At 39.3% G+C, this 72,089-nt stretch overlaps 2 protein-coding genes across 2 annotated transcripts; one reads left to right on the top strand and one right to left on the bottom strand.

The window, feature by feature from the left end:
- Nucleotides 1-45,588: 45,588 nt before the first annotated feature.
- FAM181B (family with sequence similarity 181 member B) lies at nt 45,589-47,149 on the bottom strand. The gene has a single exon (XM_049780053.1). The coding sequence runs from the start codon at nt 47,037-47,039 to the stop codon at nt 45,780-45,782; it is 1,260 nt and encodes a 419-aa protein (XP_049636010.1). The 5' UTR covers nt 47,040-47,149; the 3' UTR covers nt 45,589-45,779.
- A 17,367-nt stretch (nt 47,150-64,516) lies between these two features.
- Nucleotides 64,517-66,554, top strand: LOC126017986 (heat shock cognate 71 kDa protein-like). Its single transcript, XM_049780072.1, is given in 5 exon segments — nt 64,517-64,949; nt 64,952-65,007; nt 65,067-65,611; nt 65,613-66,404; nt 66,406-66,554. Coding segments are annotated over 5 exon segments (1,881 nt in total). The 5' UTR covers nt 64,517-64,588; the 3' UTR covers nt 66,533-66,554.
- Nucleotides 66,555-72,089: the final 5,535 nt, after the last annotated feature.

The following is a 72,089-nucleotide window of genomic DNA, read 5'->3' as shown; positions in this document are numbered from 1 at the left end:
CTCGTTGTCAGGATATCATGTTAGAGCTGGGCCTTGTTGTTGGTCTCATCGTATTAAGGCCTTCCCGGATGGAGTTTGTTTCCTGGAGTTGTTGTGAAGAGCTGTGCCGTTTCTATGTCGGGGATCAAGGGTTCAAGGCTGGATGAATGGTATCTAATCACCTGAGGTCTAATTTGATTCCACATGACATATTTTCAAGGCAGGAGATATCCCTATATTTTAAACAACTATGAGTTCCTATCTCTAGTAGATAAGAGCTCTTTTTTTTTTATATGTAATATTTCCCCTTTACTTAGTGTGCCTTTGCAGAGGGAAGTGGTGTTACATTATAATGTCTGTGTATTCGTGGGTGGACTGATGGGGTAACAGACACAGGTCACGTATCAAAAAAACGAAGAGAGAAAAAAGAAAAAAAAAGAAAAAAAGAAAAAAGGGGGGGGAATTAAAAATGTATGTGCTCACAAATATATATATATAGGATGAACATTCAAAAAAGATAAATAAATTAATTTAAAAAAAAGAAATAAAGTGAGTTAGCAAAATTTTTAAGGGGCCAAAGTGGTGCAAAAGATTACCTTACATTTGGGGAAGGGCAGGTTAAGAGGTGGTGTATTACAGGTCTTATGCCTATGTTGGAAGTACAGTTTTCCCCATTGTCTTTTGAGTTTTTCTTGTGGTGTGTGGGTTCCCAGGCATCTTCCTAACCCACCCCCTGCCCTTCTTCAGATTGGTAAAAAATTTGTGGCAGGGAGGTCTTGGAAGAGTTCTTGCATTGGGGAAACTTTTGGATCTAGGCCCGGTTTCAAGGAGTAGTCCGCGTTAGGGGGAGATGGCAGGGAGGGCCTCGCAGTGTGAGTCCACAGGGGGGTTGGCTGTCTTTTCTTTCAGGAGACGAGGTGTGGGTTTATCTGGGTGTCCTCTCGCCTGGGAGCTGGGTACTGGTTCGTTGGGTAGGGGGTCGATCTTGATGCCTAATAGAATAAGGACTGGGGGTGAAGAGTTTTAATATGGTGGGAGATCTGGATGGGATTGAGGGGTGAAGGGATAGTTGGATTTCCGGAGGGGGGAAAGGGGAAGGTATATGGGAAGGGTTTGAAGGGAGAGAAAAGAGAAAATAACTTCGAGAGAAAAGGGGGAGAGAAAGGGAAAAAAGTAATGCGCAGAATAGAAAAAAAAAAGTAGTGAGAAGAGAGGAGAAAATGGCAAGGGAATGCTGGTTTGATTGAATGTGTTCGAAGAATAGAGCTTGTTGTTTAAGTCTGTACGTCTCAGGTACTGTTTCAGTGGTCTGACTGGTCTCGTGCTTCAATTCCTAAATGAAGGTATTACCTAGAGATAAAGTGTATGTTAAAGAGTTTTCTTGTGGCCATCTCGTAGTGCAAGCAAGGTATGGTATCCCGTGTGGTATCACGAGTTGCCACCTTAGTTTGTTCGCCCTTTGTATCCAAGGGCACCTGTGGACAGAAAAGCTGAGAGGTTATTTAAAGTATAGTAAGATAAAGGCATTAAAAGGTAATGTTATGGTATGTTGCCATTGCAGTCCGTGATTTCCCTTGGTGTTCTATACTTGTGTTCCTGTATGCGTACTCTAAGGGGTTATTGTGGACCTTTGTTGTAGAAGTCTGATTACATACCTGTTCTCTCTATGCTGCCGTTTCTGTTGTTGCTGTTTTCTTTGTGGTATAATGTGTAGTCAAGAGTTTGCTTTGTTCCTTTTTCATGTATTTTGGACACTGTTCCCATATCTATGTTGACTATTACGGTGTTCGGAGTTTCTACCCTGTTGAACCCTGTTATTTGATTGTTAGGTATTAGTTGTGTATAAAATATGTGTTCTAGGTTTTTCAGAATAGTGCTACCATTCTGTGTTTATCTTTTGTCTTCTGACTTACTTCGTTTAACATAACATGATCTAGGTCCATCCACGTTGCTGCAAAGTCTGTGATTGTATCATTTCTGACTGCCATGTAATATTCCATTGTGTATATGTACCACATCTTAATGATCCATTCATCTGTTGTTGGACATCGAGGTTGGTTCCAAGATTTGGCTATTATACTGAGTGCTGCAATAAATAGTGGGGTGCATACATATTTTGGAATGAATGTCCTTCCATCTTGGGGGTATATGCCTAGAAGAGCAATTGCTGGGTCAAATGGCAGCTCAATTCTGAGTTCTTTGAGCACTCTCCAGACTGTTCTCCATAGATGTTGGACTAGGGGGCATTCCCACCAGCAGTGGATGAGAGTTCCTTTCATACCGCATCCTCGCCAACAAAGGTTGTTTCCATTATTTTTGATGTGAGCCAACCTCACTGGTGTAAGGTGGTATCTCATTGTTGTCTTGATTTGGATCTCCCTGATGATGAGTGAAGGTGAGCATGTTTTCATGTGTTTGTTGGCCATCCTTCTGTCTTCCTCAGAGAAGTGTCTATTCATTTCATCTCCCCATTTTTTTATGGCTTTATTTGGCTTTGAGGGGCTCAGCTTTCTGAGTGCTTTGTATGTTCTAGATATCAGCCCTTTATCTGATATGTCAAGTGAAAAGATTTTTTCCCATTCTGTTAGCTGTCTTCTTGCATTAAGTAGGGTTTCTTTTGCCATGCAGAAGCTTTTTAGTTTAATATAGTCCCAGTTGTTTATATTTGATGCTAACGTTCTTGCCATTGGTGCTCCGTTCTCAAAGACCTTTTTGATATATAGGTCTTCGAGTGTTCTGCCTATTTTATTCTCGATAAACTTTATAGATTCAGGTCTGATTTCAAGGTCTTTGATCCATTTTGAGTTTACTTTTGTATAAGGAGTGAGATATGGGTCAATTTTCACTTTCGTACATGTGGTTTTCCAGTTGTACCAACACCATTTGTTGAATAGGCTTTCTTTGTACCATTTCAGGTTCTTGCCTCTTTTATCAAATATTAGTTGGCTGTATATCTGGGGGTGTATGTCTGGGAATTCTGTTCTGATCCACTGGTCTGAGGTCCTGTCTCTGTTCCAGTACCATGCTGTTTTAATTACTATGGCTTTATAGTATAGTTTCACGTTAGGTAAGGAGATGCCTCCCAGCTTCTTGTTTTTCAGTATGTGTTTGGCTATCCTGGGTCTTTTGTGGTTCCAGATGAATTTTGTGATTGATTGTTCTATTTCTTTAAAGAATTGTGTCTGGATTTGGATAGGGATTGCATTAAATCTATATAGAAGTTTGGGTAAGATAGTCATTTTGACTATGTTAATTCTACCTATCCATGAGGCTGGGATGTTCTTCCATTTCTTTAGATCGTCGTCAATTTCTTTCTGAAGAGTTTTGAAGTTTCCCTGGTATAGGTCTTTCACTTCTCTTGTAAGGTTGATTCCTAGATACTTGATATTTTTTGATACTATCTTAAATGGGATTGTATTTTTAATCTCTCTCTCCTCAACTTCATTGTTTGTATATAGAAACGCTACTGTCTTTTGTGTATTGACTTTGTATCCAGCCACTTTGCTGTATTGGTTGATTGTTTCTAGGAGTTTTACTGTAGACTCTTTAGGGTTTTTGATGTATATCATCATATCATCAGCAAATAAAGCTAGCTTGTGTTCATCTTTCCCTACTTGAATTCCTTTGATTCCCTTCTCTTGTCGGATTGCTATTGCTAGGACTTCTAAGGTTATATTGAATAAGAGTGGAGAGAGTGGACAGCCTTGCCTAGTTCCTGACCTTAGTGGGAATGCTTCTAGTTTCTCACCATTAAGTATAATGTTGGCTGTAGGCTTTTCATAAATAGCCGTAACAATCTTGAGGAAGGTTCCTTCTAACCCTATTTTGCTGAGTGTCTTTAACATGAAAGGATGTTGGATTTTGTCAAACGCCTTCTCGGCATCGATTGATATGATCATGTGGTTTTTGTCTTTCATGTTGTTGATGTGATGTATCATGTTGATTGATTTGCGTATGTTGAACCAACCTTGCATTCCTGGTATGAATCCCACTTGGTCGTGATGTATGATCTTTTTGATGAAGTGTTGGATTCGGTTTGCTAAGATTTTGTTGAGTATCTTTGCATCTATGTTCATTAGTGAGATTGGTCTGTAGTTTTCTTTTTTGGTGGTGTCTTTGCCTTCTTTGGGAATGAGTGTGATATTAGCCTCATAAAAGGAGTTGGGGAGGATTCCTGTTTTTTCTATGGTTTGGAAAAGCCTATGGAGCAGTGGTAATAGGTCTTCTTGAAATGCTTGATAGAATTCACCTGTAAATCCATCTGGGCCTGGGCTTTTGTTCTTAGGGAGTTTTTTAATTACCTCTTCAATTTCCTCTGAAGTGATTGGTCTGTTTAGACTTTCTAGATCTTCCTTGTACAGTCTTGGAAGAGGGTGCTTGTCCAAGAATCTGTCGATTTCTACTGGGTTCTCTAGCCTAGTTGAGTATAGTTGTTCATAATATGATCTCATGATATGTTGTATTTCTTGGGGTTCTGTTGTAATCTCTCCCCTTTCATTTGTGATCCTATTGATTTGGGTGTTTTCCCTCTTTTTTTTTGGTGAGTCTTGCCAATGGTTTGTCTATCTTGTTTATTTTTTCGAAAAACCAACTCCTGGTCTCATTGATTTTTTGTATTGTTTTCTTAGTTTCGATGTTGTTTATTTCTGCTCTGGTTTTTATTATTTCTTGCTTTCTGGTTGTGGTTGGATTTCTCTGTTGCTGTTGTTCCAATTCTTTGAGGTGATCTTTTAAACTGTTGGTTTTGTTGTTTTCCTGTTTCTTGACATATGCCTGTATTGCTATGAGTTTCCCTCTAATTACTGCTTTTGCTGTGTCCCATAAATTTTGACATGTTGTCTCTTCATTGTCATTTGTCTCAAGGAATCTTTTTATTTCTTTTTTGAGTTGTTCTTTGATCCAGCTGTTGTTAAGCAGCATGTTGTTTAGTCTCCAGGTATTAGTTTTCCTCCATTGCTTCTTCTTGACATCAATTTTAAGCTCTGTTGCATAGTGATCTGAAATGGTACTTCTAATTATCCTTACCTTTGTGGTCTTACATAGGTTGGCTTTATATCCTAAGACATGGTCTATTCTGGAGAAGGTTCCATGTGGGTTTGAGAAGAATGTGTATTCTGCTTTCTGGGGATGAAGGGCTCTATATAAGTCTATTAGCCCTAAATCTTCTAATTTTTTATTTAGAGCTCTTATTTCTTTGCTATTTTTCTGTTTGGAGGATATGTCCAGTGGTGATAGTGGAGTATTGAGGTCCCCTACTATTATCACAATTCCCTTCATGTGTTTCTCCAGGTTTACCAGTAGTTGCCTCACATATTTTGGTGACTCTACATTAGGTGCATAGATATTGACCAGGGTTAGTGTTTCTTGATCTAATGTTCCCCTGATCAGTAAGTAGTGACCCTCTTTGTCTCTGATCACTTTCTTGAGGTTGAATACAATTTGGTCTGATATAAGAATGGCTGTCCCTGCTCTTTTTTGTTTTCCATTGGCCTGAATAATTACTTTCCATCCTTTTATTCTAAGCCTGTGCTTATCCTGTAACTGTAGGTGTGTTTCTTGCAGACAGCAGAAGTCCGGTTTATTTTTCCTAACCCAGTTCTCTACTATGTGTCTTTTAATTGGAGAGTTTAGTCCGTTGACATTAAGGGAAATTATTGATAGAGAGGACTGTTGTGCAGTTGTATTGTGTGGAGTGGTTGTTGTTACAATCGGGGGTTTGGATTGTGTAATTCGTCTCTGAGTAAGTCGCTTAGGGTCGGTTTAGTTTGCACAAATAGTTCAAGTTTGTTCATGTTTGAGAATGATTTTAGTCTGCCTTCCCATATGAATGATAGTTTTGCTGGGTATTGGACCCTGGGTTGGAAATTTCTTTCATTCAGTCATTTAAATATGTCATTCCACTGTCTTCTTGCTTGAATTATTTCAAATGGGAGATCTGGTTTGATTCTTATGTCCTTTCCTTTGTACTTGAGGTTTTTTTTCTCCCTTATTGCTTTCAGGAGTTCCTCTTTCTCTTTGTTTTTTGCCATTTGGATTATTATGTGTCTTGGTGTGGGTTTATTAGGGTCTATTTTATTAGGGACTCTCTTGACTTCTTGGATTTGTCCTGAATTGTCTTTCCAGAGGGTGGGAAAGTTCTCTGTTATTATCTCCCTGACTACCTGTTCTTCCCCCTTCCCTATTTCCTCCCCTTCTGGTATACCCACAACCCTTAGATTGTTTCTTTTGTCCTTGTTCATTAGATATTGGATTTTTCCTTCCAGTGCTTTGCCTTTTATTTCTTTGTTGGTTTCTTGATCATTTTTTGATTGCAGTTTTCCTTCGAGTTCTTCGATGTGCTTCTCCAACTCTGTGTTTCTGCTCATAAGGCTTGTTACCTTATCTTTTAATTCCTTCACTTCTTTTTGTATGGAATCTCTCATGTTCTTTGACATTTCTTCTTTAATTTGGCTGATTCGTTCGTCCAGGGATTTCTTATACTCGGTTGCTAGGGTTTCTTTCAATTCTTTTATTAATTCTTGCATTTCCTTCCTCATGACAGCTTTTAGGTCTTCTTCCCGTGGATCTGTGCATTTTGGTGGACTTGGAAATTTGATAGAGTTTGTCATGGAGTCTCCAGTTATTAGAGATCTTTTTGCTTTACGCATTGTTCTTTGTATTTAATGGTGTATTTTGGAGTGCTGTGGCTTCTAATTTTGGCCTGCTTTGGTCCCCTTCCTGACGGTGTTTCTAGAGGGGCCTGTTGGGTGAGTTTGTTGAGCCTAGCCCTTTCTCCTCCCCTTTGCTACCTAGCGTTCAGCCTTCCTGCTGTGGGTCTTTTCCCTTATCTGCTCCTTATTTCTGTCAGCGGTGCAGTTCCACTCCTGGCCACAATGGTTACTGGCGCTGTTGAGCCTAGCTCTCAGTCCCCCCTCCTTTCTCTGGGAGTCAATGGAGCTCCGCCCCCTCCACGCCTCCCTTGAAGGGTTCCCTCAGTCCGACCCTTCAGGCTCTGTCCTCACCCTTGGGGAGTCCCTGGTCCACTCCAGGGTCCAGGGGGGTGGACTGCTCTAGTTCACCTGTGAGTCCAGATGGCTGGCCCTATCTCTCCCGTCTGTTCGGGTCGCTCAACTTGCCTTTCTAGTCACCCACCTGGGGGAAGGGAGTCACTCAACCCTCTCCGGCTGGCACGCAGGGGTCCCTGGGGGGAGGGTCCGTCCCAAATGCCGCGCGCAAAGAGACAGAAATTCCCTCACTCACTCCTCCAGCCGGCCCGCTAAAGGGTCCGACCCAAACACCGGCGCAAAGAGACAGAAATTCCCTCACTCACTCCTCCAGCCGGCACGCCAGGGTCCCTGGGGAAAGGGTCCGACCCAGACACCGGCGCAAAGAGACAGAAATTCCCTCACTCACTCCTCCAGCCAGCCCGCCGGGGTCCCTGGGGAAAGGGTCCGACCCAGACACCGGCGCAAAGAGACAGAAATTCCCTCACTCACTCCTCCAGCCGGCCCGCCAAAGGGTCCGACCCAAACACCGGCGCAAAGAGACAGAAATTCCCTCACTCACTCCTCCAACCGGCCCGTCGGGGTCCCTGGGGAAAGGGTCCGACCCAGACACCGGCGCAAAGAGACAGAAATTCCCTCACTCACTCCTTCAGCCGGCCTGCCGGGGTCCCTGGGGAAAGGGTCCGACCCAGACACCGGCGCAAAGAGACAGAAATTCCCTCACTCACTCCTCCAGCCGGCCCGCCAAAGGGTCCGACCCAAACACCGGCGCAAAGAGACAGAAATTCCCTCACTCACTCCTCCAGCCGGCCCGCCGGGGTCTCTGGGGAAAGGGTCCGACCCAGACACCGGCGCAAAGAGAGAGAAATTCCCTCACTCACTCCTCCAGCCGGCCCGCCGGGGTCCCTGGGGAAAGGGTCCAACCCAAACACCAGCGCAAAGAGAGCCAGGTGCACATTTTTATTTTTCAGATACGTCCTTGAAGATTGCTTCAAGATGAGAGCTGTTGACAATGCTTTCACTGAAAAAGAAGAAAATTTAGATATGGCAGAATTCTCCTCATGATTGGTAGGAATTGCCTTGCTGAAATAAACAAATGAACATAGACAGTCATTGTAAGCATTGTTTGCAAGAGAAAAAAACTGGAAATAGACCAAAAGCCCATAAATATGAAACTTGTTAAATAAAGTATAGTATATCTATATCATACAGTATCATGCAGTGTTAAAAGCGATGAGGCAGATTTATGATTACTATTGTGGAAAGATGTGCAGGATTCTTTAGTGGGGGGAAAAAACATACTGCAAAGCATTTAAAGTGTCCTCCTTTGTCATTTTTAAGAGGTTCTCAATAAAAATATCAAACCCTCCATGCCAGGCATGCTGAGTGCCCTACATATATTGACTAATTTAATTTTCACAACACTGTGGGAAAAGCATCCATTTTACTAACTGGAAAACTTCAGTATAAAAAAGTAGTATACTTAAGCTCATAAGCTAGCAAGGAGTCAACATTAAAGCCAGATATAATTAGCACTTTTTTTTTTCAGAATAAGTGTGTATATTTAGAAAGATATCTGTATAAATATAAAACTAGTTACTTTAAGAATCAGGATTATAAAACATAAATAGACCAAGAATAGACTACATGATTTCTAGACTATATGACTTTTTATTATTTCTATTCATACATATATATGCCTTGTCAATACATACATGTTTGTTTAGAATAAATAAATAAATATTATTAAGTTAAAGCTATCAGTCCACCTTAAACCAAATATTATTTATATTTTTAGTATTAATTTGGTAAAATCCTACCAACTTTTTTGTTTGTTTGTTTGTTGTTTTTGAGTCACACCCTGCAGCACTCAGGGATTACTCCTGGCTTTGTGCTCAGAAATTGCCCCTGGCAAGCATGGGGGATCATATCGGATGCCAGGATTCGAAATACCATACATCTTGGATCTGCTGCATGCAAGGCAAATGCCCTACTCTGTGCTCTCTCTCTGGCCCCAAAATCCTACCAACTTTTTATTCATTCATCAATGACATTTTATCTTCCCTTGGCACCAGGCCTGATCTCTGAATGAACTATCATGCTTGAAATTATAATTCAAGACTATTATCTAGGTTTTCCCAATCTTAAATCCTTGGCACTTTGTACTTAAACTTTATACTTTGACTATACTAAACCATTACACTTCCCATGCTCACAAATGTAGTTTCTCTTCTGTAGCCTCTTTCTCAGTCACCCAGTCTTAACTAACTCATCTTTTTTGGTTTTGTTTTGTGTTGTGTTGTTTTAGGGCCACACCCGGTGATGCTCAGGGGTTACTCCTGGCTATGCGCTCAGATATCGCTCCTAGCTTGGGGAACCATATGCGAAGCCAGGGGATTGAACCGAGGTCCATCATGGTTCAGCCTCGCTCAAGGCAAACGCCCTACCTCTGCGATACTGCTCCAGCCCCTGTCTCACCTTTTAGTGATTCACTTCAAAGAGCACTAAGTCACAAAAATCTCGCAAATTTTTCACCAATGTTCTTTTCCTATCAAATGAACTAGATATCTCTCCTTCTACTCTCACAAATTGCATGTATTTTAATTTCCAGAATTTCACTCCTTGATTAAGTACATGATAAGGGCACCTGTGTCCTGTGAGGTTCTATTTTTATCTCACTTCCCAATTGTAAGAAATATTCCACCCATCCAAAACTGCATAGAATCAAAACTCAAAGATCAGCTAAAGTGAGACTAATTTAAAGGCTTTTGATTACTGTATTTCAAGATTGATGGCTGGCAAAAAAAAGAACCACCCCAGCACAGAGAAACAGGAAACAGGGAATTTTATCCCTAATGCAAAACCTCATCCTTTTCCATTATTAGAGATTCTTAAGCTCTTGTTCTAGTCTGAGCTACTCCTAGTTACAAATGTAGCTTCCAAGTGTAATTTTTTTGTTTTTGTTTTTGGGCCACACCCAGCGGTGCTCAGGGGTTACTCCTGGCTATCTGCTCAGAAATAGCTCCTGGCAGGCACGGGGGGACCATATGGGACACCGGGATTCGAACCAACCACCTTTGGTCCTGAATCGGCTGCTTGCAAGGCAAACACCGCTGTGCTATCTCTCTGGGCCCAAATTTTTTTTTTTTTTTTTTGGTTTTTGGGCCACACCCGGTAACGCTCAGAGATTACTCCTGGCTATGTGCTCAGAAGTTGCTCCTGGCTTGGGGGACCATATGGGACACTGGGGGATCGAACCGCGGTCCGTCCAAGGCTAGCGCAGGCAAGGCAGGCACCTTACCTTTAGCGCCACCGCCCAACCCCCCAAGTGTAATTTTAAGCTATATTTCATCAGGCTTCAAGGCCAAATACTGAATTTTTTACTGAAACAGATGTTATCCAATCTTTAACAATAATCTTTAACTGCAGAATTTTCACATCAGCACCTGATGTTTAGTTTCTAAATAAGTATCAACTTCCCTGAGGATGATTCACTCTTACATAGTCAAATAGCATAGAATTTAGCATCATGTAGACATTAGACTATTTGTAATTTGTTTTTCATTAAAATTCATGATAATACAATAGTTGGGTCCTTGCCTTGCATGCATCCAACCCAGATTTGATCACCAGAATTCCATATGGTCCTCTGAACCCTATTGAGAATGATTCCTGTGCACAGTTAGGAGCAAAAGCTGAGAACAGCTTGGTGTAACCCCCAAATCAAAAAAATAAATAAATAAAATTTATATCTATCCCTATCCTTTACCAACCAGGCATGTATTTTTCTTAACTTTATTTGTTGATTGATTCATTGATTGATTGATTGGTTTCTGGGCCACACCCAGCGGAGCTCAGGGGTCACTCCTGGCTCTGCACTCAGAAATCGCCCCTGGCAGGCTGAAGGATCATATGGGATGCCAGGAATCCAACCTAGTCCCATCCAAATTGGCTGCATGCAAGGCAAATTCCCTACCGCTGTGCTATCTCTCCAGCCCTGCATTTATATATTTTTTTAATATTAGAAACACAGTTTGAAATTTACTTGTAATTAGTATTTGCAAATAATTTTCTTCTTTCCTTCCTTCCATCCTTCCTTTCTTCTTTCCCTGAGTTCTAGATTCTGAGTTAATCACTAAAGTGAGAAGAAAAGAATACTATCTTTCTCCACTAAAATTTTCATAGAAACCTTTGACATGACATCTCCATAAAATATAAACATTGTGGTTAGAACACTCCTAAATTGGGCAAAGGCAGTAAGGAAGCTGTAAAAAAGCTGTAACTAAGCTTAAACTAGAGCACTTAGTTCTCCATTCCAGAAGTCACTGTAGCACAGGAGCTGATTCTATGCTTCTGGAGCCACATGTCTGTGTCTGTGCCTATGCTTTATTCCTTTGTAGTTTTGTGAGGTTAAGCAAATGACTTTTCCACTCTGTGACCAAAGATAGTCTCTTGAAACTATAATTATAATCCCTGTTTTATAGAGCTTCTGTGAGGTCTCAAGAGCTAATATGTAGAAAGCTTTAAGATAAATGCCCTGTATTTACCATAGCCAGAATCTAGAAACAACCTAAATGCCTGAGAACATATTAATAAATAAATAATAGTATATCTATAGAGTAGAAACTACACAGCTCTTAGGGAAAATAAAGTGTTCTTATACATGAAGTATTATGCTTAATGAAATGAGTCAGAGGGAGAAAAATAGACATAGAATGATCAAAATCATTCTACATAAAAATATAATATGGTAATAAAACCCATAAACAATAGACATGAGGGACAGGAAGACTGGTCAATAGTAGGAACTTTGTCAAAAAGATGGGGGAGAAAGCAGTTAAGGCAAAGAAAGGACCACTATAACAATGATATATGGAAACTATCACTCTGGACAAAAATTGGGTACTGAAAGGAGATAAAGTGATATGTATGTTAGCCTTTCAGTAACAATATTGCAAAGTACATGACTTTAAAAAAAAGGAAAGAGAGAAAGAGGTATGTTTGTCATTGACAGAGACAGGGAGGGAGGGAGAGAGAGAGAGAGAAGGAAGGAAGTTTCTAAGTCTTTTCCTAATTGCCGATATGCACAAATGCAAGCAGACAACATACACATATAACCTTTCACTTAATTCTTTTAAGTGGTTTATTGGGGGAGGGGGCTTTGAAACAGCATCTTTGCTACTTTTCCTTACGTTTTTTTATTTATAAAGAGATTAGGAAGAGCCTGCTTTTCTCTTTCAAGAATTCCTTAGGGCATTGAAATGTTTCAGAACTAACATTGCAGCACCACCTTGTGTTCACAGCCATTTTGTCACCTAGTTATACCATATAGACAGGGTGAAAGTGATACACACACACACACACACACACACACACACACACACACACACAGAGTCACATGCATCAGCCCCTTTACAGTACTCTTATATAGTGGGTACAATGTACTCTGCTTACAGGCTCCTTGAATAAAAGTCTTGCCATCCTGCTGCATGGATCCCACAGCTAGAGAATGTCTTCAGCTTCCAGTTCCAGGAATGGTTCCTGCAGAGAGCCAGCTTATCTAAGGTAAATTCTCCCCCGTGAGTGGCCCAGGTGTAAAGGCCTGGTGACCTTGACCCAACTGTAGGTAACTGTAAAAGGTCATTCTCACTTCAGAGCAGAGAAGCTGACACTGTCATTATCTCCATTATCACTAACTCTTTTGCTGATTCTTCAGCTAGTCCCTCTTCAGAAGGTGTTGACACACAGAACACACCTAATAGCCCTAAACACTTAATGCTATCAGAGTCTACCTGTGTCACAATGCCACCCAGATAGCATCTATTCAACAAGCAATTGCTGAGCCTTGAGATAACAAGGAAATTAATTATATTGATTAATTCTTTATTTCTGTGCTCTAAAAGCTCAACTAGTATTAGTAGTGCTCTTACTTCTGCACTCTAGAGTATAGATCGGGTCATACTAAAGATTCAGCAGGCGAAACAGTTTTTGTTAACTCAACCCTCTTTGAGGTTCTAGAGTAGCTCAAAGAAACAGAGCATTAGTGTCAACTAACTTCTTAGTTTATTTGTGGCATGAGGTCAACCTCATGGAGGTAAAAGCAATGTACATTCCCCATACGGTTTCAGAAAGTACATTCTGAAGATGCTTTTTAAGCTAAAGAAAAAACAAAGGCCTTTCCCCAGAGGATATTCCCTGGATCCTTCCTGTCTTTATCTCCCTTCCATAATCACAGCCACTGAGGGCAATTTTGAGGAGATAACTGCCACCAGAGTCCTCACCACTGATTTGTAAGTATGAGTTCTTCACATTGTGCATCACATATTTCACTGTCAGGGAACCAGAGCTTCCTCATTCATGGTTGACTTCATCAACACCTATAAATCTCCTATCTCCTGCAGAAAGAGAAAGGCAGTAGTTATAAGAATATAATTCTGAATGGCGAACAGAATTCAAAACTACGAAAGCTAAACTTTTCTCTTGAGTGAACACCTACTTTCTGTGTCTCCAGCACACACATATCTTCATATCTGGAATACATCAGATTCTTCTCTGAGAAATAATCTCACTGAATCGACAACCACCAAGCCAACACTGGAGGTTAATGTTATTATATTATATATTATTATATTTATATATGATTTTATATATTATATTACATATGATTATATATACTCAATTTAATTATATATACTCAATTTAATTTACTCCATCAAAACTGCCATTTGTCATTTTGTTCCTGACTGAACAAAAGTAGTATGGCTTGGCCAACCTTTGAGAATTCACCCTAATAAGAAACAGATATGTAGAGGCTAGAAAGATGGTACAGTGGATACACTTGCCTCTCATGCATCCAACCTAGTCATCCAACCCCACATGACTGCCCAAGTCTACTAAGAGTCATCCCTGGACAGAGAGCCAGGGATTGGCCCCTCTCCCAAAAAATGATTAAAAACTCACTAAGTGAATTCATGAGGGTGGCTTTATTACTGTCCCAATAAGTCAACAGCCTCTCTAAAGTTCCTCTTGTATGTAACAAGAGATATAATATAATATCAAAGGAAGATCAGGGAGGTGCCCTCTGCTGTGCTTAGGTTTCTTACCTAGTTGATTAGCTGCTTAGTTAGTATCATTTATTTTCGTTTTACAGATGACTATGTAAAGGTTCAAAAAATACAAACAGATGATTAGACAATAAATGGGGAGGTAAAATTTTTTAATTTTTGCCCTATAGGTATATGCATGGCAATAAAATTAGAAAGAATATTAAGAAAGAAAAAATATAAGCTAATACTTTATTTGTCTTGAGGTTTTTGTGCTTTTTATTGTTGTTCTTTGGGGGTCATATATTCAGGAGTTAATCCTGGTTCTTTGCTCAGGTATCTCTCTTAGCAGGATTCAGGGGACCATATGGGGTACTAATGACAGAACCCTGGTCAGCACCATGCAAGACAAGCACCTAATTCACTGTACCATTTCTCCAGCCCCTCAGTTAATATTTTATATTTATATTACTCTTCCTTTAAAGACAATATTGGATGATCACATGAAGAAATTGGTTCTGTGGATGTGGCCTCTGCAATGCTCCAAAGGATGAATTGCAGAGGATAGAAGTGATATAATTCAAGTACTGTTTCTTTGGCCTATCACTGTTTTTATTTTTATTAATTTTAGCTACTGTAATTTACAATATAATTAATGCTAGAATTTTATGTATACATTGTTCCAACACCACACCCTCCACAGGCTCTTTCTCCCCTTTCCTCTGTCATTATCTCAGTGCCCCCAATTCCTTTCACCACCACCCCTGTCCCCACCATGGTAAGCTCAGTCCTATAGACCAGTTTCCAGATTGTGTTATCTTTGGGCAACTTTTTTTTCCATTACTTTTTATATTCCACACATGAGAGAGAGTATTATGTATATCTCTCTTTTCTTTTGATTTATTTCAATCAGTTGTACTTACTTTAATTACCTCTAGTTTTACTCATATAGTGCCAAATTGCAGATTTCATATTTTTCATATCTGAGTAGCATTCCACTGTATATATGTATTATCAGTTTTTTATCCAGTCATCTGTTCTTAGATACTTGGGTTGTTTCCAGATTTGAGCTTGCTTTGAATAGTGCTACAATGATCATATGAGTGTAAATGTCTTTTCTGAATAGACTTTTTGGTTCTTCCTGGTAGAGACCAAGAAGTGGAATTTCTGGGTCATATAGAAGTTCAATGCTTATTTTTGAAGTATCCATATTGTATTCCAAAAGTTGAACCAATCAACATTCCCACCAGTTTCTGATGAAGGTTTCACTGTGTTTTGTTTTACTGTTTCAGTGTTGAAATATGAAGATTATGGACTGAAGATTCAAAAATCATGACAAAAAATTGCCTAAAACAATTACCCAGCATTGTGAATTTACCCCCCCAAACTCACACTGTTGCTGAGTCCATATGTGTTGGAGGATTACTGAATCACTAGGTCGTCAAGTTAATATTCATGTAAATTACCATTTTAATAAAGTATTAATTACCAATCGTACTACAAAGAAGCATATATATGTGTGCATATTTAAACTCTACAAGAGCCACAATAAAACATGAATTTTGTAACTGACATTATTTAGAACAGCCACTTTAGGGCTATAATAAAAAGTAAATTCATTTTCATGAAACTTTATGAAAATGTATATATTTTTCACAAAATATCCACAGAGAATGCACCCCTTTACTGCTTCCACACACAAATAATTTTAGCACCCCACCTTGACATACCACTGTCTTTAGCTGCTGCTTTTCTTACTTGCTTTGTGCTGCAATTTGTGCCATACACATGAAATGCTTCAGATCACTTAATCCTCACAACAATCTGCTAAATGAATTCATATAAACAGGATATGGTGAAGACCACGATAAGCCTTCAAGAAATTTTAGTTCTTCTCTCTTTGATCCCACTTAATCACTCAAAACCAAGTAACAAGGTGGCTAAGTAATTTCCCCAGTGTGATCGATCGAGCAAGGAACAGAGCCAGAATTTTAATATAAATCTACCTAACTTCAGATATGAGTTCTGTCTAAAGGCCATTGGGATAATCCCTTGCAAGCTAGATCTCCTGTGAAAGAAAACAAAACTTCATACCTTGAAATATCTCAATAGATTGCCTTTTCCTGCAGTGAATGCTCCCTTACACCAGTCGGACATATTATCTGATATTCAGTCATTCATCTCTGTTCTTGGTTTTAAGTACTATTCAAAGCATTTACTAGAGTTTGAAGTTAAATATTTCTGTGATCACTTGATAACTGTGTGCTTCAAGGTAGCTGGCAGTTGTGAGAGGATAGGCAGAGCTACACTTGCTTTGCTCTCAGTATCCCCAATAACTATCTTGAGTCATAGAACATAATAGGCAGATTCATGTATATTACATGGCTAACGTGTGGTTGCAACAATTTTTTCAGGTATACTTTTGTATTAAATTAAGTCTTCAGGGGCCAAAGAGATAGCATGGAGGTAGGGCATTGGCCTTTCACGCAAAAGGACGGTGGTTCGAATCCTGGCATCCCACATGGTCCTCTGAGCCTGCCAGGAGCGATTTCTGAGCACAGAACCAGGAGTAACCCCTGAGCACTGCTGGGTGTGACCCAAAAGCAAAAAAACAAGCAAACAAACAAAAAACTATTAAAATGAAGTCTTTATATTAGAATCCATGAAGTAGACACGTGCCTATTTTTCTTAATAATTTCTATTGAATCATTGTGCAATATACAGTTATAACATTGTTCATGATAGTTTCAATCATACAATGTTCCAACATACATCCCTCACCAGTGCACATTTCCCACCACCAATGTCCCCAGTTTTCCTCTGACCCTTCTCCCTGTCCTTCCCTCCCCTATTCCATCTGCCTCTATGACATGACAGATATTCTCTCTCTCTCCCTCCTAATTTTAAATTAAAACAAAAACAATGAAAACTAGCAGAAGAAGTGGTACAGTGGGTAAATTTGCTTTGCACATGGCTGACCCAAATTTAATCCCTGGCACTACAATATGGTCCCCTGAACACCACCAGGAATGATCCTTGAGCACAGAGCCAGGAGTAAACCCTCAATACTACTGGGTTTTTTTTAAATATGCCCTTTAATGAACCTCTGAAGAAATAAAATTCTGTATGTTGAATTATTATGCATATGGGTATTTATGCTACTAGAACTAAATCTACATATTCACTTTAAAAAATGACTGTAATACAAAACAAATTGAAATTTGTTTGACAAATTTGACAGAGATACAGTTTGTGTACTTAAAAATGATATATATGGATGGCCATTCAAGGGAACCTGGTGCTCCCGGAACAGGCCACAGTGAGTGCAGGAGGTCGCTGATTAGGGCGGGTGGAAAGCAAGCCATTCAAGGGAACCTTAAGCTCTGGCCAGAGTAGGTGCAGGAGGGGTGGAAAGTGGCCATTCTAGGGAACCTTGAGCTCCCAGAGCAGGCCAGAGTGAGTGCAGGAGGTCGCAGACTAGGGCGGGTGGAAAGTGGCCATTCTAGGGAACCTTGAGCTCCCGGAACAGACCAGAGTGGGTACAGGAGGTCGCCAACTAGGGCGGGTGGAAAGCGGCAGTTCTAGGGAACCTTGAGCTCCTGGAACAGGCCAGAGTGGGTGCAGGAGATCCCCGACTAGGGCTGGTGGAAAGCGGCCATTCAAGGAAACAGGGACAGGCCAGAGAGTGAACCTGCACTGTCTGGCTTGAAGGAAGTGGTGATTGGTCAGACTGGACTGAGGACGAGGGAAGGTCCAAAACTCAGTGATATCACCCAACATACTCACGTAGAGCCATATCCTGAGAAGAGACCCAGCCCCCACACCACAGGTGACAAAAGCAGGCTGAAACCTGAAGTCACTGCACTCCAAGCCAAGCCAATAAATGCAAAGAAGTATGGGTAAACCAAGGAAAACATTAACAACAGGGGAGATGGAGAGAAATCAGAATAGGTTCCCAAGTCCACAAAAACGCGCAGACCCAAGAGAGGAAGACATAAAAGCAGCCATGAGAATAGAATTCCAAGCCATGCTAGAAGAAATGAAAGACACACTGGCCAGAGATTACAATAAATCAATAGATGAATAAATGAACCAATTTAAACAAGAACTACAAAATATGAAAGACTCCATACAAACAGAATTAAAAGAAATTCGTAAAACCATAGAAAGCCAGAAGAGCAGAATTGCACAGCTTGAGAATCACATAGAACAACTCAAAGATAAACTGCAATCAAAAGACAACAAAGAAGCCAACAAAGAAATAGAAGGAAAAGCACCGGAAGTAAAAGTCCAGTATTTAATGAACAAAGACAAAAGAAACAATGTAACAATTGTAGGTATACCAGAAGGGTAGGAAACAGGGAAAGGAAGAACAATTAGTCAGGGAGAGAAAAGCAGAAAATTTTCCCACCCTTTGGAAAGACACATCTGGGCAAATCCAGGAGGTTAAAAGAGTCCCCAACAAAATAAACCCTAACAAACCAATTCCAAGACACATAGTAATTCAAATGGTAAGAAACAAAGAGAAAGGTGACCTACTTAAAGCAATAAGGGAGAAAAAAACCCTCACATACAAAGGAAGGAACATTAGAATCAAACCAGATCTCCCATATGAAATACTTCAAGCAAGAAGACAGTGGAATGACATATTTAAGCAACTGAATGAAAGAAATTTTTAACCTAGAGTCCACTATCCACCAAAACTCTCATTCATATGGGAGGGAAGACTAAAATTATTCTCAAACAAAAATGAACTTGCACTATTTGCGCAAACAAAACCAACCCTAAATGACCTACTAAGAGATGAATGATACAATCCAAACCCCAGATTGTAACAATCACCCTAAACAACTGCACAATAGCCCTCTCTGTCAATAATCCCATTAAATGTTAATGGACTAAACTCTCCCATTAAAAGACACATAATAGAGAACATAAACCAGATTTTTGCTGCCTGCATGAAACACCTACAAGTACAAGATAGGCACAGGCTTATAATGAAAGGATGAAAATCAATTATTCAGTCCAATGGAAATTTAAAAAAAAGCAGGAACACCCATTCTTATATCAGACCAAATTGCACTCAACCTCAAAAAAGTGATCAGAGACAAAGAGGGTCACTACTTACTGATCAGGGGAACACTAGACCAAGAAGTGCTAACACTGGTTAACATCTATGCACCTAATGCAGAGCCAGCAAAATATGTATGGCAACTGCTTGCAAAACTGAAGAAACACAAGAAGGGAAATGTGATAGTAGTGGGAGACCTTAATACTCCACTATCACCACTGGACAGATCCACCAGACAGAAAACTAACAAAGAAATAAGAGCCCTAAATGAAAAATTAGAAGAACTAGGGCTCATAGACTTATATAGGGCCTCCACTCCCAGAAAGCAAAATACACATTCTTCTCAAGTCCACATGGATCCTTCTCCAGAATAGACCATGCCTTAGGATACAAATCTAACCTGCATAAAATCGAAAAGGTAAGGATCATTAGAAGCACCCTCAGATCACTATGCAATAGAAGTCAAAATTGACTGTAAAAAGAAACAATGGAGAAAATCCAACACCTAGAGATTAAACAACATGCTGCTCAAAAACAGCTGGATCAAAGAGATACTCAAGGAAGAAATAAAAAGATTCCTTGAGACAAATGACAATGAAAAAACAACTTGTCAAAACTTGTGGGACACAGCAAAAACAGTAATCAGGGGGAAACTCATAGCAATACAATCCTATGTCAGGAAAGAGGAAAACGACAAAATTATCAGCTTAAAGGACTATCTTAAGGAGCTGGAACAACAGCAACTAAGAAACCCAAACACAACCAGAAGACACGAAATAATAAAAACCAGAGCAGAAATAAACAACATAGAAACTAAGAAAACAATACAGAAAATCAATGAGACCAGGAGTTGGTTTTTTAAAAGAATAAACAAGATAGGGCCCTGAGAGATAGCACAGCAGCGTTTGCCTTGCAAGCAGCCGATCTAGGACCAAAGGTGATTGGTTCGAATTCTGGTGGCCCATATGGTCCCCCCGTGCCTGCCAGGAGCTATTTCTGAGCAGACAGCCAGGAGTAACCCCTGAGCAATGCCGGGTGTGCCCCCCCCCAAAAAAAAAAAGAATAAACAAGATAGACAAACCACTGGCAAGACTCGCCAAAAAAAAAAAGAAGAAAAACACCCAAATAAGCAGGATCACAAATGAAAGGGGAGAGATTACAACAGAACCCCAAGAAATCCAACACATCATGAAGACATATTATGAACAACTATACTCAGTTAGGCTAGAGAACCCAGAAGAAAGTGATAGATTCTTGGAAAAATACCAGCTTCCAAGACTAGAAAGGAGGGTTTAGGAAGCCTAAATAGGCCAATCATGTCGGAGGAAATTGAAACAGTAATTAAGAAACTCCCCAAGAACAAAAGTCCAGGCCCAGATGGTTTTACAGGTGAATTCTATCAAACATTTCAAGAAGAATTACTTCCACTGATCCACAGGCTCTTCCAAACCATTGAAAAAACAGGAATCCTCCTCAATTTCTTTTATGAGGCCAATATCACTCTGATTCCCAAGGAGGGCAAAGATACCACCAAGAAAATAAACTACAGACCAATCTCACTAATGAACATAGATGCAAAAATACTCAACAAAATCTTAGCAAACTGAATCCAGCACTACATCAAAAAGATTATACACCATGACCAAGTGGGTTTCATCCCAGGGATGAAAGGCTGGTTCAACATACACAAATCAAGCAACATCATACACCACATCAATAATAAAAAAGACAAAAACCACATGCTCATATCAATCCATGCAGAGAAGGCATTTGACAAAAGTCAACACCTATTCATGTTGAAAACACTAAGCAAAATAGGTCTGGAAGGAACCTTTCTCAAGATAGTTACAACTATCTATGAAAAGCCCACAGTTAAGATTATCCTTAATGGTGAAAAACTGAAAGCATTCCCACTAAGGTCAGGAACTAGGCAAGGATGTCCACTCTCTCCACTCTTATTCAACATAGTCTTAGAAGTCCTAGCAATAGCAATCAGACAAGAGAAGGGAATCAATGGAATTCAAATAGAGAAAGAGGGATTAAAACTATCTCTTTTTGCAGTAGACATGATGATATACATGAAAAACCCTAAAGAGTCCACAGTAAAACTCCTAGAAACAATAAACCAATACAGCAAAGTGGCTGGTTACAAAGTCAATTCTCAAAAGACAGTAGCATTTCTCTATACAAATAGCAAAGTAGAAGAGAGAGAGAGAGATTAAGAATACAACTCCATTTAAAATAGTATCAAAAAACATCAAGTACCTAGGAATCAACCTTACCAGGAAAGTGAAGGACTTATACCTGGCAAACTTCAAAACACTTTAGAAAGAAATTGAAGAGGATATTGGGAAATGGAAGAACATCCCATGCCCATGGGTAGGTAGAATCAACATAGTCAAAATGACCATCCTACCAAACTCCTATATAGATTTAACACAATCCTCATCCAAATTCAGACATCATTCTTTAAAGACTTAGAACGATCAAGCATAAAATTTATCTGGAACCACAAAAGACCCAGGATAGCCAAACACATACTAAAAAACAGGAAGCTGGGTGGCATCTCCTTATCTAACCTGAAGCTATACTATAAAGCCATAGTGATCAAAACAGCATGATACTGGTACAAAGACAGAGCCTCAGACCAGTGGATTAGAACAGAATTTCCAGACATAACACCCAGATATACAGTCAACTGATATTTGACAAAAGAGCCAAATGAGACAAATGGGACAAAGAAAGTCTTTTCAACAAATGGTGTTGGTACAACTGGAAAACCACATGCAAGAAATTTAAAATTGACCCATACCTCACTCCTTATACAAAAATCAACTCAAAATGAATCAAAAACCTCAAAATTAGACCCAAATCTATAAAGTTTATAGAGAAGAAAATAGGTAGAACACTCGAAGACCTACATATCAAAAAGGTCTTCGAGGATGGAGCACCAATGGCAAGAACTTTAGCATCAAAGATAAACAAATGGGACTACATCAAACTAAAAAGCTTCTGCATGGCAAAAGAAACCCTACTTCACACAAGAAAACAGTTAACCGATTGGAAAAAATCTCTTCACCCATCATATCAGATAAAGGGCTGATATCCAGAATATACAAAACACTCAGAAAGCTGAGCCCCCCAAAACCAAATAAAGCCATAAAAAAATGGGGAGATGAAATGAATAGACACTTCTCTGAGGAAGACCAAAAGATGGCCAACAAACACATGAAAACATGCTCACCTTCACTCATCATTAGGGAAATCCAAATAAAGACAACAATGAGGTACCACCTGACACCAGTGAGGATGGCTCACATCAAAAATAATAGGAACAATCTATGTTGGCGGGTATGTGGCATGAAAGGCACTCTCATCCACTGCTGGTGGGAATGCCCCCTAGTCCAACACCTATGGAGAACAGTATGGAGAGTGCTCAAAGAACTCAGAATTGAGCTGCCATTTGACCCAGCAATTGCTCTCCTAGGTATCTACCCTCAAGTTGGAAGGATATTCATTCCAAAGTATATGTGCACCCCACTATTTATCACAGCACTCAGTATAATAGCCAAGTCTTGGAACCAGCCTTGATGTCTAACAACAGATGAATGGATCATTAAGATGTGGTATCTATACACAATGGATTACTACGTGGCAGTCAGAAATGATACAATCACAGACTTTGCAGCAATGTCGATGGACCTAGAACATATTATGTTAAATGAAGTAAGCCAGAAGATGAAAGATAAACACAGAATGATAGCACTATTCTGAAGCACCTAGATTCTAGGTCCTAGAACATACACCTTATATACAACTAATACTCAACAATCAAATAATAGGGTTTAACAGGGTAGAAACTCCAAACACTGTAACAGTCAATATATACCGGAGAGTAGTGCCCAAAACACATAAAAGAGGAACAACACAACTCTTGACTACACACTATACCACAAAAAAAAAACCAGCAACAGCAGAAACAGCAGCATAGAAAGACCAAGTAAGTAATCAGCCTTCTACTACAAAGGCCCATGATAAGCCTTTAGGGATCTTATACAGGATTACAGGTAAAGGATACCATGGGAAACCACTGACTCCAAGCATGCCATAAAAATATGTTTTAATGCCTTAATCTTTCTATACTTAAAATAACCTCTCAGCTTTTCTGTCTACAGGCGTTCTTGGATACAAAGGGTATACAAACTAAGATTGCATCTCGGGGCTCAATCACACGAGATACAATACCCAGCTTGCACTACGAGAATGTCCCGATAAAACTCTTTAACATTCCCTTTATCCCTAGGTAATACCTTCATTTAGGACTTGAAGCACGTGACCACCCAAACCACCGAAGCAGAAACTGTGACCTATAGACTTATACTACAGGCCCTACTCATCGAACACACTCAAACAAACTAGCATTCCCTTTTCTCTTTTCTCTACTCTTCTCACTACTGTATTTTTTTCTTTTTCTTTTTTCTTTTTTTTTCTTTTTCTCTCCTTTTCTTTTTAATTTATTTTCTCTTTTCTTTCCTGCCCCTTCCATATACTATCCTCTTTTGCCCCTTTGAAAATTCGACTATCCCTTCACCCCGCAATCCCATCCAGATTCCCCGCATTAAAACTTTTCACCCTCAATTCCTATTCCATTAGGCATTAAGAATGACCTCCTACCCCAGCGAACCAGTACCCAGCACCCAAGCAAAGGAACAACCAGTCAAACCCACATCTTGCCCCCTACAAGAAAAGGCAACCAACTCCCCTGCTGATTCATGCTGCGTGGTCCTCCTTATCAACCCTTCCTAACGTGGACTGTTACTTGAAACCAGACTTAGCTCTACAAGTATCCCCCAATGCATGAACTCTTCCGAAGTCCTCCCTGCCATAAATCTTTTGCCAATCTCAAGAAGGTCAGGTTGGGAGATGAAAAGGCTCCCGGGAACCCACACACCCCAAGAAAATCTCAAAAAACAATGGGGAAACCTATACTACCATCATAAGTATAAGACCTGTATTACACTACCTCTTTACCTGCTTTTCCCCAAATGCAAGATACTTTCTTGCATCACCTTGTTTCTTTAATTTTTTACTTCATTTCTTAAAAATATTTTTCTTGTCATATATATACATGAGCACATATTTTTTATTTCTATTTTTATCTTTTTTGGGTGTAAGACATGTTTTTGTTTTCTTCTCTCTCCACCCTCAAATGCACTGGCAATATAATGTAGCACCATTTCTCCCTGCAAAGGCACACTAAAAAAAAGGGGGGGGGGGAAATCTTACGTATAAAAACGAGCTCTTATTTATTAGGGATAAAAACTCATACTTGTTTACAATATAGGGGTACCTCCCACCTTGAAAATATGTCATGTGGACCCAACTTAGACCCCAGGTGATTAGACACCAACCGTCCAGCCTTGAACCCTGGACCACAGACATAGAAATGACACACTTCTTCACAACAGCCACAGAAAACAAATCCCAACCGGGACATCCTTAATAGTGCTTGGATACCAACAAGTGCCAGACCTAATATGATAACCTGACAATGAGAAAAATGGGAACAACTTGACCTAAGAGCAAGTTATCCTACCTCACCAGCTAATGATAAGATAAAATCAGAAGACTTGTCACCGTTTGGTCTGTCCAAATGCCAAGATCGCGATTTACAGATGACTGGCTGACAGAACCATGGCCAGACTGTATGTATCGTGGGACCAATAAAAAAAACCCTAGTCTAGGGTGTGAGCTACGACCTGCATAACAACTATGATCCCTAGTTCCAGAGGTCTGTCTGAGACTATTGCAAAGGAAGGGGAAATCTGGAAACATAATGGAAGACACTATCCCAGACCCCTTCCTAGGATCAGCGCAAAGACCAGGATCGCCAACCACAGAAGACGAATTAAAATGACACTGAGGGAACAGAACTTCTAGACCCACAAAGAAAGACATAATTATAAGTTCAACTCCTTGACTCGTGCAGATACCGAGACCTCTAGATACAGAGGTCTGATGTTCACCCAGGATGGAGCCTAAGTCTTCCATACACCACAAAAGCACCAAGGGGAGAGTAAATGAACCTGAAAGGAGTCTATAGTTAATCCCATGACAATATACTTCAAGGGTGGAGAAACCCTGTATCTCTTAGGCAAAGGAAATTCCTTTTTGAATGACCCAATATTTACTGTGTATCTGCAGGAGGGAAAAAAAGGCACAAATCAATTTTTATTATTATTTACTTATCTATATTTTGTTGATTTCATTGCTGTGATTTGGCTATTGAAGTGGATGTCTCCATTTATATTTATTTATTTATTTATTTATTTTCTTCTTTTCTTTTCTTATGTGCTCTGCCACAGTTTTTTTTATCTCAATACCATGGCTTTTATATGGTGCTTACCCTTTTGTTTTGTTTTTCTTTGTTTTTTGTTTGTTTGTTTGTTTTTTGGAATGCTCACTGGATATTTTATTTGACAGTTCTTTATGTACTGTTGTGGTGTTTCACCTTCTTTTTCCCCTTCGTCTCTCAAACCAAGGATGAAAGCCTCTATAAGGACTCCACCCATTTCTGGAGTACCTGATTCTTTTTATTTTTTATTAATTTTTATTTTTAATTATGACAACAAATATGCAAAGAAAGAGGACAAGGTAAAGTTACAGTGGAAGGACAATCACCCATAAACAGAATTCTCAGTGGTCCTAGTGCTGATATCTTTTTCAGCCAAAGAACATTAAGAAAAATAAACAGAACCTATGTACAATTGCTTTGTCCCTCAAGTCCCCAGATTGTAATGTTTCTTTACAGCACACAAAGCAATCTAAAAGACATAACACTTATGTAACTCCTTAAACATTGAAGGCAAAGTACTTTTTTACATTTCAATGCACATGCATATTAGTTTAAGTTAACCTCAAAAGTTTAAGTGGTTTGCTTCTCTTAAGAATTAGAGTCAGAGGAGCACAGCAAAAACGGTGTTAGAGTGGCAATTATTGTTTGCAAAGGCCCACCAAAATATGAGGGACATGGAATGAAAAAGCTTTGGCTAAAATACAAGGGGACCCTATCCCTGAAATTTTCTGGCATAAGACCAACTCTAGGCTCCAGGCAAACTAGTTTGTCCAATTCAGGTCATTGTCTGTAATGCCAATACACTTTTCTTTTTTACACAGTCTCTGTTGTTGGTATCATGTTTCTGTGTTAAAGATCCTGGAATCTGCATATCCTATATTGCATTCAGGATGGTGCAGAGTGTCCTCTCGTTTCACCTCACAATTAAAGGGCAATGCAGAGAACCTTGTCCTGTAAGCAGGTTGTTGTTCTTGTCAAGTCTTCTTAGTGTTAAGGAAAGTCTCTTTTGAGAAGGTCCATGTCAGAGTCGCGGTAGTGTCTTCCTGGTAGAGGATTGCTTTCAGGTGTTGTTATAAAAAACCTTGGATGTTTTGTAGATACCTTCCCTGGTTCAGGGGTAAATGGAGGATGCCATTCTTCTGAGGCCTGTGCCAGGTCATTATATCAATGTTCAGAGTGTAAGGCCCCATTGCACTAAGAGATTTGTGTGTTCCGATCTCTAATAGGTAAGAACTTACTTGTATGTATAGTATTTTCCCATTTTAATGTGCCTATGCAAACAAGGAACAATGCCACATGGCGTTATCGGCGCATATGGGGGCCATACGAACAAGTTCACCAATCACCATGACATGGTTCAATTATAAGCATTAAACTGAGGGACTCTTCCACCAAAGTTCCTTATTGAACAGCTCACAAAGAGAACAAGATAAACAGTGGATAGAATTGTCACGGTAAAAGAATATTTAAAAAGTTATCCTCCAAATCTAGAAAATTCCATTTTTTCCTAAAACTGTCGAGATAAGAATATTTATGGGTGTTGTTAAAAAGTATATATGGAAAATGAATAATAGTAAGAAGAGAAATCCTGAATAAGGTCCAGCCTTTGTAGTTTGTGGATGCATTGGGAGGAATTTCTCTCCCTCCCCACCCACCAGAGCCCGATTAACCAGGCGTGGCCCTGAAGACCCACCTGGCGTGGGGGGGGATCTCAGTCCCCTGGACTAAGTGGTCAGCCCAGGGAGCCTATGGCTAGCTGTCCTGCCCACAGTCCCCAACATACCAGCTGAAGAGAACCAGAAGAACTGGCATGTGGAGTCTTCCGGGTGCAGCCCTGCCTCTGTAGTTTGCACTGGATATTTTATTTGACAGTTCTTTATGTACTGTTGTGGTGTTTCACCTTCTTTTTTCCCTTCGTCTCTCAAACCAAGAATGAAAGCCTCTAAAAGGACTCCACCCATTTCTGAAGTATCTGATTCTTTTTTTCTTTTTTTTCTCCAGGTTATTACTTTTCTCTTCTTCAAACAAAGCCACATAACTGGAATTATCTAGTCCCGCCTCACAATTGGGGGGAATAAGGGAGGTACCAAGACCAAATAGGTGTAAGACCACTAAGTAGTAAGCTAGGCACAGAGGGGACCACTTATTCTAGCAGCCCCAGGGGTAAGGGAAGAAGATATGGGAAGAAGGACCGGAACGGAGGTGGAGGGAGGACAATTCAGTGATGGGAATTCCCCTGATTTTATGTTAATATGTACCTAAAATATTATTGTCAATGATATATAAGCCACTATGATTAAAATAAAAATGATATTAAAAAATAATAAAAAATTTTAAAAAAGAAAAAAATGACATATATGAAAAATTATTATATCCTGCTCATCTATGGTAGATAGAGAAACAAAACAAGAAAATAGACAATACCATGTAGTAACAAACCCTTGGTCTTATATTACCAAGCAGTGGATGGATGGGATTGGAGGAGAATAAAGATCATTAGATAAGGTGGTTTAAGAACAGTAATAGAGGGTGTTGGACACTTTTACTGACACACAAAAACTTTTAATTTTTTTGTTTGTTTTCTGGGTCACATCCAGTGTTGCTCAGTGCTTACACTTGGATCTGCACTCAAAAATTACCTTTGGTGTTACTCAGGGGACCATATGGGATGCCAGAGATCAAACCCAAGTCTACTTCATGCAAGGGAAATGCCCTACCCACTGTACTATTATTCTCTCCCGCAAATTAAAAAACTTGTTGTAGGGGAGATATTTTAAGTAAAATTATTCTTTTCTACATAGTGACAACTGACACTAATTTTTCAACTTAGAGAGATGGGGAAGAGCCAAGAATTACTTCTAGCAGTTTTCTAAGTACTGTATGAGAAGCTGGAAATGGAACCCAGATTGGCCATATTTAATGCAAGCACTCTACCTGGAATACATTTGCTCCAGTCTCCAGCCCCTAGTTTATCAAATTTTATTGTCATAAAAACATACTTGATATTTTAGCTCCTTTCCACAATTAAAGAGAGTCAGCTCAAAAAAGTGAAGGAAAAAATATGCCAACACAAAGCTACGGACCAATGGAAAAAGGATGCAAAATAAGAGACAATGCATGGTCTTCACAAATTATCATTTTATTCTTGTAACAAATCAAAAATAACTAAATGTTATCTAGCACATAAAACGTTCTAAGAAGATGACTTGGGTGAATAAATCAAATAACAGGGATGGTTTGTGATATCTTTTTGCTATCATACTCGGGAGCAAATTAACCTTTTCAAAATTGACCCAAAGTAGTGGCACTTAAAACATTAAAAACAAATATTAGTGAGTTCATCAAGCTACCTTCTGAATAAATAATTAATATTCTTGACTTCAGCATATATTTTCCCACTTCTCCAGGTATACAAGTTATTGATATGACTGAGGCTTTTCACCAACTGTCTAGGTCAGAAGTAACTGCCAACACCAGGGGTTACAGCTTTGAACAGAAAGAGAATGCCCTGCTATCAACAGTTGGCTTGGGCCTTTTCAGATAGAAAACTCCAATTAAGAGAACTAATTAGGCATCAGTTAGATCCCAATGGGATTAATTAAAAGAAAACCTTGTAAAATATTTTATCCCAGAATATATGTTTGGATAATCCAGAGGAGTAATTTAATTAGAATGTTAAGTGTCAATTGAAGTAGATTCCAGCAAAGAATTGTTTTCTCAAAACAAAACAAAAAGTAAAACTCACCCCTACTAGAGCCGTCTGGCAGATGAAAGGAAAATGAAGAAGAGAGGAAACTAGACCAGGAAAGTGGACACTGATGAATAATTGTATGCCTTAAACATTGTATACCTTAAACTCTATCAATATTAATTTGCAATTTTGTAGTTACTAATTATTTTTGGAGGGTTTTTTTTTGGGGGGGTGTCACACCTGGCAACGCGCAGGAGTTACTCCTGGCTCTACGCTCAGAAACTGTTCCTGGCAGGCTCAGGGGACCATAGGGGATGCTGGGATTAGAACCACTGTCCTTCTGCATGTAAGGCAGAAGGTAGGTAGGTAGGCAGAAGGTAGGTAGCAACACAAAGCTAACTACATGGAGATCACTGACCTGAGGCAAAAAATGGCAATTTGTCTTCTTTTTCCCTTTTGCTCTTTTTTTTTTTTTTTTTTTTTTTTGCCTCAAGCTGGGAGGGTACATGACCTCCAGCAGTCCTCAGGGGTTACTCCAGGCTTTATATTCAGGAATTACTACTGGCTATCAGAGAACCATATGGGGTACTGGGAATCAAATGTGGATAAGCTGCATTCATTCAACCTCAGTTGTACCCTTTTTAAGGGTCAGATGGCTACAGTGGTTCACTTCTTAAATATTTTAGATCTAAATGTATGAGTAATCTTCATAGAGTCCTGCAATAACTAATCCACATCAATATTACAAATCTCAGTTTCTCTTCCTGATGTTTCCAAATATAAAGTTCTGGGGGGAAATGAACTCCCTAACAAAAATGCCTACCAATTTAAGAGGTCCTTGTGACCACTTCCACAGTTAAAAGCTGTATTACGTAGGTAATATTAATGCCAAAAGCATTTCAATTTACTTGAAAGTGCTTCAGGTTCTTTGCATGAGTCCCACATTCCACCAATCCTCAAACTCTACTTCTGAATGAATTTGGGATCAAAGTATAAATACCACTCTTTAAAGCTATCATTTGCATATGCAGAAATTCAACTCCAGCAAAATTACTGCAGTGTCCTAAGAACCCCCAGGCTGTCTTATCTAAACTAAGGAGCAAAGTCTGAAAACTACTTTATTGGAGTCACAGCCTATCTCCCATCTGTCTACCAAGTTCTTTTCTACTTTCCAAGAAACTCAACCCACAAACAGTGGTAACTGAATGAAACAAAATGAAATAACAGATGCTGCACTTTACTCCAACTTCCTCTTCCCAATCTATTGTCCTAACCTTTATATTACACTAAGCTGACTAGCCTGACTCGTTTAACCCTCAAGTTATGGTCTTTTCTAGGGGGATTTTACACTCAGCAGTGTTCAGGGAATCAGTTCTATCTGTGTGATCAGGGATCACTCTGGAAGTTCTCAGGGAATCATATGCAGTACCAATGATTAAGCCCTGGATTACCTACCATATGGTAGGTAGCCAAGGAACTTACCCACTACTATTTCCCTGGCTTCAAGGTAGGTTTTTTTGTTTTGTTTTTTGTTTGTTTGTTTGTTCATTGGTTTGATTTAGGTTTTTTTTTAAGCCACATCTGCCATTGCTCAGGGGTTACTCCTGGCTCTGTATTCAGGAATTACTGCTAGCAGTGCGAGGGTGTGGAAGGTGGTGGAGAGGTTGCCAAATGGGATGCTAAAGAACAAATCCAGGTCAGCCACATGCAGTCCAAGTGCCCTACCCACTGGAGTATCACTCTGGCTCAAGGTAAGGCTTTTTTAAAGAAAAATTCTGAGATCTCCAAGAAAACACAGTACTGTTGATCCAGGACCTCAGGAGGTATGAGTTCTCAGACTACTTCAAGTTGGTGTTTCTTGAATATTCAATCATACAACAAGCTATCTGCCTTCACACCATTTATCAGAATCATGTCATATATTTTTGTATAACCCATTAAAAAATGTGACCCCAGTAGATTGTAAGCCCAAAAGTAGAAGTGGCTATGCATATTTTACCTGGCATTCCATTCCCAGTGTTCAGCATGGAACCAGTAACAGAAAAGGTAGGGAGTTAGCATAACTAAAGTAAAAACACTCAAATGCTTGCCTCTCTCTCCTCTTACCTAAAATCTGACTGCCTATACCTTATAAAACTAGAATAGTAGGTTAGTCATTATTACAGTGAGATTGGTAATTTCCTTCTGTCTAAAAATTGAGCTAAGACTTAAATCAGAGGGGCCGGAGAGATAGCATGGAGGTAAAGTGTTTGCCTTTCATGCAGGAGGTCATCGGTTCGAATCCCGGCGTCCCATATGGTCCCCCGTGCCTGCCAGGAGCAATTTCTGAGCCTGGAGCCAGGAATAACCCCTGAGCACTGCCTGGTGTGACCCAAAAACCAAAAAAAAAAAAAAAAAAAAAAGACTTAAATCAGAAAGCATTATAGCTATGTCCAAGCAAGAACCTCTAAATGAGATTTTATAATAATTTAATTCTCACAAAACTCTAAGGGTAAATATTATTATATTTTATATTGTATAGAATTCCAAACAAAAAGTTTATGTAATTCGCTTAAATGGGGTCAGATACAGATTCTGCATAGTTTTTTATGTAAAAGGCCTTCTCTGGAATAGGTGCACTAAGTACCTGGCCCAGCTGCTTTTGGGAAATATTGGTGAAACCAGATTTCAGAAAATTTTACCAGCTTCTGGTACAAAGATCTGATTTCTAGGAACTACTTCTTGCTCCTCCACCTCTCCAAGTGAAATTAGTCTCCCCGATGACAACAATGGGGCCAGCCTAGTTGAAACCAGAGGCAAGTAAGTTTCCCTTCATTCAGGTTAGGTCTTTGCATCATCCATAACAACCTCCACCATTATACCAATGGATCCAGCTCCATGTCTCCTGAAGCAAAACCCACAAAATAGCCCTACTCATCACATTTCACTCTGCTTAAAGTTATACTTATTGTCACTAGGCGAAGACAGAAAAGAAATGGAAAAAAGCAACTCTCAGTCTAATCACTCCTAGATATCTAGGAGGGCTAATTAAAAAATTTGCACTTAGCCCAGTGAGAACATGGAAAAATCAATAAGGAAGACAGGTAGAAGCTCACCAAATTCAATGATAAAAAGCAATAACATGGAAGGTTCAACTCTAGTCACCTTTGTAAATCACCATAAAATGACTTTAGAGATACAAAAATGATCTTTATTTCAAAGAACTGATGGCTCAGGTAACCATAAAAGTACAAGTATAAGAGCCAAAAATGAGAAAACCACAATTATAATTGACACTACAGATACTCCTCACTTAAGCGAGGACCTATCTGTTTAGTGACCGCTCGCACTTACGACCATCTCATGGACGATACTTGCTAAAGTGCTTAATTTAGAAGTTGAGGTGGAAGATATTGAGGAATAAGTGCAATACAGGGAGGTAGAGCTAACTACTGAAGATTTAATAGAGTTGGAAGCACAGCAGCACCTGGCGAAGGAAGAAGAAAATGAAAACATGGAAGAAGTACCAAAGAAGCCTACTCTGAAGGGATTAGCTGGTGTGTTCTCAAAAGTGAATGCAGCTATGTTGGAACTAGAGAGTATAGATCTGAATGTTGAACGATTCACAAAGGTAGAAAGACAAATAAGTAAAGTTTTACAGTGCTATTATGAAATATATGAAGAAAAAAAGAAAATGACAAAGCAGACCACTCTAAGTGGATACTTTTGGAAAGTTACACCAAGCACTACCAATGCTTCCATTTCTACTCCATTGTGTCCCCTACCTAGGCCTTCAGCAGTTCCTGATAATAGCTCTGCTGATGACACAGATGAAGATTTTGAAGGATTCTTGACTAAAATCATAGCCTAAATTTATTTTTGTGTTTATTATAAATATCCTTTTTCCATCTTGTACACTCTACAGTAAAGTACTGTGGGTTTTGGTGCTTTAATGTACCTACTTTACTAACTTTATGTTCTGTAATACATTGTAGTACTGTGTGTAAATTATACAACCTATGAAAATTAAAACAAGTGGAAGTTTTCAGTTTGATCTTTCTCATGATTTTACTTATTATTTACTGTATTGTCAACTACTATGCATATACTGTACTACTGTATACAGTACATGCAGTTCCTCACTTAATGACCAATTTGCTTAACAACCAAACAACCAAGTCATAGAAATGGAACTTGGTCGTTAAGCGAGGAATATCTGTAATGAAGAGAATAGTAGGTGATATAAAAACATGTTGGTGATATAAAAAAGACCACAATAAAAAATCTGAGCCACAGAATAACTGCAGCTGGGGAATGATCGAAGAGCACCAAGATGAGATGGAGAACCTGTAGAAAACCACATAATATGGAGACAAAAGTTAGAATAAAAAAATGAACATTACTACTGAGAACCATGGGATAAGTTCAAGAGAAACAATGTAAGAATCATTGGAGTCCCTGATGAATAGGAGGAGAATTTGATAAAGAACTAAAGTTGAGGAATACAGGCAGCCTGATCCAAGTTGCCCAAAGAATCCCATCAAAAATAGACTCAAATAAAGACATTCCAAGACACATTGTTCTCAAAATGACTCAAGAAAGACAAAGTCATAATATTGAAATTGAGAAAATCAAAAAATAAACTTATATAAAAGGGAAAGCCCAAAAGATTCATAGCAGATATATCAAATGAAATTCTCCAAGCCAAAAGAAGAATGAAGGGATATAGTACAAAAACTCAATAAAATAAATATCTCACCAAGAATAAACTTAAATATTATTAAAATCTAAAAGAACAATACAGAACTTTGGAAATGGCAATATCTCAGAAAATTCTTAGTCTTGAAATAAATTTTACAAAAATCATTTAAAAAAGCATTTGTTTCTTTAAAAATAATTTATGGGTGTCTGGAGCAATGGCACAAGTGGTAGGGCATTTGCCTTGCACTTGCTAACCTAGGACCAACTATGGTTTGATCCTCCAGCGTCCCATATGGTCCCCAAGCCAGGAGGGATTTCTGAGTGCATAGACAGAAGTAACCCCTGAATGTCAATGGATGTGGCCCAAAAGGAAAAAAAATTATGGACTGGAATATACAATACCATTAATCATATGTTTATGTGGATATCATGCTCACATTTTCTCTACCAGTATACCAAGGACCCTTCCCAACCAATGTAAGTTTAGTTCAAAGACAAAAAAACTAAATCAAGTCTAATGATTTTGACACTATTTTCTTTCCTGACTATGCTTTTACTTAATTTTTTAATTAAATAAACATGAGACACAGAGTTAAAAAGTTGTTGATAGTTGAATTTTGATCATGCAATGTGTCAACACCAATCCCTTCACCAAGGTTCATTTTTTGCCACCAATTTCTCCAGTGTTACAGTTTTTTACCCTATTCAAGATAATTCTTCTTGGCTTGTGCTTGGCACTCATGGACTAGAAGTAGCTCTGGATTGGTCCCCTAACCCTAACTATTCTCTGCCCATGGGGGTGATCCTTTTCTTTCCTATAAAGACCTCGAGTCAGAGAAACTACTGGCCATTTTATTTCCACAGCTAGTCTGCCTACCTGCTGGTATCTTTGCTGGCTGGTAGATAGCTTATGGTAGAACTTTTCCTGAACCTGTTCTATCTCTACAACTTTGTGTAGATTATTTGCTGTGTCGACATTGCTCCCTGAACTGCATTTCCCCAATCCCCCCCAGGATGAAAGTATGAAACTTCCACTCCAACTATCCTCCCAATCCTTCCCCAAGCCCAAGCCCTATGTTTATTTTTTATCTCATATTTGGAATAGATCTTTTTTTTCTTTCATTGTGGAGGTGATAATACCTATAGATACAGGTTTATAGTGCTTATCTCCTAGAATTTGGCAAAATTGTAGATCAATAATAAGTTTATAAAGTAGAACTTTTTTTTTCTTTTTTTGGTTTTTGGGTCACACCTGGCAGCACTCAGGGGTTACTTCTGGCTCTACGCTCAGAAATTGCTCCTGGCAGGCTCGGGAGACCATATGAGATGCCGGGATTCAAACCACTGTCCTTTTGCATTCAAGGCAAACACCCTACCTCTATGTTATTTCTCCTGTCACAAAGTAGAACTTTTTCCAAAAACTGTATCCTTTTTAGTGGGTATATGAATTTATATAATTAATATGAATAATTCAAAGTTAATGCATTTTAAGTTTTACATAAAACTGATCAATCATACAAATGTAAAATTTAGTAAGAGTAAATCGAGTTAAGAAAATATAAGAGGAGAACATGAATAGGCTTATAGAAGTACGAAAGTGTGAGGGCCAGAGCAATAGCATAGTGATAGGATGTTTTCCTTGCACGTGGCTGCCCAGGATGGACCTGGGTTCGATCCTCAGCATACCATATGGTCCCCAGAGCCAGGAGCAATTTCTGAATGTATAGCCAGGAGTAACCCCTGAGCATCACTGGGTGTGGCCCAAAATCCCCCCCCCAAAAAAAGAAGCACAAAAGTATATTTCATTCTAAAAAGGAGAATGCTGATTTGCTTTTATGTTAGAAAATATTGTAGATACTGTTTTAATAAGTAAATGATTTTAATAAAAATCTCTATGGATGTAAAAATACCTAATATATATAAATGTAAAACAGTCAATATAAATAAAATTTTAATTTGCTATTGCAAATGTAAACAATCCCTTACCAGGACAGAAGTAAACTTTTTTAACTTAGAGGGAAAATTGGGGCCGGAGAGGTGGCACTAGATGTAAGGTGTCTGCGCTAGCGTAGGACGACTATGGTCAATCCCCCAGCATCCCATATAATCCCCCCAAGCCAGGAGCGATTTCTTTTTTTTTAATATAATATTTATTTTAATCATAGTGGCTTACATATCATTGACGATAATATTTTAGGTACATATTAACATAAAAACAGGGGAGTTCCCATTACTGAATTGTCCTCCCTCCACCTTCGTTCTGTCCTACCTCCCATATCCTCCTCTGTCACCCCCCCAGGGCTGCTAGTATAAGTGGTCCCCCTCTGTGCCTAGCTTACTACTTAGAGGTCCTACACCTGTTTGGTCTTGGTATCTCCCTTATTTCCCGCTCTAATTTGGAGGCGGGACTAGTTAGTTCAAGTTATGTGGTTTTGTTTGAAGAAGAGAAAGGTACTAAACTGAGGGGAAAAAATTAAATATGCCAAAAATGGGCCGAAAATGGGTGGAGTCCTTCTGGAGGCCTTCATCCTAGGTTTGAGAAATGAAGGGGAAAAGGAAGGTGAAACACCACACAGTACAAAAATAAGTGTCAAGTAAAATATCCAGTGAGCACTCCAACAATAAAGATAAGCACCACATAAAAGCCATGGTCTTGAGATAAAAAAAACATGGCAGAGCACATAAAGGAATAAAAGAAAAGAAGAATAAATAAATAAATAAATATAAATGGATACAACAACTTCAATAACCACAAACAAAACAAAAAAATTGACAAAAACTATATAAATAACTAAAAAAATTGTTTTGTGCTTTTTTGCCTCTTTTTTTTTCTTTTTTCTTCCCTCCTGCAAGGGCACAGTAAATATTGGGGTCATTCGAAAAGGAATTCCCTCGGCCTAAGAGATACAGGGTTTCTCCACCCTTGAAGTATATTGTCATGGGATTAACTATAGACTGCCAGGAGCGATTTCTGAGCACATAGCCAGGAGTAACCCTTGAGTGTCAAACAGGTGTGGCCCAAAAACCAAAAAAACAAAACAAAACAAAAAACTTAGAAGGCAACCATGATGAATATCATATTAAATGTGAAATACTAAGACATGTATCTGGCCTCTAAATAAGAGGTCTCAAACTCAATTTACCTAGGGACCGCAGGAGGCAAAATTGAGGTGAGGCAGGGCCGCATAAGGGATTTCGCTTATCGAATATTCGCAATAAAAAATAGCATGAGTAAGAAAAAAATCGCTAAAAATTGCATTAAACATTTTCATACCCCGAACGGAATTGCTCGGGGTATACGAATGTTTAATGAGATTTTTTTCTTACTAATGCGATTTTTATTGCAATTATTTGGTAAGCGAATAATAGTGAATACTGCAATATTTGAAGGCCGGCCTCGGGCCACAAAATGTTGTACGGAGGGCCGCAAATGGCCCGCAGGCCGCGAGTTTGAGATCCCTGCTTTAATACTTCTTGCAAGACTAGTTTCAAAGCTATGAATTCTATGATAAACTGTTGCCTATCCCTTAAACTCTTTATGGTTCCTTCAAATATAAATGTTAATTTAGTGGTATAAAATATTCTTGGTTATATTGAGCTGGAGCAATAGAACAATTGGTAGGGCATTTTCCTTGCATGCAGCAGACCCAGGTTTGATTCCTAGCATCCCATGTGGTTCCCAGAGCCTGCCAGGAGTGATTTCTGAGTGAAGAGCCAGGAGTAACCCCTGAGTGCCACCAGGTATGGCAAAAACAAAACAAAACAAAACATTCTTGGTCATGTGTTTATTTTATTGAATCTCTGTATTATATCTCTCCACTCTCTACTGGGTCTAGACACTCATTTGATAGACCCCTTCCAGAACTCTCTGAGAACTTAAGCTATGAATTGTTCTGATCCTTCTCCATCTTCTCCCAGTGGAAGGAAGTATAACTGTGAACAGTATGAGTTTTGAGAAAGAGCATTCCCATGGTCCTGTATGCTGTCACCTGGTCAGTCATATATGCAGCCATATATTTCAAAACATGTGAAGCTGGGATCATTGAAATAGTGTAAATCAAGTGTGGAGTCTGGACATTCATCTGACCTGGGAAATTGTGACCACCAAGACATTCATACCCATACACGTATGCATGCACTTAAACACAAACATAAAATTAAGCACACATACACACACATACCTCAGAAAGGGCTTGTTAAGTCAAAAGTCCTAAAGACAAACCTTCATGAGAAATTTCTCATGACTGACATGATTAGCCACAACAAGAAGGCACACTTTTCATAGTTAAGATAACATTGACTGCTATTATAAGCAATAGCAAAGAATAATAATGACTCAAACATAAGAGAGGTGTATTTTCTGTTATTGTGAAGTTCAGACATGGTTACCTTTATTAACTTGATTGCTGGATGACCTAGAGTGCCATATTCCTTCCATCTCATACCTACACCTTCCGTAATGAATTTCAAGACTGTCGTGTGTACCTGCACCAAACTACAATCATAGAAAAGAGTATACCGGTTCAAGAAGTTTTATATGCCAGATTTTATGCAAGAAGTTTTATGTGCCAGATCTATGGGTTAAATGGATAGATCCACTTATTTCTGTCACCCAGAACACTTGGACATGAACACATCCAACGTCAAGCTGATTTATAAGTAGAAAAGATAGATTTTACATCAGTCTCCATTGTGTATGTTTACAAGGTAATCACAGATTGAAGAGCAAAAAAAAAAAAAAACACATTGTTTCCCATTTAATCTAAGTCAGGTGTCCCCAAATTACAGCCCAAAGGCCACATGTGACTTGCCAAGGACATTTATCCAGCCCACAGGGGTTTTTGCTGCTGCTGCCTATCCTGCTTAGAGTCCAATCCTGACAACCAGTGCACATGTCTGGGATGTGCACTGCACTCTTCGACTCCCTTCCTTCTCTCTGTCTCTCGACTTCTCCTCTCAGTCTCAGGCAGGAGTCCTCAAACTATGGCCCACCAAAAGCAGGCCCATAGTTTCCATTGAAATACTGGTAAATATGTTGGTTTAACTTGACTTGTTCTTCATTTTACATATTGTGTTTGTTCCCGTTTTGTTTTTTACTTCAAAATAAGATATTTGACGTGTGCATAGGAATTTGTTCATAGTTTTTTTTAACTATAGTCTAGCCCTCCAACGTCTGAGCATCAGTGAAATGCCCCTTGTTTCAAACATTTGAAGATCATTGATTTAATTAAATGAGAATGGTATTAAGCTGTAGAGATAGTGCATGTACCTACATCCACCGCTAGATGGCTCCTATGCCTCTAGAGTCGGCATACTTGGCTTAGAGGTGTTTTTCAGTGAAGCAAGATAAAAGGATTTTCTGGTCATCTGAGCAGGAAGACCAATAATGGGCCTATTCTTTCTGGCTTCACTCAAAGAACAGGCCTGGGCCTGCCTCCACCTCGGGAAGATTAGCAACTAAGAGAAAGAAGTCAGCGCTATTGAGCAGAGCCTGGGGAAGTCCACCACAGGCAGATGTTTAGATCTCGGGCCTGGCTGGAGCCTCAGCAAAGTTCAGTGTTCAATGGGGCACTGCCTCACACCAGCTCTGTTTCATCATCTGTGAAATGGAGATTATAATGTGATTGTGGCTGAATGCAGCTTTCCTGCCTTTTCTAGGATATTCAAAAACACTCTCTGCCTTTGCTCTCATGACAACCTAGTGAGGTAGGCACTAGGCATTGTTGGTCTTTTTTGAAGGACTAAATCAAAATAAAACTTTCCAAGGCAAACTACAGACAGATGAGTTACTTATGCTTCTTTACAGTTTTGGAATGCTTTGCTATCTACAAAATGACACTTTGCCCTGCTCCTCCTCCCTATTCCCCTACAAAGAACACAGATAGGTAATGTTGTCACCCTTTCAGTTCATAGCAAAAAACTTTCTAGGTAGATTTTAGTATGCCTATATTGACAGGAATATGACTGTAATTCATAGTTCTAGAGCCCTTCTTTCAAATAAATTTTCTAGCATCAACTGTAAATACCTTTATTGGTTAAATTGGGGTTGATTTTCTCCCCATTAATGCCACATAAACTATAAATATTTTCATTCTTTTAGGATAGTTTTTATTTACCTTTTTCCTCTCTCTTCAAACATGATATTATAACTTTGGCCAGTATCTTATATTGCAAACCTAAGTACCTTAAAAGAAAAAGGGAAAAGTGGCATCCATAAAGACAGACCAGGGACTGGAAGGGAAACTAAAAACATTGGTGAAGGGAAGGTGACACTGGTGAAGAAACAATTTAAGAGACCAAGGAACTAAGTCAGACTTGAAATGAATAATTTCATTATATTATTCACACATCATTTTATTATTCATAATCCAGGTGTTAGAAATAAGATACAGACTATTATTTACAAGTCATCTATGGATATGGCCCTTTGATAGAATTTTTATATAACCAAAGGCCAAGAATAGAAATTAATTGTATTCCCAGATGAGAAAATCAGCACTTTAAAAGGCTCAATAACTATCAGTGCCATAGCTGGTAAAAGAGCAGAAGCAGAATGCAAAGCCATTCAGCTAGGGTTTCTGACCAATGCAATATAACATTCATCATCCCAGGTCTGCAGAACTGCTGCAGCTATAAAGAATTACCAATCTTCCCCCTGTTTTCCAACGTGCTCTCTGGTGCTGCTGGCTGAATGGTTTGCTGGTCAGAGAAAGGCTCATCTTTGAAATCCTGCCTTGCTTCCTGTTTCCTCACGCCTTTGTGTGGACAAGAATGGCTTTTCCTACAATGATCTGGCAGCAAACCATGCATGACCTGAGCCTGTGCCAAGGTGATTCAGATTCTGGCCAAGTTCTGGGCTACTGTTCAAATGCATCTAGAGTTTCTCTGGGCCACTGGGATCCCCTGCCATGCATTGAAATCCTTTTGTTATGGACAGAATTGATTGAGAGATTGGATTTTGAGCAACGCTGCCTGCCCAAGACTGAAGTACAGAACTCCCTGACAGACATAAAGCTGACCACCCACCCACCCACTGTTGGCCCTTATAGAAGGAGGCTCCTTCTCATCAGTAGTGGACCAGACAAGCAGGAACACTGGAGAGACACATGCTTCTGCCCCAGTGCAGCAGCAGAGGCTGCAAATCCTTTGTGAGAGATTTGCTTTGTCTTCAAGGGCAAAGGCTCACTCTGCCATTGCTCCTTTAGGAACCAGCTCATGTGAAGGGACCAGTTAGTCACGGATTCCAAGTCATTGTGGGGAGGTGGGGCGTTTTCAGTGCCAGAGTGTCCAGTGACCTTTTAAATGCTGAGATTAAAATCCTGGCCCTTCTAAAGCTTTCCTCACTGGATGCAGAAATGGGAGGAGGCTGGAGGTTCTAGCTCTATGCTGATGATTCTTTGTGCAATAATGGTCTTACCATTTCATTGCATTTTCGATTTTAGAGGCTTCAGTTTACAGGTAGAGGTGCTCAGGGGCTACTCCTTGCTTTGTGCCCTCAGCAGTGTTAAGTGAGCTGACCACTGAGTGCCAAGAATCACGACCAGAACTCCTATATGCAAAACATTCGTTCAGCCTGCTGAGCTGTATCTCTGGCACAACAGTTGCAATGTTAAAAGATCCCTTAGGAGCCAGAATGATAGTGCAGCCAATAGGACACTTGCTTTATGTGCCTCCAACCCAGGTTCAATTCAGTATCTTATATGGTTCCCTGAGCCTATTACAAGTGATCTCTGAAAACAGAGCCAATTGTCAGTCCTGAGAATTGCTGAGTGTGGTGTAGCCACCCAAAAAGGGGGAAAGGGGCTTTCATAGATGTCCATGTGTCTGTCAATGTAGCCACATGTGATATCATTATTACCATTTGACAGAAGAGAAAATTGGGAGTCTAATAATCTGTTGAGAACACACAGCAATAAGCAAGCCACATGAAATAATATTCAACTCTCTTTGACTACAAGTGCTCCAGGAACTCCCTTCAATATCTAGACCAGGGGTCTCAAACTCAATTTACCTGGGGGCCGCAGAAGGCAAAGTCGGGTGATCCTTGAGTGCAAAGTCAGTAGTAAGCCTTGAACATTGGGGGGGGGGGGGTGACCCAAACAACTAAAACAAAACAAAACAAAACAAAAAGATTCCTCTAGAGTAAGGCCACAAATGTTTTACGGAGGGCTGCAAATGGCCCATAGGCCATGAGTTTGAGACCACTGATCTAGACAGTCTAATTCACAGGAACCAAATAACAGCAGTGCCTACTCAGAGAATAGAATTTCTTTTCTATTCACAAAAGTTGCCAGCTATACTGGAACCAGTGTAGGAAGAGAAATGAAGGTTAAGGCTAAAATTAAAGGGCAACATTGTCACTTCAGCTGGAGATACAGCTGACATAGGGTTCAAGAGACAATATGGGATGTGAGGGATAGAACCTAAGTCAGCCACATGCAAGGCAAGTGCCCTATCTTCTGTACTGTCTTTCCTATCTCGTGATCTCTTTTTATAAGGGTACTACCCCACTCATAAAGACTCAGTTCTCATGAACTGAAAAGATGGTACAATAGTAAAAGCACTTACCTTGTACGCAACTGACCCAGGTTTAATCCCTGATTTCCACCAGGAGTGATCCTTGAGCATAGAGCCAGGAGTAATCCCTGAGCATAGCCAGGTGTAGTCCTAACCCCTTCTCCCTCAAAGTAATTGAATAAGCAAAATTTAATTTAAAAAAAAAAACTGTACTCTCATGTCCAAATTGCCTCCCAAACCACTGCTCTAAATACCACATTGGAAAGTAAGACTTCAAGATGTGTATTTGAAAGATATTTCAATACTAATAATATTTGTTTATAGCATCTATAGTTCAAGGAAAGACTTGAAATAGAAAATTCAAGTAGATCCTAAAGTTAGAGAAAAGGAAACTTCAATGGTTCTGGGATCACAAATGCCCTGGTAATCTTGGGATCTTGTTTCAAGAAAGAGCATTTTCCCTGGTGCTCATGGAACCTGAGCTGTACCAATAAACGTGATCTTCTGAGTATGACCAGTTTCCAGTCATGACTCCTAGTGCCACACTACTACCACACTTTCATAAAAATTTAAATAAGAAAACATCACCTTCTTTGGGTATAGTTTAGTAGCACTAAAATAAGCATGGATTGGATTTTAATTTCTATTTTTGACTGAGCAAGATCTATGAAATATGGGTTGTACAAATCTGTGACTCTGAGTTGCATGATAAGCAATGACAGGAACAGATATATCAGGTCCAAGTTCCAGACTAACTTGAATAGAAAGCCATACTGGATCCTCTTCCTAAATATGTCTTTCAGACAATATAACCTCCCAGGATAGGAATCCCCAGGATTTTGGTTTAATGAAATCAGAAATACAGATCTGGTTGATACACACATAATTCCTACCTTATACAGTGTAAGCTCCCTGCCCACTATGTTATTGCTCTTACCCTAACTCCATATCTTTTTTGATGAGCACATAAACAGAATCCACATTGACTTCTCATAAAGATCATCTCACTCAGATGTGATTGTTATCCATTTCTGCCAGTAAAACAATTGTCTAAGTAAATGATTGGTCTGAGGCAAACGAGTTAGCTTAGGTGTGTGAACCTAAATGAAAATCCTTCCTTCTTAGACTTCTATCCACAAGTAACAATGAAGACAAAAAAAAAATTTCCAAGCATAGGCCTTTATAAGAAATTAGATAAGGTCACTTATGTAAACATGCCAGGTACCCCACAGATGCTGCTATGTGTCCTAGAAAATAGTTTTCACTTAATAGCAAATTTAATTTTTATTGTCAGATTTCCAAAGTGAAGAGATCATTCTTTTAATATAGGGTAGCCCCACAGCATAGACTTATTACTCCACCAATATTTATAGTAGTGAGGATAAAGGACTCCTACTGATCAGACAACTAGGAGTTTTTGGGAAACAGAACAAAGCCTCATCAGAGAAGGTCAGAAAGGTCTTGGTGTTAGGCCCCTTGGAGATCCACATCTTGCATTTATTTTTTGCTTTCAGCTAATTATCTAGTCTGTCTGAGACTCATTAGATTAAAAAAGCACTCATCTCCCAAGAGTTTAAAGACTCAGTAAGTGGGTTTTGAGCTTAGCTCTGGCCAACAGAAACTTATGCAGCTTGGTGGTATCCAAACTGTTGAAAAAGTCACAAGAAAAATGCCAGAAGAAAGATACCTTGCTTTATTAGAGAAGGTAAGGGAGAGGGAAATTAAGAAACAGACACTGACATGACACAATAGCCTTAGTAATAGTCACAGGGTTATTAATGTTTTCCTACTGTGCAATTCTATTCTGGATTGTGCTCACAATAAAGTAGTTTAGATAAATTAAATGATTGTTGAATAATATTCTGGTAACATAAGGTAATCCATCACTTTTCACCACTTTGAAAGAAATTCAATAGACAACAAGTTTCTGTAGCTGCAAAAGTTCTTTTCATTGTTAAGGAGACTTATTGCTCTATTTCCTGTGGTGTTTGCTTAAAAAAGGCTTTATTGAAAAGGGGATTCAATGATAGTGCTTAATGTTGTCTGCTAGGGCTGACTCCTCACCTCCCACCCCACCCCACCCCCAATTCCTTTCTGAAAATAACCGCACTTTTGATTCGTACATTAACAGAAATTTTAAAATCTTTTGCATAGACACTGGGGCTTGGATTTTCTCACATAGAAATAGTTTTATTATATTTTGTCTGTTTGGATCTCTGTAACATAAACAGAAAGTAATGCGTCTTACTTTCAGCAGCCTGACTTTGTGGTCATTCCCCCCAAGTTTTCAGTCCGCAGAAAAGAAAGCCCCTTTCTTGAGTCATTACTCCCCACCAGCCTGTCCTTCTATGTCCTTCAACTCTGCTGAGAATGTCATCCAGGTGCCCTTTCCCTCACATTCAAGACTGTGTAATGCATTTCTTTGACTTTTCTCCAAATCTATCAGTTCAAGTCAAACTTCTTGCTACCGGGCCCATTTAGTTTCTATTTTTTAATCAGAACTGCCTTTCATAACAGATGCTTGTGATAACTTGACTCATTATTCCCTTCCCTGGGGAGAGTGTGGTTGGTGTGGATCCCACATGTAGAAACCACTTCTAAATGCATATAAACTGTGACACATAGACACATATAAACTGTGTCTGCAGAGGTAATCAAGCATCGAAGTGACTTCCAAGGTTCTTTAGAGATTTCTCTAAATCTCTGAGCTACCTAGCAAGTCATGCTCACTGTGCAGGCGAGAAGTGGAGATTCACCACTTCCAGGACAGTAGGTCTCAGTTTGACAAATTAAAGCTACCTGCATTTGACTTGCAACAAAAACTGAAAGGGGAAACTAGAGGTGAGAGAAAAAGATGAAAAGTGGCATTGAAAAAAGGATAGAGAGGAGAAGGAGCAGAAAGGGATTAAAAAGAGGATAGATTTTACTCAAACACGGGGTCCGCAGTGGGCCAACTCACAGGTCGGGACAGTTAACAACCCCAAAAAAGGCAAAAGGCCACATGAAATATCGGTCCCCTAAGGAAGAAAAGGACCCAATAACATGTCTCAGTACCGTTCTTTTCAGTATAGACTTTAATTCATAACGCACTGGGATGATGGAGGTGGGAAGAAAGAGTCCAGGTCACCGTTTGCAAGGACAAGGACACGAAATACACTGACCTTATGCAGAAAAGAGACACAGCATGGGGATGGGGGTGTCACACAACCCCGGACCGTCCTGCCATCCCCACCCTCGTTCCCTGAACCCCACCTAGGTTTCTTGCCAAGTCCGATCCGGCAAGAACCTAACAATAGAACTGTTTTTTGTTTGTTTGTGATTACCAGCCACCCACCCCAAACTCCCGCCTTCCACTCCAGCGGTGACGCTTCTCGGGGCGGCTTTTTCAAATCGGGGTTCGACTCTGCAAGCATTTCCCACGACAGGGTGGAGGATGGAGGGGAGGCGGCCGCCTTCGCACTCAGTCCCGGCGGGCCTCCTCCTCCCGGGGCGCCCCATCCCACACCCCGTCGTGCCTCCAGAGCCCCTCGTAAGCCGAGCGGCTGTAGGCAGCGCCCAACTCAAACAAGCCCTGCTGGGGCGGCGGAGGCGCAGAGACCGCGCAGTCCGCGAAGAAGGGGGCGAACGCGGCCAAGAGCCCCGCGCCCTCCTCGGAGCCCGGGGAGTCGGTGGCGGCGGCGGCGTAGGGGGGACGCAAGGGCTCGTTCAAGGTCAAAGCGCCGCGGAGGGGCGCGGATGCGGGGAGCGGCTTCTTGCTGGCGGGGCAGCCCGGTGCGCTCCAGGCTTCGGGGTACAGGAGGCTCCCGGGCAGAGCGGGCGACGGCTCGAAGAGGCCGGGCTCCAGCTCGGGACCCCGCAGCAGGGCGGCTCCGGGTGCGAACACGTCGAGGGGCTCGGCGGCCAGCAGGGCGCTGGCTTCGGAAGCGGCACCGTAGTCGGAGCCCAGCAGCTCGAAGAACTCCGTCTCCGCGCCCTTCTCCAGGTCGCTCAGGCTCACCCCCGGGGCTCCCATCGGGGCACCCGCCCGGGACGGCTCGGTGAAGAAGGACGGGGGCAGGTTGCGGGCTCGCAGCGGGACTTTCCGGGCTCCGGGAGCCGCCGCGGCCCCGAGGGGACGGGCACCGTCGGCACCCGCGTCCGACCCGCCGAGCCCGCTGGCTGCCGCGGCCACGGCTCCTCCAGCCGGCTCGGCGCGCCCCGGAGCGGGGCGCAGGGAGTCGAAGAGCGCGGCCAGACTGCGACTCTGCAGGCTGGCAGCCGCCGCCTGGGACGCGTCCCTCCGCGGGCCCGTCTTGCCGTGTCCCGGGGCCCCGACGGGCCCGGCGACGGGCGGCCGCTTGGCCGATGAGTCCGAAGCGCCCGGGGACGGCGGGCCCGGGAGCTGCGCGCCCATGAGGCCGCTGCAGCGCTTGATCTGCTTCTGGAGGTACTTGCGGTGGTTCACCTTGCGCTTGGACTTGCCCGGCTTGTCCAGGGCCAGCTTGATGTTGCTGGACGCCGAGTCGATGAAGCTCAGGAGGTCGCGGGTGGCTTCGCGCCCGTCCCCGCCCTGGTCGGGGCCCTGGTCCAGCAGCGCGCTGGCCGGCGTGGCGAGCTCGTCGTCCTCGAAGCAGCAACCCGGGTCCAGGGCTCCGAAGGCGCCGCCGAGCGCGTCCGAGGCCGCCCCGAACCCGAAGGGGACGAAGGGGTGCGTGCTGGGGAGCGCCGCTTGCACCGCCATCGCCGGGGCTCCCCGGCCGCCCGCGCGCAGCCCCGCCGCGGCTCCAGCCTGGAGCTTCCTCCGGGCTCCGGCGCAGCTAACGGTTCAGCCTCCCGGGGGAGCTCATTAGGTCTAGGGAGCGCCCGGCCGGGGAGGGGGCGATCGCTGCGACCGCCCGGGTGGTGGGGGAAAGGGCGGTGCTTACGCGGGGGCGGGGAGCGGGGCTCGCTTTGGCCCCGGCTCAAGCCCCTTAACCCCTTCGTCTCCCTTGGCGATTCTTCTGGCCAGTCCCACCGCACCTCACCCGGGCAAGGAAGAGAGATCTTGATCCTCGGCTTCCAGCCCCATGGCACAACCTGACCTGGGCGCTAGAGCTCTGACGTGAGAGTTCAGACCTAGCACAGCTAACAGTAGTAGGAGTGATGCCTGAGCTGCGATGGTGTGTTGGTTCATATAATTGGTTTTTGGGTCACACCTGGCTATGCTATATATTATATAATATATTAATATATATTATTTGGTTTTAGTATTGGTTCTCATATATGTGTGTGTATATATATATATATATATATATATATATATATATATATATATATATATATATATATATATATATATATATGTTTTTGGGTCACACCTGGCTATGTTCAGGGGTTACTCCTGTTTCTGCGCTCAGAAATTACCCCTGGCAGGCTCAGGGGACCATATGGGATGCCGGGATTGGAACCACGGTCGGTCCTGGGTTGGCCGCATGCAAGGCAAACTCCCTACCGCTGTCCTATCTCCCCGGCCTCTCTCCAATATTTTTTAAGACTGGAAATATTGAGTGACCAAGATGCTCAGAGTTGGAGAGAAGTTTACTGAAAAGTAGGGAAAAAAAAAGGGGGGGGGAATTCTCCAGGCAGGAAGAACTTAGTATAGGACTAAGCTATGGCTCATTTTGTGTAGAGATTTATAAGAAAACTGGGTCTTTGTCTTACTTCCATGTGATAAGAATATTATACAATGCAGAAAAGGCATCGGCACTTTTATGCTCATAATAGTAATAGTTACAATAGGCATAATCTAGAAACAATCCAAGTGCCCCAGAACAGATGAGTAGATAAAGAAAATATGGTACAGTGGAACACTACGAAGCCATTAGGGAAAATGAAGTCACGACGTTTGCTTATAGAGGGATCAACATGGAAAGTATCATGCTCAATGAAAATAAGTCAGAGAAAGAGGGCAGATGTGGAATGATTGCGCTGCAGAACATAAAAATAATAGTCTGAGAACAATAACCAACTATAGAAACAAGGGCTAAGAGAACTGGTACATGGTAGGAAGCTTGCTACAAAAGTGGAGGTAGTGCATTTAGGACAAAGAAGGCACCATTATAATGATGGTTGGAAAGGATACTCTGGACAAGAATTGGGAGCTGAAAGGCGGTAAAATGGGATGCATATACTCTTTCAGTAACAGCAGTGCAAACCACGGTGCCCTTGTCTTACATACAGAAATAGTGAATATATTCCTTTACATATCTTCTCTATGACAGTGTTCATCAGGATCCAGTAAGATTGCACATTTAAAGACTGAGCTAAAATGGTCTCTAAATAAATAACTATAATTTAGTTGTCATTTACATGGGGAATGTACACCCTACCTCTTGAAAAACCTTATCTGTTGGCCATCTTTATCAGGACATAGGACTCGTTTTGAGTATCCTTAAGGCACAACTCAATGAAAAAAGGCCTAATGTCTCTCCTCATTGAGAAGATGAAGTAGACTGAACCCAAACTCACCCAAAGTTTAATTGCTGAATTAAACCTTTTCACTTTTAATTTCAAATTGTTCAGTTACCTGGTATCTTCCACTTGGGTAACACCCAGAATGTGATCTGTCCTAATTGAACTGTATACACTTTATTATGGGGACAGTTTGACTTTTCTTATTCTGGGGACATTTCTCGGTTTTTCAAGTATGCCTGTTGCTGCACTGTATTTCACCCCTCAAGTTTGGGAGCCACTTCCCCTCCACTTCCCATTTTAGTTGAGACTATTTCATAGACCTCCAGTATGCAGCAAGTGCCTGTGAATTCTGTTTTTATCTTTTTTCAGTGGTAACCCAAGACAGAAAAATTGCATACGATTACATTTAATTAGTCTTTTCCATTGGAAAAAGTCCTTTGTAATTCCCAGCTCTAACATGATCATAATTAAAAATAAAGGATAATGAAAATATTTATCTGTAAAAGTCTTCTCATTTCCAGTTAATGGACATTCTAAGCATCAAAGCTGATTTAGTCAGATGAGGGCAGGTTTAAATTCTGGTCTTCTTGATAGGAGAGACCATTGGACAAATCATTTCCTCTACCTATAGCTCACTTACATCATTTGAAAAAGAGAATGGATAGACTATTAGTGAAGTTACATAACACACAAATAGTACCTCCGGTCCTACTTTGTTTTCATCTGCCCAATATTGATCATTTCAGTTTCTTATAGTTGTAACATCTGTAAAAAAGCTTCTGGCACAAAATAGCAGAATAACAAATGCCTGTATTTTTTTTCTTTGGTTTTTGGCCACACCCATTTGATGCTCAGGGATTACTCCTGGCTATGCACTCAGAAATCGCCCCTGGCTTGGGGGGACCATATGGGACGCCAGGGGATGGAACCGCGGTGGTCCGTCCTATGCTAACGCTTGCAAGGCAGACCCTTACCTCTAGCGCCGCCTTCCCGGCCCCAAATGCCTGTATTTTTAAAGACTATCACCATACTTGAGGACTGTAAAAATTTAGGAAAAGGCAATATAATAAAGTATTAGGAATCCCAAAATATTGAGATTAAAATTAAATAAATTATTTTTTACCTACCCATTTTGAATATAGACGTTTATTAACCTTTTGCACTTCAGTGCTCCATCTGGAAAAGAGAATAATATGAGCCTAACAATTGTTACTATCAATGGGATGATGAAAGTGGAAGTTCTTTGTCAACCATAAAACTCTATTTACAAATAGAAAATATTTTGGCTTCGTAGTACTACAACCCAATTTACAAAAATGATCACTTTATTCATAGAACTGATCATATAAAATATTCATTCCCTATCATTTATTCCTTCAAACTAAAGATAAGGGCACCATTAATGCATTCAGTGTTATATTAGTATTGGGCAATAAAGGTAAGAAATCATGCTATGTAAGCTCTTTTAGTAAAATACATGTCTCCAGGATAGTAAATTTAAGATAGAAAAAGCTATTAAATAAAAGACTTCAAGTCTTTTCAGAGGAGTAGGGAATTTTATTTAGACAGCTGGTATATGAACTGACTTTAATGAAGTATTGAAGATTCCCAAGAAAATAAAGAATATACCTGAAAACACTCTGTACATTGATCCTATAAAAGCAATGAAGTTCATTGAAAACTACAGGTAATAAGGTAAAAAAGAACAATTTCTGCTTGGAACCCTATAACTATGGCCAGAATAAATTCTTAGCATCCCTACAATAGATATATTCCAATATCCAGCTATCTGTAATGAAGAGCCCTGATGAGTAATCTCAGTTGTTTCCCCTGTGATCTCTTCTATGGGGGAAAAGTTCTATCTGGGATAAAATCAATTTCAGCAAAGTCAGTGGCTAACTTCTGCTAGGAATACCAGCCCCCATTTCTACACCTTGAGTGAACAGGCTCACTTGAGTAGCTTTGACATTAATACTTTCACTTCATACTTGGTACAGGCCGGACTCTGCAACACTAGGGCCTCTGCAAAACTTCAAACTAGGGGCTTTTTGCCTCAGTGATACATAATGCTGAGCAAGTGGGATTAATCTCCTTGGGAACCAAACCCCCTAGGGACTTGAGTGCTGAACTCACTCCCAAACCGTTTGAGAGAATTGAGATTTCATATTGTTCTTTTACACTTGGATTTCAGGACATTACTTAGACAAAAGCCCACCTGAGAGCTGCCTGCTTTCTTGTGGGTAAATATAGCAGCAGGATCAAAAGCTGACTTACTTATTTTGTTTTCCTCTTTGTAACTTTAATCATATTCCCTGCAGGACGATTTTAGTCTTCAGAGATGTCAGGAATGTGCATTCATAAAGGGCACAATAATTATTCACATTTTCTTCTGGCTTTCTCTGTCCCCCATCATAATTTTCTGTCACTTTTGAGTTTTTTTCTGAAATCTCAAAAAAAAAAAAAAACCAACAATTCCTCCTTTCATCAGTCTATAGTTTCATGATCATCTCAAAGTAACGTTAGTTTGCCAAATAGTAGTAGTACATATACCAAAATCTAAGTCTTGTTTTCTTTCTATTGTTTTCATCCTGTAGACTTGACTCCACTGGACCTTAATTTTTCATTGTTACTTTAAAAAAATTGTTTTTTGGTTTTGGGGCCACACCTGGCAATGTTTAGCAGTTAGTTACTCCTGGCTCTGCACTCAAGAATCATTCCTGGTGGGCTCAGGGAACCAAATGGGATGCGAACCTGGGTTGACCAAATGTAAGGCAAACAACTTGTATGCTGTACTATCGCTCCAGCTCTTGAACCTTAATTTTCATCTGAAATTTTTATTTTGGATATTTTTATACATATAACAAACTACTTGGAAGCTGAGTGATGAGAAACAAAGTTTTATAATAGCTCACAATATTTGTCAACAATGTGAATGACACTTGATTGATGATCTTTCCAGTCATGTCACCTTGATTTGGCTGGAGTAGAGGTTTTAAGATAAATATGGTCCAACATTCTGTAGTAATCATATTCAAAGAATTTAGAGACAGAGATGTATGTCAATTCATACGACTTGCAGACTTCTTGATCTAGTCTCAAACTCACAAACTCGTTTACTGTATTCCTTAGTCATACAAGTTCTTAAAATGGATCATACTCAAGAGTGGGAAATTTAGACTCGAATCTTTAATGGAAAAAAATCAGCAATTTTTTTGTTGTATCTCTCAAATGTCTTTTACTCTGTAATACTCCCAACCCGCATAAATTCTTTTGTTTACTACAGTGTTGGTTATTGAGAAAGTGGGGCATTATCTTGTAGTGCTTCTTACATGTTGGGCCTTATTAGCTTAATTCATCTTTCTGATATTAGAAAACATGATTTTCTGGATTGTTACCTGTGAAGAATAGGAAGAAAGGAACCATACTAGTAGGTAGCTCTCTCCAATAAACTCTGTGGTATCCTTTTTATTTTGGTACTTGTGCTTTTGTTTAAAATTCTAAGACTGGGACCAGAGAAATAGCACAGTGGTCGGGCATTTGCCTTGCAAGCAGCTGACCCGGGACTGACAGTGGTTCGATTCCCAGCATCCCATAGGGTCCCCTGTGCCTGCCAGGGGTGATTTCTGAGTACATACCAAGGAGTAACCCCTGAGTGTCAAATAAATAAATAAATATATAAACAAACAAACAAAACTAAATATTTATTAAAATAGAATCTTTATATAACACAAGAAATACAAGTTAAACTAATTGTGCTGAAAGTAGGCATTTTAAACAACTTTTTAAAAGTAAATTTAAGATGTTGTAACTGGACTATTGATCTCTGGTGGGATATTTTTGAGTATTAAGTAGAACCAAAAAAATGTTGTGGTAAGTATCTCATTTATAAGAATATTATGGATGGAGCCGGAGAGATAGCATGGAGGTAAGGCATTTGCCTTTCATGCAGAAGAACGGTGGTTTGAATCCTGGCATCCCTGTGCCTGCCAGGGGCGATTTCTGAGCATAGAGCCATGAGTAACCCCTGAGTGCTGCCAGGTGTGACCCCCCCAAAAAAAAAGAATATTATGGATATTTTTGTTTATTTATTTGGTTTTGGTACCAAACCTGGTGGCATTTAGGGGTATTCCTGGCTTTGTGCTCAGAAATTACTTCTGGCAGGCTACGTGAGCCATATGGAATGCCAAGGATCTAACTCAGGTCTGCATGCAAGGCAAATATTCTACCCACTGTACTATCACTTTGAAGCTGAGAATATTATGATTATTATACTATTCATGTGTGTATAAATTTATGATAGTATATAATGTAATAAAAATCAAATCAAATACTATACCTATTTTCAATGTATAGAAAACCCAACAGCTACAGTCAGTTATAACAATACCCCAAATGAATCACTGATTCCAGAGTCCAAGTCTTTGATATCATAATATTTATACATTTCCCATTCAGATCTAGATTTTCTTTTCTTCTTGCACTAGAGACAATGCACAAGTTTCTTTGCAACTTTGCAGCCTAAGAGTAATTGAGCTTTCACCTTCATACTTTAGAACACTGAGTTCCTTGCTATGAAAAGTTTCAGAAATGCTGAGGTGCTTCTGTTGACAACCTACTAATCAGGTCACATTGCACTCTCCAAACCCATTCATTCACCAGAGAGCTAAATCTCACTGATAGGTTTCTGAAAAGATATGCATAAATAACACTCGGATTGCCAAACCATAGGGTCCCACAAAATTAAAAAAAAATTTTTTTGACCTATAAGTTTGGAGGTGTTTTGTTAAACAAGTTTTATGAATAAACTTTTTAAGTTTTTATTGTTAAAAAATAGTCCAACATTCTAATAAATATATCAAAAGCAACTAAATCAATGAACTCAGTTCATTCCAAATTACAGCTCCAAATATCTCAGGATGGAGCCAGAGCGATGGTGCAGCAGTAGGGTATTTGCTTTGCATGCGGCTGACCCAGGATAGACTGGCTCAATCCCCTGGCATCCAATATGGTCCCCCAAGCCAGGCGCGACTTCTGAGCGCATAGCCAGAGAAAGCCCTGAGCGTCATTGGATGTGACCCAAAAATAAAAATAAAAAAATTTCTGGAGCCAAATAATCCTGATTTGCTTACTTCAACTAAGACAATTGATGTGAAAGTGTTTTATAAGCTGTAAAGCATTCTACCAATCACCATTTACCCAATTTTTAAAAATTATTATAGCCTCTATGACACCTCTAGTCTGATCTTCATTACACACCCCAACTGCTTGCTAATTTTGTAATAAAAAGACAAGAATTTGTCACTATTGAATAATGCCTATATTCTTGCTTTGTTTTTCTATATTCCAAAAATGAATGAGATTACCCAGTTTTTGTCCTTCTTCCTCTGACTTACTTTGCTTAACAGTGCCACTCATGCAAGAGCAAACTGCAAACTGTAGCTTTTCTTATTGCTACATAATATTCCCTTGTGTACAATAACATGAATTATTTACTTACTCATCTGCAATTGGATATTTAATTTTTATAAAATGTATTGAGTCATTCTAAACCAGAGAAGTCAATATTACATACATGAACACAGTACTGGCTTCTTCTTACCTGGACAATCATTAAGCCAGCATTCCCTAACATGATCCTCCCATCCTTTGCTTGTGATTACTAGTTACTCCAGTAATTATTGCTTCAGCAATTCCCAGATAGTGTGGAACTTTCTAAGGAAAGAGGGTTATAACAATTTTGTGTGCATATATTTCATAAATCTTAAGAATAATGGATTTCATAGAGACTGTGACTTATTCTTTATAAACACATCATAATAGTTGTATGTGTATTAAGGACTGAGTGTTTTGGTCCCAGTTGAATTACATGACCATTTCATTAATAGAAATGTTTTGTAGGGGCTGAAGCAATAGCACAGTCGTGGGGCATTTGCCTTGCATGTGGCCAACACAGGATGGCTGATGGTTCAAATCCCGGCATCTCATATGATCCCCCAAACCTCTGCGCCAACAGGTGTGACCCAAAAAAACAGATAAAAAATAAGTTTTTTACCACATATTTATGTAATTTATACATGTCAGTTGTAGTTGGTTGCATTTTTGACTAGTGATATTTCATTTATATTTTAAACTTTTGAAAATAGATCAGTGACTTAAAAGCAGTTTTTGTCCTACTAATTTAGAAAAAGTATTTTTATAATTATGTGTGTGAATAAGCTGAATAGAAATGTTAAAAAAGGAAGGAGAAATTAATTTGTTTTGGGTCATGAAACCTGTGAAAGTTCAGTATTTGAAGACACAAGAATTTAGAATAAGTTTGAAGATAAAATTGATTGGAAGCCTATAAAAGAAGTAATAGGACTCTTACCCAATCCCCTAATTTTTACTTATAGCTATCTCCCTCACCTAGATGGAAAATAATCTTTTGTTTTTCTTTTTGTTGATATGGTGCATTATGTTGATTGATTTATGGATGTTAAACCATCCTTGCATTCCTAGGAAAAAACCTGCTTGGTCATGGTGGATAACCTTCTTGATGATATATTGAATTCTATTGGCCAGAATTTTGTTGAGAATCTTTGCGTCTGTGTTCATCAGGGATATTGGTCTATAATTTCTTTTTTGGCAGCATCTCTGTCTGGTTTGGGTATCAAGGTGCTAGTACCTTGATAGAAACTATTTGGAAGTGTTCCTGTTTCTTCAATTTTATGAAACAGCCTTAAAAAACTGGTAGAAGTTCCTATTGAAAGGTTTGAAAGAATACATTAGTGAACTCATCTGGCCCTGAGCTTTTGTTTTTGGGAAGACTTTTGATCACCATTTTAATTACCTCAATCGTTATGGGGTTGCTTAGATATACTACCTCATCCTTATTTAGCCATGGAAGGTTATGAGTCCAAGAATTTATCCATTTCTGACAGGTTCTCATGTTATGTGGCATAGAGTTTCTCAAAGTAATCTCTGATTACTCTTTGAATCTCTGCAATGTCTGTAGTGATCTCCCCCTTTTCATTTCTAATCTGGTTTATCAGGTTTCTCTCTTTCAATTTCTTTGTGAGTTTTGCCAGTAGTTTATTAATCTTGTTTATTGTTTAAAAGAACCAACTTTTGCTTTCATTGATCTTTCAGATTTTCTGGATTTCCACTTCATTGATTTCTGCTCTAAGCTTTGTTTGGTTCCTTTTGTTGATCATTTTCTAATTTTACAAGCTGTGTCATTAAGCTATTCATGTAGGCCCCTTCTTCCTTCCTGATGTGTGCTTTTAAGGCTATACATATTCCTCTCAGTAGTTCTTTGTCTGTGTCTCATAAATTCTGAGAATTTGTGTCTTCAGTGTCATTTGTTTCCAAGAATGGTTTTTATCTCTGGCCCACTGATTTTTTAGTAGTGAGCTGTTTAATTTCCAGGTGTTAAAGTTTTTCTTCTGTGTCCCTTTGTAGTTCACATCTAATTTCAGTGCCTTGTGATTGGGGAAGTTAGTCTGCACAATATCTATCTTCTTGATTTTATGGAGATTTGTTTTATGGACCAGCATGTGGTCTATCCTGGAGAATGACCCATGTGGATTGGAGAAGAATGTATATCCAAGTTTCTGGGGATGGATTTCCCTATATATATCTACTAGCCCACACTCTTCCATTTCTCTTTACAGAGCTAGTATATTTTTGTTTGGTTTCAGTCTGGTTGACCTAGCAAGGCTAACAGGGCAGTGTTGAAGTCTCCCACAATTATTGTGTTGTTATTGATATCTTTTTTCAAATTTGTCAACAATTATATTAAATATTTTCTGGTCCCTCATTGGGTACATATATGTTTAGGAGAGTAATTTCTTCCTGCTGTACATATCCCTTGATTGGTACAAAATGTGCATCTTTGTTCTTTATAAAGTTTGTGTCATCTGATATTAGTATGACCACTCTAACTTTTTTAAGGGTGTTGTTTGTTTAGATGATTTTCCACCAGCCTTTGATTTTGAGGTTATGTTTGTTCTGACTATTTAGGTGTGTTTCTTGTAGGCAGCAGAAGTTTGGATTCAGTTTTTTGATCCATTTCGCCACTCTGAGTCTCTTACTGGTGCATTTAGTCCATTGACATTTTGAGAGATCATTGTCATTGGATTTAGTGCCATCTTTGCCATCTTTGTGTAGAAGTTTGATGTGTCTGTTGGTTAAGTCTTGTCTTAAAGTAGACCTTTCTGTTTTTCTTTTAAGTCTGTAAAGTTTCTTAACTGTTGTTTATCTGTGAAGCTATGTAAACTTCCTTCAAAACTGAAAGTGAGTTTTACTGGGTGCAGTATTCTAGGCAAAGCATTTATTTCATTGAGTTTTGTCACTATATCCCACCACTGTTTTCTGGCCTTGAGTGTTTCCAGTGACAGGTCTGCTGTAAATCTCAAGGATACTCTCTCTTGAATGTAATTTCCCTTTTTGATCTTACTGCTTTCAGTATTCTATCTTTATCTGTGGGATTCATCATTGTGACTAGGATGTGTCTTGGGGTGTTTTTCTTGGGGTCTCTTTTAGCTGGTACTCTTCGGTCATAAAGGATTTAGACACATATATTCTTTAGCTCTGGTAGTTTCTTTGTAATGATGTTCTTGACTGTTGATTCTTCCTGGAGGTTTTCCTCTTGGGTCCTTGGGATTCCAATGATTTTTAAGTTGTTTCTGTTGAGCTTATCAAAGACTTCTCTTTTCATCTGTTCACATTCTTTGAGTAATTTTTTCATTGTCTGTTCATTTGCTTTAAGCTTTTTTCCAATATCTTCTGCTGTTATGGAGTTGTTTTGCATCTCCTCTTCTAGCTCACTGATTCTATCCTCGGCTGCCAAGGCTGAAGCAAGCAGAGAAAAGTCAAAGATCTGAAATAATTTTTTTATAATTTTCTGTGAACTAGAATTAGAATGGCTCAAGATAAGGCATCCCTTTTACACTGGAAAGTGAACAACAATACATCTTCCTAAAAACAAAAAATTAAATGAGGTTCAGTATATCTGCAATAGGCCACATTCTCCCCTACCATAAAATTAAAGATGATTTTTTTCTGAAGGGTTAATGGCACAACATAAAATAGTGGTTTCCCAATGATCTTTTTGGCTATCCATTCTTAAGTAAAATTTACATCCAAGGGACTGAAGCGATAGCACAGCAGTAGGGTGTTTGCCTTGCACATGGTTGACCCAGAATGAACCTGACTTGATCCCCTGTGCCCCATATGGGCCCCCAAGCTAGGAGTGATTTCTGAGCACATAGTCAGGAGTAACCCCTGAGAGTTACCGGGTGTGGCCCAAAACCAAAAACAAAAAATATTTACATCCAAGCACCATCAAATATTTTAGTGATATATCTAACATAGATAATAGAAACAAACACACAAACAAATGAAAGGAAAAGAACTGCAGATAATTTGCTAATGTAAATAAAAATACATGTAAGTCTTTATTTAAAGATATAAAATAAGATTAAAATTAAGTAAATAAGAGAAGGCATTAAAATCAAAAACTGATATTACATTTAAAAGCTAGGGGCCAAAGAAAGAATACAGAGCTTAAGGTGCATGCCTTACATGTGGCTGATTTCAAAGGCTAATGAAAACCAAGAAAGAGCTCTCAGAAATGTGTGACAACATATTTTATAATAAGTAGAAGAATCATACTGGAGAGATGGTACAGAAAATACAGTGTTTGACTTGCATGTGGCCAACCCAGATTTTTTGTTAAATTATCTTTATTTAAACACTGTGATTACAAACATGATTGCAGTTGTATGATTACAGTCATGTAAAGAACCCCCCCCTTCACCAGTGCAAGATTTCCACCACCAATTTCTCATATCTTCCTCCTCCCCACCCCACCCACACCTGTACTCGAGACAAGTTTTCTACTTCCCCCATTCATTCACATTGTTATGATAGTTCTCAGTGTAGTTATTTCTTTAACGGCACTCATCACTCTATGTGGTGAGTTTCATGGCATGGGCTTCATCTACCAGCCCTCATCTCTCTTGTCTCTGAGATTCTGCTAAAAATGTCTTTCATTTTTCTTAAAACCCATAGATGAGTAAAACTATTCTGTGTCTTTCTCTCTCCCTCTGACTGATTTCACTCAGCATGATAGATTCCATGTTCATCCATGTATAGGAAAATTTCATGACTTCATCTCTCCTGATGGCTGCATAGTATTCCATTGTGTATATGTACCACAGTTTCTCTAGCCACTCATCTGTTGAAGGGCATCTTGGTTGTTTCCAGAGTCTGGCTATTGCAAATAGTGCGACAATGAATATAGGTGTGAGGAAGGAATTTTTGTATTGTATTGTTGTGTTCCTCGGGTATTTTTCTAGGTGTGGTATAGAGGTATCATATGGGAGCTCAATTTCCAGTTTCTGGAGGAATCTCCATATCACTTTCCATAAAGGTTGGACTAGATGGCATTCCCACGAGCAGTGAAAAAGAGTTCCTTTCTCTCCACATCCCCGCCAGCACGGCTTGTTTTCCTTCTTTGTGATGTGTGCCAATCTCAGTGGCATGAGGTGGTACCTCATAGTAGTTTTGAGTTGCATCTCCCTGAGGATTAGTAATGTTGAGCATCTTTTCATGTGTCTTTTGGCCATTTGCATTTCTTCTTTTACAAAGTGTCTGCTCATTTCTTCTCCCCATTTTTTGATGGGGTTAGATGTTTTATTCTTGTATAGTTCTGTCAATACCTTGTATATTTTGAATATTAGTCCTTTATCTGATGGGTATTGGGTGAATAATTTCTCCCACTCAGTGGGTGGCTTTTGTATTCAGGGCACTATCTCCTTTGAGGTGCAGAAACTTCTCAGCTTAATATAGTTCCATTTGTATATCTCTGCTTCCACTTGTTTGGAGAGTGCTGTTTCCTCCTTAAAGATGTTTTTAGTCTCAATGTCATGGAGTGTTTTACCTACATGTTGTTTTATATACCTTATAGTTTCAGGTCTGATATCAAGGTCTTTAATCCATTTGGATTTGACCTTCATACATGCTGTTAGCTTGGGGTCTGAGTTCGCTTTTTTGCAAGTGGCTAACCAGTTGTGCCAACACCACTTCCAACCCAGATTTAATCTCTATGACACTTCGAAGGGTCCTCTGAGCCCAACCAGGACTGATCCCCGAGAATAGGGTTAAGAATAAGCCCTCAGTACTTCTAGGTTATCCTCAAATCAAAAACAAAAAAGGAGAAGCAGGAGGAGGAAGAGAGGGAGAAGGAGAAGGAGGAGAAGGAGGAGGAGAGGGAGAAGGAGGAGGAGGAATAGGAGGAAGAGTAGGAGGAGAAGAAGAAAAAAGAGAAGGAGAAGAAAAAGAAGAGGGAGAGGAGGAAGAAGAAGAAGAAGAAGAAGAAGAAGAAGAAGAAGAAGAAGAAGAAGAAGAAGAAGAAGAAGAAGAAGAATATTTGAAGATAAAATTAAGAAGCTTTCCTAGAAACAATAATAAGCTAAAGAGATGTTAAATGTTAAAACTATAATAATAATTTTGGGGGCCGAGAAGGTGGCACTAGAGGTAAGGTGTCTGCCTTGCAAGCGCTAGCCAAGGAAGGAATGCGGTTCAATCCCCCGCGTCCCATATGGTCCCCCCAAGTCAGGGGCAATGTCTGAGTGAGCGCTTAGCCAGGAGTAACCCCTGAGCATCAAACAGGTGTGGCCCGAAAAACCAAAAAAAAAAAAAACTATAATAATTTTTGAATAGAAATTTCAAAAAGAGAATTGGTAAAGTGGATGAAGGAACAGTTCATAGTCTCAAAACAAAGAAATTGTGTAGAATTGATTTATTATACAAACTTACTTGAGCACTGCCAAGTCTGAGCCAAACAATGAGAAACAAAGGCAGAAAGAGAAACAGCAAGAAACAGGGAGAAAGAAAAGGTGCCAGAGAGCTAGTTTCACAGATAGGGGCAGCTCCAAGTTCAATCTCAGGCACTATGTAGCCCCACCTACCAATAGGACAAAGTGAACTGGGTGTTCCTCAACACTACTGCTTGAGCCACAGGTCAACTGCAGCTGGAAGTGGAGTGAGAGTAATTTAGAGTAATTTAGTAATTTAGTAACAAGGATATCCCAATTTAAAAAAAAGTTAATTAAAACCAAAAAAAGAGAAATAGAAAAGGAGAGTTATGTATGAAGCTATAACATCTACTTTTAGGACCATGCTAGTTCAAGCCTGAAAACAGAAAATCAACATACTTAGGTTGGCAGAGCAATAACTTTAAGCAACCTCTGGATCGTCTATAACATATCACTGAAATAACCCACACTTGGACTCCTAAGCTACAATTTTCTTTAAGAATAGGATAGATGAACCTACTGTGCTTTATCAACTGTGTGTTGGATATTCTGCTACAAGGCAATTAGTAGGATAATTGCTAATTGCTTTCCAAATGTTCTAAGTTGTTATATTAATGTGCTTAGTAAAGAGATAGTTAAATAGACAAAATCTAGTTTCCTCATAGCACAAGGCAATTAGTAACCAATAAAATAATCTCTACAAGAAAACTTCAGCCCAATAGCATTCAACATAAAGAAAGTGAAGGGAGACACAATTGTATTCAATGTAGAGAACAAAGAGACAGTGAGGGGACATTATTGTATTGATTAAGTAAAGTGTATTGACTGTTGTATTGATTAAGTAAACAGTAGAATAAGAAATACTATCAACAAAACATATGTGCCAAATGAAAGCCCAGCAAGTTCATAAAGCTTCTGACAACAAAACTAAAGAAACACATTAATGGAATCACAATAATAGATGGAAATTTCACTTCACTTTTATGGATAGACAGATGAAACAGATGGAATATCAATAAAAAGACAAGATCTCTGGAAGAGGAGCTAAAAGAACAGGGATATTTTGACTTTTATGTTTCTTCAACTTCCTGGGAAAGCCTTAAAAGAATAGGCAGTAAGTCTTATTAAAAGTTTGAAAGAATTCACTAGAGAAACAAACCATCTGGGCCTGGGAGCTTTTGTTTCAGGGAAGCCTTTTGATTACCATTATAATTTCTTTGATAGTGATAGATCTGTTTAGATATTCCTGATCATCTTGGCTCAGCAATGGGAAGTTGAAGACCAAATATTTATTCTTTTCTTCCAAGTCTCTTGTTTTGTGCCATAAAAATTCTCAAAGTAGTTGCTGATTACCTTTTATATTTTTGTAGCATCTGTAGTAATATCACCCTTTTCTTTGCTGAATCTGTTTATTAAATTTATTTTTCTCCCCTTTGTTGTGTCTTGCTAATGGTTTATTGACAACAATAAACAAACTCTTGCTTCTATTTATCTTTTTTATTGTTTTCTGGGTTTCCAGTTCATTAATTTCTATTCTGTGTTTTATTATTTCCTTTCACCTGACTACCTTTGGCTCTGTTTGCCGATCATTTTTTTCATTTTCTTATGCTGTGCCATTAATTAATTAATTTTTTACTTTTTTTTTTTTCAGAAATGAAAGGGTTTATTTGGAATTTTCCAGACCTGCCAGAGTGGCCCTTACCATACCCTCTCTGGGCCCATTCTCCTCACCAGATTTGGCTAGGCAATAACAGACCTGCCACCTCCTACCAGTACATATATTCCCGCATGTTGGACCATGCTTAAGAACTGAGCCTCCTCCCTCTTTGAGGTTTTTCCCACCCTGGACCAAGGAGCTGGGGAGCAGCCCTCTGGCTACCCCAGGAAATGATGGCGGCTACAGCCATTTGCATAGTTGAGGAAAGAGAGCCAACCAGGACTCCCTGAAAAACCCAACTCATCTCTGTATAAAAAAGTGGCTCCCGCATAGAAAAACCTGTTTCCCACATAGTGCAAACTAAGTTAAGTTATTATAAAGGTGTTTTTAACTTATTTATAAAGGTGTTTTTTCTTTCTTCTTGATGAATACTTTCTTTTTTTTTTTTTTTTTTTTTTTTTTTGCGCTTTTGGGCCACACCCAGCGGTGCTCAGGGGTTACTCCTGGCTGTCTGCTCAAAAATAGCTCCTGGCAGGCACGGGGGACCATATGGGACACTGGGATTCGAACCAACCACCTTTGGTCCTGGATCAGCTGCTTGCAAGGCAAATGCCGCTGTGCTATCTCTCTGGGCCCCTGATGAATACTTTCAAAGCTATAAATATATAGCTGAATACCAATTTCTCTGAATACCAATTTTTTCTGTCCCATAGTTTTGATAATTTGTAACTTTATTCTCATTTGTTTCCAAGAATCTTTTGATTTCCTCCTTGATGTCATCTCTAATCCACCTGTTGTTCAGTAGTGAGCTGTTTAATTTCCAGGAGATAAGGCTATTTCTCCATTTCTGTTTGTAATTCACTCCTATTTTCAGTGCATTATGATCTGAGAAGATAAGTGATACAATTTTTATCATTTTGACTTTATGAAGGTATGTTTTATGACCCAGCATATGATCTCTCTTGGAGAATGTTTCATGTACATTGGAGAAGAATGTATAGTCAGTTTTCTGGGGGTGAAAAACCGTATATTTGGCTACTAAGCCATCTCTCCATTTCTTCCTTTAAAGCCAGTATACCCTTGTTAAGTTTTAGCCTGGTTGATCTATCAAAATGTGATGGAGCAAAGTTGAAGTCTCCTACAATTATTGTGTTACTGTTGATCTATTTTCAGGTTCATTAGAAGTTGTTTTCAGTATTTTTATGACCCCTATTAGGTATATAAATATATATGCATATATATACGTTTATGAGTGTGATTTCTTCATGATATACATATACCTTGATTATTAAGAAATGTCCATCTCTGTCTCTAATAAAATTGTTAAGTCTGAAGTCTGCATCATCTAATCTTAGTATAGCCATTCCAGCTTTTTTCAGTAAGTTGTTTGCTGAAAGGATTGTCACTAGCCTTTGACCTTGAGTCTGTATTTTCTCTGAATATTCACATATGTTTCTTGCAAGCAGCAAAATGTTGAATTCAATTTTCTGATCCATTTTGACACTCTGTGTCATTTAACTGGTGCATTATTACATAATTGTTACATAACATAATTATTACATAATTTTAATGTAATAACAACATTATTGTTATGGAGTTCTGTGCAATCTTTTTGTAAAAGTTTTGTGTATTTGTAAGAACTGTCTGTTTTAAAGTAGGCCCTTCAGTTGTTTTAAGGTTGGATCTTGTTTAACAATCATCAGTTCTGGAAACTTTTCAGCAATCATGTCTTTGACTGTTGCTTCTTCATTGGGGTTTTCTTCCTGCCTTTCTAGGACTCCAATGATTCTTATATTGTTCCTGTTGAATTTGTCTCAAAGGTCTATTTTCTTTCATTTATTTTGAGGATTGTTTTCATCAACTTTCCATTTATTTTAAAGCTCTTTTCCAATTTCTTCTGTTGTATATAGTTATTACATACCTCATTTTCCATCGCATGATTCAGCCCTCAGCAACTTTTACTCTTCTGGTGAAGCTTTCCAGTGAGGTTTTCATTTCACCTACCAAGTTTTCAAACCTGTAATTCAGTTTGCAATTTTCTCATTTTTATTTTCATATCCTCTTGAGTATCTTTTGCTGTTTGTTCAGTTCATTCCATGATTTCTTTAAATATTTACAGACTCATTTTTATTCCATTTTTCTTAATATGTTAGTTTTCCTTCTTATGAAAATGCCCCATAGTTGCATCTTCCTGATTTTCTTCCATACATCACACATCCATTTCAAAAGGACAATATACCTTTACCTTGCATTACTTTATTTTCCACAGACAATGAACCTCTCTTTAGAAAAGTATTTTAGATTGAACGCCGGCGCCCACCTCTGAGGAGAGCTGTTATCAGTCACTATCGTAGCTGGGCCTACACACGCACCACCAAGATGTCGAAGGGACCTGCAGTGGACATCGACCTAGGCACCACCTACTCGTTCGTGGGCATTTTCCAGCACCGCAAAGTAGAGATCATCGCCAATGACCAGGGCAACCGCACCACCCGACTGATTGGCGATGCTGCCAAGAACCAAGTGGCGATGAACCCCACCAACACGGTGTTTGGGCGTAGGTTTGATGACGTCGTGGTCCAATCTGATATGAAACACTGGCCCTTCATGGTGGTGAATGACGCAGGCCGACCCAAGGTCCAAGTAGAATACAAGGGGGAGACCAAGAGTTTCTATCCAGAGGAGGTGTCCTTCATGGTTCTGACAAAGATGAAGGAAATTGCTGAGGCCTACCTTGGGAAAGCGTTACCAATGCTGTCGTCACAGTACCTGCTTATTTCAACGACTCTCAACGTCAGGCTACCAAAGATGCTGGAACCATTGCTGGTACCTGCTTATTTCAACGACTCAACGTCAGGCTACCAAAGATGCTGGAACCATTGCTGGTCTCAAAGTACTTAGGATCATCAACGAGCCAACTGCTGCTGCCATTGCTTATGGCTTGGACAAGAAGATTGGAGCAGAAAGGAATGTGCTGATCTTTGATATGGGAGGTGGCACTTTTGATGTGTCAATCCTCACAATCGAAGATGGTAACTTTGAGGTCAAGTCAACTGCTGGAGACACCCACTTGGGAGGAGAATATTTTGACAACCGAATGGTCAACCATTTCATTGCCGAGTTCAAGCAAAAGCATAAGAAGGACGTCAATAAGAACAAGAGTGCTGTGCACAGTCTTCGCACTGCTTGTGAGCAAGCTAAGTGCACCCTGTCTTCCAGCACCCAGGCCAGAATTGAGATTGATTCACTCTATAAAGGAATCGACTTCTCTACCTCTATCACCCATGCACAGTTTGAAGAATTGAATGCTGATCTGTTCCGGGGCACCCTGGATCCCGTAGAGAAAGCCCTAAGGGATGCCAAGCTGGACAAGTCCCAGATCCATGACATTGTCCTAGTGGGCCCAAGATATTCCCAAGATTCAGAAACTGCTGCAGGATTTCTTCAACGGAAAAGAACTGAATAAGAGCATCAACCCTGACGAGGCTGTAGCATATAGTGCAGCTGTCTAGGCAGCCATCCTGTCTGGTTACAAGTCAGAAAATGTCCAAGATTTGCTGCTTTTGGATGTTACTCCCCTCTCCCTGGGTATTGAAACCGCTGGTGGTGTCATGACTGTCCTCATCAAACGCAATACAACCATTCCTACCAAGCAGACACAGACCTTCACGACTTACTCTGAATACCAGCCTGGTGTGCTTATTCAGGTTTATGAAGGCGAGCGTGCTATGACCAAGGATAACAACCTGCTTGGCAAGTTTGAACTCACAGGCATACCTCCTGCACCCCGAGGTGTTCCTCAGATTGAGGTCACTTTTGATATTAATGCCAATGGTATCCTCAATGTGTCTGCTGTGGACAAGAGTACAGGAAAAGAGAACAAGATTACCATCACCAATGACAAGGGCCGGTTAAGCAAGGAAGACATTGAGCGTATGGTTCAGGAGGCTGAGAAGTACAAAGCTGAGGATGAGAAGCAGCGTGATAAGGTGTCTTCCAAGAATTTCCTGGAATCCTATGCCTTCAACATGAAGGCAACTGTTGGAGATGAGAAACTACAAGGCAAGATTAATGACGAAGACAAACAGAAGATTCTTGACAAATGTAATGAGATCATCAACTGGCTTGATAAGAATCAGACTGCTGAGAAGGAAGAATTTGAACATCAACAGAAAGAGCTGGAGAAACTCTGCAACCATCATCACCAAGCTGTACCAGAGTGCTGGGGGCATGCCCGGAGGAATGCCTGGGGGCTTCCCTGGTGGTGGAGCACCCCCATCTGGAGGTGCCTCCTCAGGGCCTACCATTGAAGAGGTTGATTAAGCCTGCCTGAGTATATATATATATATATATATATATATGTGTATATATATATATATATATATATATATATATATATATATATATATAGCATTGTTCCACACACAAAACATTGAAGGACCCAAATTTGTAGCAATTCCATGGCAATTAAGTTCTAGCCATAACCAAGCATTCTTGATACTTGAATATGAGACATCATGTGCACAGGAAAAGCAAATAAACATTGCACTTTGACGCACTGTATCATAAGTGGAAAATGCAATGTCTTAAAATAAAACTATTTAAAATTGGCAAAAAAAAATATTTTATTCAACCAAACGAGATGACAAGCTCAAGCTATGCAATTTTCAATCACCATGTGAAATATTGCCACAAGTTGTTTAGATCAACTATAATTTATTACTGAGAGTTGAGTAGGCAGCTACAATATACAATATACTATTGTATATAGTATACAATATACAATATGCTATACAATATACAATATACTAAAATGGAGGCTATTGAGCACCTAAATAAATCAGGATTCTAAAGTAGCTATATGAGTGAATAATGGATAAGTACCTGATTTGACTTTTTAAAAAATTCAATAATATCTAAAATAAAAAAAACAGCTATTTGGTGTTATTACCAACAATCTGTAATTGGAAATTAGAATTGCTAGTATAGTATTAACAGAAAGTAAAAATAAATATTGCCTATATTGAGTGAATAATCATCCCCAGAAGTGTAAACCTACTGACAAATTAGACCTCAGAACCAGGTGCTGATTCTGGTGAAGAGATAAATGTCAAAAAAAATGTGTAACTAAAACTTAATCATGAACAACTTTAACAACATGTACCTCATGGTGATTTCATTTAAAATGTTTTAATAACATTTTAATAAAGAACCCTTACGTCTGTATCCTAGTTTGTGCCAATGCATCTTCTACACAATTTTTCAAGACCATAATCAATAACAATTTAAGTCTCACGTTTGCTGATCTTCAAACCTCTGTTTCTGAGCATTTTTGTACAGGTAGGATATTTCTCACAATAAATTACCATGAAGCAATCTGTGGTTGGCCTGATTAGGGTCACTGTGGTGAAAATCTCGACCTGTTTATATTGCTCTAACTAATATGCATTATTTTTATTATTTTTAAAACTGCATTTCCTTACTATAAATTCTGATAATTTCTTAGACCTTTATTCACTCGCTTAAAATTTTCCTCAAATTGGATATAGAGGTTCTTTAAAAGATAATAAAATGCATCTTGAAATAGTGGTGATGGTTGCAAATCTTTGTGACTATACCATAACTACTGAATCACATGTTAAAAGCTTGCATTTTTATGATCTATGAATGCTACCAAGAGATATGTGGTATGTGTTATTCACATTAAAAGGAAAAAAGTGCCCTCCCCTACACAGACTTTTCTTTTGTTCTGGCTTTGTTCAAATATCAAATATGTACCCTTCTTAGAGACTTAAAACTAAATTTAAGCTGAATCAATGTGAAGCACAGCATAAAACTCTAAGCCCAAAGAAGTTTTAGTAAAATGTGACACTAGAGACACAGAGGGATTCAAGCATGCTCAGTAATTTAAGCTACCCATAGCCCAATATCCGGTGAGCCAGACAGAAATGTTTAAAGACCTAGATCCTATTATATGAGGTTGAATTCATTCAATTAAACAGCTTAAGCAGCTCCGATCAGCCACTGGAACTCTTCTCTGTGGATTGCTAAAACAATGGCCCAAGGGGCAGCTGAAGTTTGCTTTCTCTTGTGTGAAGCCAGCTGGAGTTGCCTAGCACATGGACAAGCTGGGAAGGGCCAACCCCTGCATAATTGCATTAAACCTGCCTGTTCCTTCTGGAAAATACTTCCTGGCCCACAAGGAGGAAATGAGTTCAGGGAAGTTTGCAAGTCTAAGGATACCACTTTTACTTTTCAATCGCCCAGCTGCAACCTCTCAAAATCACTTCTCTGTGGAAAAAAAAAAAAAGAATTTGAATTTGAACTTCCTCTTCTAGGGCTAGTTTTGCTATTTTACAGTTAGTCTTTTCTTGATATAATTAAAGTGATTTTTGTTTGTCATCGCATTTGAGACAGCATGAAATATACCAGATTATATTTTTATCAGGTTGAAATTATTGCACTTGCTGAGCAAAATCTGCTTTCAAAGACACATTATAGGTCAACATATTTAACAGCCCCTCTAATGTATTTGCTACTACCAACTCATAGCTCCCTTCCTCGTGCTTTCCAAGCTCTACATTTTGTCTTATAGCTTTTTGGTACTCAGTTATTCAACAACGATTGAAGCTTATATTGAAGCTATTAGGGTCTGGAGTTGAAGGCCGAGACTGCACAATTGAAATAAAGCAAAGCAAGACTTTATTTAGCATCCACAAGCCCCAAACTGGTTAGTAATTGCCAAGGTCACAGTCAGTTTATACAGGGAGGGGACAAGGAGGTTTTAGCATTTGTTGATCTTTAAAAACAACTGGCTGTTGTCTAGGATACCTTCCTACCACTTCCTTATGTCCTTTCCAGATAGATTACCTGGTATAGCCAGATATCTTGGTGTGGTGTTAATGGATAGTTAGGCTTGAGAAAGTGAAACTTAAGATGTCTATGACATGTTGCCCTTTACAAAATGATACCCCTCCTTGTTCAGAACCTAGGGCCCCACAAATCAATGCTGGGCTCTTTTACATATTACTTAATTCTCTTTTAAGAATTGTCATTTCCAATATAAATGCAAAATCAAAATAATGAGATATCACATCTCATTGTGAGAATGGTCATTTTCCAAAAGACAGTAAGTATTGAAGAGGATGAATCCCACACTTTTTGTGAGACTGTAAATTGGTGTGGCCATTATTAAAGCAATATTGAGAGTTCTTAAAAATAAAAATTCCTTATCTTATTATCCCACTCTTAGCTATGAAATGGAAGACTAGTAAAACAGTTTTTTTAGAGATATATTCACTCCCATATTCAGTTTAGCCTTAGTCACAATTGTTTAGAGTTAGAAACAAATTAAGTGCTATCCATAGATAGACTAGATTTTAAAAAATTGTGTGTTTCACGTACAAAATACTTTCTATTAAGCTATTTAAAAATTTAAAAAACTGCCATTTACAACAATATGGAAGGATCAAAGGGATATTTAATGGATCAAAAGGATATTTAATGAAACAGTCAGATAGAGAAAGACAAATACTGTCTATGTTTTTGTTTTGATTTTGGGCCACACCTATCTCAGCTCAATGCTTATTCCTAGATTTGCACTTAAGAATCAATGCTGCCATCTCTAGGAGATAATTAGTGGTGCCAGGGATCGAACACTGGATAGCACAGGCAAGGTTAGTAGTCTATCCACTATATTATTTTTCAATCACCTAAAGACTGTATTTTTAACTCATATGTTGTATTTTTAAAAAGTCAAATAATAAAAATAAGTCAAATAAATGGGTTAACTAATTAAAATAAAATTAAATATTTGAATTATACCACTAAATGAGTGGTTACCAAAAGGAAAGAGGGAGGGGGAATGGGACAAATCAGACAAAAGCAGTCAATTGTTTGGTGAAGAATAGGATTACAAATGTAAATTTATAATGATGTAGAATATTTCTGAAGCTTACAAAATGTTATAATACAATCACTTATATTAGAAAAAAGTCAAGACAACAATGAAATATCATCTCACACCTATGAGAATGGCACAAATCAAAAATAGTAGAAAACTGAGAAGATATTCAGCATTAGTAATCAATTGGAAATGCAAATCAAAATCCCAGTGAGTTATCACCAACACTAATTGAAATGACTATTATCAAAAAGACAAGATAACAAGTGTTGGCAAAGACATAAATAAAAGGAAATTCTTATATAAAGTGCTGCAGTTTCTGGGAAAACCAGTATCTATATTCCTCAAAATATTGAAAAAGGGTTGGAAAGAGAGTTTGATAATCAGATACATGTGTACAGACACACAGACACACAAAGAAAAAAGTGGAAACAATTTGTGTTGGCAGGGATGTAGCAAAAAAGTAACTTTTATTCACTGCTGAAGGGAATGTTGTCTGGTTCAACTCTGTAGAAAACAATATTATATTTCTATATTATAGAAAGTTCTCAGTATGGAGAGCTCTCAGGAAACTTAGAATTTAGTTACCATATGACCCAGCAATTCCACTTTTGGCCATCTACCACCATGACAATAAAAATCTTTTATTCAAAAGGATATAAACATACCATTATTCATTGCAGCACTTAATACAATAAGAATTGTAATAAATCTAGGTGTCCAATGATAAATGAATGGATTGTAAAGAGATGTGATATATACATAAGGAACTACTAACACCATAGGAAAGATTAAATCATGCAATTTAGTGAAACATGGAAGATCTCATGTTCAGAGAAATAAATCAAAAGAAAGACAAATACAGGATGATTTCATTTATCTATGGTACATTGCATAACTAGACGTGGAAATATGATGTCACAGAAAGACGATGCCTAGATCGCCTTTGGTCACAGCGTATAGAGATGAAAAGTACAGAGATGGAAAGAAATTTAGAAAAATATGAAAAAGGGAGGTTATGGGGATTAGAGATCAGGGACCTCAGTTATACAGGTGATGTGAGAGTGGTATAGCTATATATTCAAAGCACAGACATAACAACATTGAAAACATGAGGTGTAAGTGCAGCTTCTAGACTTTGAAATGTGACTGTCAAGGCAGGAGGAATACTGGAAGACAGTTGACAATGATGCTAGAATTGGTGTTAAAATAACTTATACCTAAAACTCAGAGTATTAACTTTGTAAATAATGTCCCTACATTTTTCTAAATCACTATTCTAAATGACTTTAAATATTTTATTTAAAAATTAAATTTAAAATGTAAAGAATATTATAATGAAGGGTACCTCCATGAAAAAATAGATGAAAGAAATAAAAACAAAATAAAAACTGAAAACTAAATATTATGTCTGTTTTATGGAAAATACTTAAAGCTACAGAGCTAACGAAGCATGCCAAATCTCAAACAGCTAATACCAGGATTTCAACTCTTCTCCTCTATGCCCAGTGATCCTTGAGTCAGTCTTATGTGTATATTTTTTCTCCATCACTCAATAACTATTTATAGAACCTTCTATTTGCTAAGCACCATCCTAATAACCATGATGTTACTATGATCAGAATTTTTAGAAGACAAATGTTCTTCATTCATTTAGCATAAATTTTCTGACACCTGCTATGTCCTAGCTAGTTCCTTGTTTTAGGTATGGAGAAACCATTTAGAAAAGCTTTGTAAGGGGCTGGAGTGGCAGCACAGTGGTAGAGCATTTGCCTTGCACGTGGCTGACCCAGGATGGATGCCGATTTGATCCCTAGCATCCTATATGGTCCCCCAAGCCAGGAACGATTTCTGAGTGCAGAGCCAGTAGAAACCCCTGAGCACCACCAGATATGGCCCCCCAAAAAAATAAATAAATAAAATTTAAAAAATAAATAAAAAACAATTCATATAAATCTTTATTTAAGCACTATGATT

Source organism: Suncus etruscus, chromosome 9, assembly GCF_024139225.1.
Source record: "Suncus etruscus isolate mSunEtr1 chromosome 9, mSunEtr1.pri.cur, whole genome shotgun sequence".
Classification (NCBI taxonomy): domain Eukaryota; kingdom Metazoa; phylum Chordata; class Mammalia; order Eulipotyphla; family Soricidae; genus Suncus; species Suncus etruscus.
This window is presented reverse-complemented; position numbering and strand designations above follow the sequence as displayed.

Bases quoted from the DNA above. Each gene is read 5' to 3' on its own strand.
- FAM181B (XM_049780053.1), bottom strand. From the start codon at position 47,039: ATGGCGGTGCAAGCGGCGCTCCCCAGCACGCACCCCTTCGTCCCCTTC.